The 72,089-nt window shown below is 43.6% G+C and overlaps 2 non-coding genes across 2 annotated transcripts; one reads left to right on the top strand and one right to left on the bottom strand.

The window, feature by feature from the left end:
• Positions 1 to 20,287: 20,287 nt before the first annotated feature.
• trnas-gcu (transfer RNA serine (anticodon GCU)) lies at positions 20,288 to 20,369 on the bottom strand. The gene has a single exon. It is a non-coding gene; the product is annotated as a tRNA-Ser (tRNA).
• Positions 20,370 to 38,995: 18,626 nt separating this feature from the next.
• On the top strand, positions 38,996 to 39,077 carry trnas-gcu (transfer RNA serine (anticodon GCU)). Its single transcript has one exon. It is a non-coding gene; the product is annotated as a tRNA-Ser (tRNA).
• The last annotated feature ends 33,012 nt before the right edge of the window (positions 39,078 to 72,089 follow it).

Genomic DNA, 72,089 nt, shown 5'->3' with positions numbered 1-72,089 from the left:
GTGACTCTATCTGAGAGGATACTGCCAGCGTTTACTGGGCTGCTCAGACATTGGAGACGATGCTGACGGCGTTTAGTGGGGATGGAATTTTATTTATTTGTGTGTTGGAAAATTTGACACTGAACCAAGGAAAACCGAATGGAAGTTTTCCGGAGTATATGAGGTTTGGAGTCAGTAAATATGTGGTAAATTCTCTCTTTCAAGTTCATAAATTTCTGAAAGTCAAGATTTCAAAACCTTCGAAGTAGGACTAATAAATGATGGGAGCAGAATTTCTGTCACTCAGACAATCCTTTTCCAAAATATTTGGAAAAGCACATTTAGAGACACAGAAGCAGTGAGTTTCACCAGGAGAGAGACAGCCTGTGGCCAGGTAAAAGTGTAAAGGAGGGTGTAGGGGGTAGAAGGTGCGAGGAAACAATGTCTTATTTGGACGACTTCAGATGCAAATAAATATCGGAAGCGAATGCAGCTGAGTAAGATTCAGCAAAAAAAAAACTCAGTTTTGAAAGATTTATATTAATATACCACATGAAGCATTATAAATGGAACAGAGCAGATTTTGTATATTGTCAAGGAAAGCTATTCCATAATGAGTAGGAAGTGACCCGTCTCTTGGAGACCGATTTCCTGCTTTAATCCCATGCCTTAAAGATGGGAGGACGATCGCCATGATATTGGGTTCATTTGATACCCACTGAAATCAGCCAAAGTAACTGAGCATCAAAACTGGCATCTTGTTTTGTAGTTCAACCTTCTGTTTTTCTCATCAGTATTTTCTTTAAGCTGAAATAAATTCGGAGCAAAATTGAACACAACATTAAACGTTCCAATCATATAAATCCAATTCAATTCCGATCATTGGAATGAACAGAGTGAAGTTACAGCAAAATTAATAAAATGAAACGAACAAAACTGCATTTCCGGGAATTTTACCCAGTTCAGGTTCAGCCATATGAGAAAGACCATCGAGCTAAAACATCACCTTCACTTCTCTCTCCGTATATACTTCTTCACGTGAGAGAGAAACTATCTGAAGAAATTATGCGTCAAGATTAAATGTGCGTGTGAATGTGACGGGAATTTCATGTTTGCTGGTTCATTCTGAGACAGTTCCGAATCGAAATAAATCAAGGACAAGGTATTCCTTCCAAGGACGAGGTCAATTGCTTGGATTTTGCTGGTATTATTATTCCACTGAAAGCAGAAACATAATGGTGTGGATTCGATTCGGCTCAGGGAATTTCTTATCCCCTAGGTGCACCAAATGTGATCTTGACGGGGTCACATGTGAGCCCCTTTGCAATGGGCTGAAGTCTCCTAGGGGTTCAGGCGACGGGTTGCTCTTCCATTGCTCATGTGTGGAGTTGAATCCTTCTCTGGCTGTTATTTCCATCATAAGCAGCTCTTGTTTTCCTTTGTGCCTCGCATCTTTAGGATACTTTGGGTGGAGAATCTTGCTCTTGCCCTTCATTGCAACGGAGATTTGTGATAAATCGATATCTCATCAAAGTCGAAGTAAAGCAATTTGATTCTGTTGTAAGTTACATTGGGATAATGAAAAGGAGTGCAAACGTTTCCTTCCTCCTTTCATTTCATCTTGACTTTCTATGAATTTACATCGAATGAAAGGGGAACAAATAAGGAGCGATCGGGTGCAATATTTTATCCAGTGGGATTGTGAATTTTAATGTAATACTCCACAAAAAGTTCTGATCAGTATTTTAAACAGTCAATTGAATTGGAACCGCAGAAAACTTTTCCAATGAAACTAATCTTTCATTCTTTCACAAATTTTTGCTGTGTGAATCATACCACGATCCAGCATCCAGCGTGGTCACCAAGTTGGCAACAATATTAGATCCACCAATTTTCTTTAGCAATCACAACATCTGCACATACCCATCTGCGGTGTGCCCAGTGCCATTTGTTGTATCCAGGCCACAGCACATTTCCTGTTCATGACCTTATGAGCTTAGTTCCTGATCTGTCTGATCAGTTTGAGAAACCTTTTCTATCATTCATCCCATCCCCTCAGAATTCTAAAGGTATCAATAAAATAAGACGTTAGACCAAATGATGTAGGATTGGAAGTCGGCCATTCAGCCCATCGAGTCTGCTCCACCATTCAACGAACTCATGGCTGATCTGATAATCCTCAACTCCATTCTCCAGCATTGCCACGACAAAGCTTCATCATCTTTCTGGTTAAATATCTGTCTGGCATAGTTTGAAAATACACAACAACTCAGCCTCAATAACAATTTCGGCAAGGAGTTCCACCGATTCACTGGCCCCTGAGCAAAAAAATTACTCCTCATTTTTGAATTAGGTAATATCTAATTCTGAGTTCATGTCCTCTGGTGCTCTCCTCATACCAGAGGGTGAACCACCTGCCCGTAACTACCTTGTCAAGATCCCATGAATATTGAACGTTTATAAATGTTATTATGTGATTATAGAGCTCCCCTCCATCTCCTTTGTTTCAAGGAGAATAATCCCAGCCTAACCAATCATTCCACGAAGCTCCATTTTCTCCAGTGTTGACAACATGTTCATTAATCTCTGCTGTCCCCTGCAGCATCCTTACATATTATTACAGCAGGAGGAGACATTTATGCGAAGAAACAGTTGAAATTTCAAGCACAGATGGGAATTGGAACTTGAAATCAGACAGCGAATGGAATCAAATTGGTCAACACAAGGCGGAAATACAATAATGATCTCTCTGACAAATGAGAATTTAATCATATCTCATTGACATTCAATAACTTTACTGTAAACAAATTACCCCGTGTAATCGTCCACAGAGCTATTATTTCAGGGGAAAAGCTTATCGAAACTGGCTACATAAATACTTTGACAACAATAACATGTTCTTGAGATATTTTTTGATTATAAACTCAACTCATTGTTCTGTGAATCCTACATCGTTTGCAAGGCACAAAAGAGACATGGAATGTAACTCTCTCCATTTACCTAGATGGGTATAACTTCAATAACACTTAAGGAACTGGACACCGTCCACGACAATGCAGTCACTTGAGTGTCCCCTCTTCAACACCTGCAATATTCCTTCCCTTCACCGCTAAGGCACAATTGCAGCAGAGTGTACCACTATAATTTGCACTGGAGTAAGTCATTCGGGCATTTTGACAACCTTCAAAGCTCAACAGCTATACTGACTATATAACAAGGTTGGAAGATGCAACGAAACGCCACCATTTTCAAGTTCCCCTCCAAGGCCCATAGCACCCTAACTTTGAATCGTATCAGTGAGAAACTCATTGGTGAAACGGTCTTGATGGGCAAAGTTGCATACTTCAGCCTTCCATCTTTTATCTTACAATTTTAAGAAAAATGTTGATTTATGCCGTGACCAGACTTGTGCTCAGTCCTTTAGCTGTTCCCTAAACTGGTGGTTGCTAAAGTTCTGCTATCATCCACAGTCTGTGGTCAACAATAGAAAATATCTGAAAATCTTCTCAATCAACTGACTCCCCTCGTGATTAGAGTTGTGTTGGAGAAGTACAGCAGGTCCGGCAGCATCTGAGGAGCAGGAAAAATGGACGTTTCAGGCAAAAGCCCTTCATCAGGAATAAGACTGGGAGCACATGGGATGGAGAGACAAATGGGAAGGGGGTGGGGCTGGGGAGAAGGTAGCTGAGAGTGCTGTAAGTGGATACAGGCGTGGGGTGAACATGATATGTCAGAGAATTAGGTGGAGTGGATAGGTGGGAATCAAGATGCACGGGGGGACAAGTCAGGCGGATGGTGTTGAGCTGGAAGGTGGGAACTGGGGTAAGGTAGGGGAGGGGAAATGAGGCAACGGGTGAAGTCAAAATTGATGCCATGGGGTGGAAGAGTCCCGAGGCGGATGATAAGGCTTTCTTCCTCCAGGCATCGGGTCGTGAGGCAGTGGCGATACAGGACGCCCAGGACCTGCATGTCCTCGGGAGAGTGGGAGGGGGAGTTGAAATGTTTGGCCATGGGGCACTGGGGTTGATTCTTGCGGTTATCCTGGAGATAACCTCTGAAGTGTTGTGTGAGGACACATCTCCTCTCTCCAACTTAGAGGAGACCGCATCGGGAGGACCGGAACAAGAAATGGCATGTGTAGAAGTGCAGGAGAAACTTTGATGGATGTGGCAGCCACCATTAGAGCCTTGGTCAGAGGTGAGGAGGTAGATGTGGGTGCAGGTTTTGCAATTTCTGCAGTGACAGGGGAATTTATATTTCCCTCCCCACCCCTATCCACTTTTCACAAAGACTGTTTCCTCCAAGACTACCTAGTCAATTCCACGCCCTCCAAAAACCCACCCTCCCCTCACGGCACCTTCCCCTGCCACCACAGGAATTGCAAAACCTTCTAGCACATCTTCCCTCTCACATCCTTCCAAAGCTCCAATGAGCCTTCCACATCCATCAAATGTCCCTGTGCACTTCCACACATGTCATTTACTGCATCTCTTGCTCGTGATGCGGTCTCCTCTACATTGGCGCCAACAGACACATTCTCGGAGATCGCTTCAGAGAACATTTCCAGGGCACCCACAACATTCAACTCCAACTCCCCATCACCAAAAACATCAATTACCACGTCCCCCGACTCTTCCAAGGACATGCAGTTCCTGGGTCTCCTCCACCACCATTCCCTCACCACCAGACGCCAGATCTTCCACCTCGGGACCCTCAACTCTAGGGCATCAACGTGGTCTACACCAGTTTCCTCATCTCCCCACGGCCACCTTATCCGAGTTCCAACTTTCTATTTTGGCACCATCCTACTGACCTGTCCCACCTGTCTATCTTCCTTTACACCTATCCGTTCCACCCTCTTCTCCGACCTATCACCTTTAACCCCATCTCTATCCACCTCTTGCACTCTCATCTAAATTCTTCCCAGACCCAGTCCTCCCGTTTATCTCTCCATCCTCGAGGCTCCCAACTTTATTCCTGATGAAGTGCGTTTGCCCGAAACGTTTTTTGTTTCTGCAACTCGGATGCTGCCTGACGTGCTGTGCTTCTTCAGCACCACTCTAGTCTTCATTCTGATTTCCAGCACCTGCAGTACGCACTTCCGTCCATCTGATTCCCCTCTCCATTGATCTTGAATAGGCCGTTGCTAAAGTTCCAGCATCATTTCCCTGCTCTTATATTCCCACCTGCTGTCAAGAGCAGAAAGTATCTCCAACCCATCGAGACCACTTGATACCTTGTCCAATCACCTTCAAACATTCTGAATGCCTACTCCAATTTCTCTTTTGTTACTGTTAACAGTCACACTTTTATCATTGTTCCTTCCCAAATTTATTATCACCCACTTCACTGGATTGAATTCCTTTGAGCACATTTTCTTGCCAATTGTTTCCAATTTCCCTGCAGTCTGTGGCTTTCTTCCTCATGGTTAACGACATAACTAATTGTTACATGATTTGAAAACTGCTAAATGATGGCCACGACAAATAATTAAAATTCGTTGACCTATATGAGAAAACAATAGAACTCATAGAAGCAATGGTTCATAAGCTTGCAGAGGACAGCAGAATTGGAGACTGTAAAGAAGGTGATCTAAGATTCCAGAAGGATATTAATCCATTGCGTCTTTGGGCCGAAAAATGTCACATGAAGTTCAATCTGGATAAATGGAACGTATTGCATTTTGCAACATCAAATAAGAGTAGGGCTTATACAATTAATGATTGGGCGTGGCATCGTGTTGTAGAACACGGAGGCGAGGGATGCAAGTACATAATTCATATTGTTTGCTTCATATAGAGACAGAATGGTTCAAAAAATGTCATCTTGCCTTCGATGCTCTGTCCCTTGAGCGTAGGAGTTGCTACGTTAAGTTAAATTTGAATAGGACATTGGGTGATGCGTCTTCTGGAATACTGTGTCCAGTTCTTGTCGCCCAGTAATGGCAAGGAAATTATACGGCTGGAGTCGGTTTAGAACAGGTATACCAGCGTATGGCTAGTGGGGAAGGTTTGTCTTATAACGAAAAGCAGGATCGGCTGAGAATATTTTCACTCGAGCACTGGAGTTTGAAAGGCGACCTGATAGAAATTTATAAATTATTGAGAGTTCGGCTCGAGTTAACTGTAACTGTCTTTTCTCCAAGGAGGGGGACTTCATCACGAGAGGGCAAATGTTTAAAGTGAAAACAGGGATTTAAAATAAGACATGAGAGGCTTTTTTTTAACAGAGGATGGTTTATGTGTGCAATTCACTTCCTGAGGCAGTGATGAATGAAAGTACATTTAAAATATTTACAGGATATTTGGTTCGATAAATGAGTTGGAAAGTGTCAGTGGGATTAACAAAATCTATTCATTCATGCCTAGTACATAATTTATTGCCCAGAGCGAAGTTCAGAATCAACCACGATATTATGGATCTGGAGTCACATACCAGCCAGACCAGATAGGTATGGCAGTTTCCTTCCCTATCAGGCATTAGTGAATCAGATCTACAACAACTGATTCAATATCATCATTAGACTCTAGGTATTTATTTAAATAAAATTCCAGCATCTGCCATGCCAGGGTTTGAACCCGTGTCCACAGAAGTATGTCTGGACATTCATATTAACAATGCAGTAATAATATCACAAGGGCATTATTAACCCTCAGCAGTTTTAAGAATCGTCAGATGCGACTCGATTAGTTTGGCATTATATACAGTCTGAGCTGGTTGGAGTGAAAGGCCTGTTTTCATGCTGCGTGAGTCTATGACTTTGGCGCTATGAAACCGGCAGCTGGTTGGGATTAACAGTAGCGTTGACAGTTTAATTGATCTCCTTCTGGGTTATGTAATCTTGCTGGTTACTCTGTAGGTTCTTCTGCTCATTGAGCCCTTCCCACACACGGGATTATTGAATAACCTGTCCCCAGTTTGACTGAGTAGACGAGTTTCGACTTCAGCAGGTAATTGAATCCCGCATTGCCCTGGTTTCTCTGTGATATCGCTGTCCTTGTATATACCCAGGATGAACGATTGGTTCAAATCATGTCCATGCAGACGCAAGTCCCGTTGTCCATGTTGTGAATGTGTTTTGATTCTTCGTGATATATCCACTGGGTGTGGATGTCGCTGGTCAGGACAGGATATGTTGTTCTTCCAGATTCGCTGCTGTCTCGCTGCACAAAAGATATGGATTGGATCCCAGTCTCGTGTGACTGTGTGCAGTTTGTACATTCTCTCTTTGCTTGTGTGAGTTTCCTCCCACAGTCTGAAGGTGTGCAGGTTTCTGGGATCAGCCATGGGAAATGAAGGGGAATGGAATAGGTATGGAGTGTGGGTCTGATAGGATGTGCTTCAGAGGGATGGTGTCGACTGGAATGGGCCGAATGGCCTGCTTTCCCACACGGTCCTCATTCTTGGATTAAGGGTCAGCTATGTTGTTCAGGTCCTGGAGTCACAAGTAGGCAGGATTGGGTAAAGATGGTAGAATCCCCTGTATAAGCGACATGCATGAATGGGATTGCAGGAAATTAAAGGCATGTTCTCTGTTCATGAGGTCAGGCTTCCATTCCAGGTTTTACTCATCGAACTTTAACATTACCAGTTCCGTGTGTGAGTCCCCAAGGTTGACTCGTTTATTATATAACCACAACACCACCTTCTCCAGGTTGCAGTATTTATTGGGAACAAGAAGCTGATTTTGAGCTGATGTGAACAAAAGCAGATGCCAATGTCAAAAACACTGATCCAAACAGGAAAATGAAATTTCGAACCTTGCGACCCCAAAGTTAAAGTCTCCACACGCTTTAGATGCGCCACTCGGCTGTCTCAGCAACATGTACTGTTTATGATCATAATATTATAAATGGGGGCAAGTATTCCCTTCCGCCCCGCTTTTGACGAGGAGCTGTCCCAACCTCGGAAATACATGCGCCACTTTCCTGTCATTCCATCCCAGTTTCCAATTGGATCTTCGTGCATGCTTCACACAGTTTCTCTGATTCCAGGTCTGGAACTCGGATTATGTGTGATTGCCTGCTGCAATTGGTCCTGCCTTGTGTGGGCAAAGTGATGAAGTAGCCAATGTTCAAATATAATGCTATTGAAGCATACGTTTCAACAATGTTCTGCACTCTGCCAAGAGTTTGGAGAGTTTCATTAATCCCATTCTCCTGTACTCTCATTCATGGAATCTCCACAGTCTCTGGGGACACTACATTTAAAGATTCTGTTCATTCTGCGTTCCCACATGCCTGTCGCTAAGTCTTGATATTGTACATTCTTCCTGACATTTCTTCTGCTACCATCCTGTTTGCAGTTTGCAAGCGTGCTATGTGGAATGCTGTTACCGTTTAGTAGCTCGCATTCTGCATTGTGATTGCAGCGACCTCGGATAGAATCCACATCATGGTGGTCAGTTCTCTCAAAGTTTTACTTTTGGTGAAACACGGTCAGAAATTAATCGTTTTTACAAGATAATATTCTCCGAGGTGATGATCTGTTTGCCATCGAATTTTGTTCTCTGATATTTCTGCGTTTCATGTATCAGGATTTAAACACAAACGTTCTCGAAGATGTCTCTCCCTCGCACTCTCCCTAGCTCTCTTTTCCGTCCCTCGTCCCATTTGACTGAGACATTGCACAATCTAACATACACTTGCATTTTGGTACCATCCAGTCTGTGCCGTTGCACTCACTGTTGCTGGGCGACCATGCCCCAATCTCTTCATTGGCACCTTCAAATCATTCGATCCGTTTGGATATCGTGGCTGTGAGATCAATTCTCTTTTAGCAGCTTTTACTGACATGGACCAGAGATTATTGGAGCGTGAGGCTCAATAAAAGGGCATAGGGAATAACTGGGGAAAAGAGATTCTATTGGAAAAGATCCCCCATGAGGGCTTTCTGCGATAGCCTAGTGGGATTATCGCTGGGTTGTTAACACAGCAAAGCCAGGTAATGTTCTGTGGAGACGGGTTGGATTCCCACCACACCACGATGATGATAGTATGTGAATGCAATAAATGCCTAGAATTAAGATTACGTTGTCTGAAAAACCCATCTGTTTCACTGACATCCTTGAGGGAAGGAAACTGCCGTCCTTATCTGGTCTGGCGTGACTCCAGACCGGAAGGCAATAAAAGCTGCAGAGCTACCCCCGATGCTGTTACAGAATGGAAATATGTTCATTCGGCTCAGTGCTAGAATTGTACAGGGATGAGATCGTACTGGGAGAGTTGCAGGAGAGATTCACTCGGATCGTGTCGAGGCTGAAGAGTTTCAGTCATGAAGGGAGACAGGACAAACTGGGGTTGTTTGTCACCGTGCAGAGGGGTTTGTGAGGGGTACAGATAAGGTAGACTGAAAGAAGCGTTTCTCATCGATGGGAAGGACGATCACAGGGGGCCAGAAATTTAAGGAGAGAGACAGAAAGTTTTAAGTCGATGTGTAGATAAGCGGTATAGGCCGGAGGGTGTTCGAATTTGGAGCACACTGTCTGTTAGGGTCAGAGAGGCAGCAACCTTATAACCTGAAGGAATATGCAGATGTGAATATGTTCTGCCAAAACCTGTCAGGCTATGGGCTAAACTATTCGGGTCGTTAAGCAGTTGCTTTTGACAAATGCAACCACAACTGGCTGAAGTGTCTCCTTTGAAACTGTTGTCCTTGTTAGTATCGTGGTTAGTGTCGCCGTATGTTATGCGGGAGTTCGAGCTCAATTCCTGGCTGGGGCACTGTCAATATTTTAAAACTGTCGCAACGCGCCGAAGTGCGGGTTATTAATGCCTGTCCTTCCATTCTCCATGGGAAATGTCACAGGAAGGACAGTGCTGTCTGAATCAGGGTGGGGAAGGTCTGCAGCTCCCGGCCAGACAGAGTGTCAATGAAAGTGCAAACACGTGACTTCCGCAACCTGCACCTCGTGTCTGTACTGGAGTCTAAACCATTTAAGAGAAAGAAGGAGGAAGCTGAGGAAGAAACAGGGTAAACCAATTCAGATGTGAGCGCAGAAACATTTTCCGCAGCATCATGAGGAAAACTGACAAATGGCTCCGAGAAAGAGTTTGTCTTTCAGAACTGTTAGTTCACAGAGATGTTTGTTGTTCCACTCAAGCCCTTAAGAAATTGAATAACAATTTAACTAAGACTTGAAATGTTAGAACACACCAGGCGAAGAGTCACGTCTGGAAACTGTGTTTCCAAGCCAGATGTTTGATAACTGATAATGATACAATAGGCTGAAGGGCCATTCGCCATGCTTTTAAAAACTCAAAAACTGTCATTTTTCAACTGAACAAAATAGGCAAATACAAGTCATCAAGAAAAGTTCCAAGCATTGCATATGTCGTCCTTGGTGCGAAGGTGCTGAAATGCAGCTGTCTCGCTGCTATTTCCCAATGTTGATTTTCAGTCAGGGAAAAAAAAACATTGTTGTTCCTTATGGAAATCTGAAATGGAACATGAATTCCTGACATTTCAAAACAGCAAAGGTAGCAGTTCTGTCAGAGTCAGTGAGAATTTCATATCAGAGATGAAATCAAATGGGAAGAAACGCTAAAATAAGCTGTCTTTACCTGCTGAGACTCAGTACTACAAAATGATCCTTATTGAAACATAGAGGTATTTTCAACGATTTAATAAGTTGGATGCAGAAAGTTTAGTTCTGTGACCAGAGCACCTCGTATCGAATGACTTGGAGATGCCGGTTTTGGACTGGGATATGCAAATTTGAAAATCACACAACCCCAGGTTATAGTTTAACAGGTTTAATTGGAAGAACTAGCTTTCGGACCACTACTCATTCATCAGGTGATTGTGGAGTACACATTTGTAAGACACAGAATTTATAGCATATGTTTGCAGTGTGATGTAACTGAAATTGTACATTGAAAAATGGCTTGATTGTTTGCTAAGTCTCCGATCTGTTTTCATGACCATGTTAGCTTCACTTCTTTCATATGCAAAGCGCAAAGCTTTTTTTATTTTAAAGTTTCATTCTCAGGTGAAGTTTAACAACTGGTGTCTGACCCCTGTGCTGCTGACTGTTCCATAATGTTTAGACTGATTCTAATTTATAAAAATGAGTTACCAGAGACTTACATGGATTCATGAAGTTTTTGAGCAAAGTACAATATAACTCTGCAAGTACAAATTCACCCCACAGACGGATATGTGTGTGTGTGTGTGTGTGTGTGTGTGTGTGTGTGTGTGTGTGTGTGTGTGTGTGTGTGTGTGTGTGTGTAGGGCAATGGGATCACCTGTACTGTGACATGAACCCAATGACCATGGGTACCGAATTTAGCTATCAGTCTCTGTGGGGGCACTTTTAGCTGGTGCCTGTTCCGAAGACCGCCTTTGAGGGTTGTCACCCGAAGATCCGAGGTCAAATGTCCTGGATCACTGAAGTGCTCTCCAACTGGGAAGGGGTACACCTGTCCGTTGATTGATACGGAGCGCCCATTCCGTTGTTGTAGCCTCTGCTCGGCTTCACCAATGTACCATGTCATAAGGCATCCTTGTCTGCAGCATGTTGTGTTTTTTTAGATTAGCGTCAGTCTAAACATTATGGCATGGACGCAGTACACAGGGACTAACACCTTCAACATGTTATCTGTGCTGACACTAATTGGTTAAGACAACATGAGAATGTAAGTGTTAAAAGAAAGATTTTCGATTTACATAAGAAAGAAATGAACCTAACATAGTCATTCTAACAGATGGAAGACTTAACAAGCAATCAAGGTATTTTTCCAATGTATAATTTCAGTGACATTACACTGTAACCTTTCACCATAAATTCTGTACCTTACCACTGTGTACTCCACAGCCACCTGATGAAAGAGCAGCCCTCCAAATGCTATTGCTTCCATTAAACCTGTTGGACTATGACCTGGTGTTGTGCGATTTTTAACTTTGTATTAGAATGCGGATCTCACAATTAAAATAGAGATGAAGAAGCATTTATTCTCTCAGACAGTTCCATATCAGTGGACTTTCTTGGAGCAGAAGGCTGTTGGGGAAGTGTCATTAGGTGTAATGAGGCTGAGATCGGTAGATCTTCAAACCGCAAAGATATCAAGCATTCTAGCGAAAGGCAAAAATTGCAGTTCAAGGTTATCAGATCAGATATGTAACCATTCAATAGCAGAACAGACTTGGTGGTCTGAATAGTGACTATTTTTCCCTAAAATTGTTGGCCTTAATATGAAGCTGCATAACCGACCTGAGTAAAACGTGCCAAATTTAAAAAAGTGTGGTCCCCCGGAGCACTGAACCGAGGTGAAATGTACAAAGAACCACACGCAAAGGGCAAAAAATATTGGGTCATTGATACGTCGTGATCAGTATACCAAGGTAAATAGGAAAACCGATATTCAGTGTCGACATTGAACCTGGCTCCACGAGGCATGTAGTTAACTCTCAAAAACCACTATTCCCCTTCCGTTTTCCTGACGCCCCCTCCGTTCTTGTTTTAAACTGATTGAACTTCAGGCAATTGCAAATGACATTGCTGATGTGGAACTGTAGCATATAGAACATAGAACATTACAGCGCAGTACAGGCCCTCGGCCATCGATGTTGCGCAGCCCTGTCATACTAATCTGAAGCCCATTCCATCCGCACTATTCCATGTACGTCCATATGCCTCCCCAATGACGACTTAAATGCACTTAATCTTGGCGAACCTACCACCGTTACAGGAAAAGCATTCCATGCCCGAACTACTCTCTGACTAAAGAAACTACCTCTGACATCTGTCTTGTACCTATCTCCCCTCACTTTAAAGTTGTGACCCTCGTGTTTGCCGTCCCCATACTTGGAAAAAGACTCTCCCTGTCAACCCTATCTGAACCACTGATTATCTTGTATGTCTCTATTAAGTCACCTCTCAGTCTTCTATCCAACGAGGACAGCCTCAAGGTCCTCAGTATTTCCTCATAATACATTCCTTCTACACCAGGCAACATGCTAGAAAATCCCCTCTGCACCCTTTCCAAAGCGTCAACATCCTTCTTATAATGCGGTGACCAGAAACGTTGACAATACTTCAAATGTGGCCGTACCAGATCTTTGTACAGCTGCAGCATAACCTTCTGATTCCAGAACTCAATTCCTGTATTAATTATGGCCAAAACACTGTTTTCCTTCTTAACAACCCTGTCAATCTGGGTGGCAACTTTCAGGGATCTGTGTACATGGACACCGAGATCTCTCTGCTCATCTGCACTCCCAAGAATCTTACCATTATCCCAGTACTTTGCATTCCGATTACTCCGTCCAAAGTGTATCACCTCACACTTGTCCACATTAAACTCCATTTGCCACCTCTCAGCCCAGCTCTGCATCCTATCTATGTCCTTCTGCAACCGACTACATCCTTCGTCACTATCCACAACACCACCGACCATAGTGTTGTCCGCAAATTTACTAACCCACCTTTCTAAGCCCTCATCCAGGACATTTATAAAAATGACGAATAGCAGTGGACCCAACATCGACCCTTGTGGAATGCCGCTAGTAACTGGACACCAAGATGAACATGTTGCATCAACTGCAACCCTCTGTTTTCTTTGAGCGAGCCAATTACTGATTCAAACTGCTATGTCTCCCACAATTCCATTCCTCCGCATTTTGTATCATAGCCTACTGTGGGAATCTTATCAAACACCTGGCTGAAACCCATATACAGAACATCAACCTGCTTACTCTCATCTACCTGTTTGGTCACTTTGTCAAAAACCTCATAAGATTCGTTAGGCACGACCGACTCTTTACAAAACCATGCTGCCTGTCCTTGACAAGATTATTCTTTTCTAGATGATTATAAATCCTATTCCTGATAATCTTTTCCAACGCTTTACCAACAATTGAAGTGAGACTCACTGGTCTGTAATTACCAGGGTTGTCTCTACGACCCTTCTTGAACAAGGGAACCACATTTGCAATCCTCCAGTCCTCAGGCACGATTCCTGTAGATAATGATGATTTCTAGATCAATGGCACAGGCTCGGCAATCTCTTGCTTTGCTTCCCAGAGGATCCTAGGATAGATCCCATCTGGCCCAGAGGACATGTCTGTTTTCACACACTATAGTATTTCTAATACCTCTTCCTTGTGAACCTCAATCTCTTCGAGTCTAGATGCAAGTATCTTTATATCTTCCTCGCCAACATTTTCATTTTATATCCTGAACACTGTCGAAAAATATTTATTTAGTGTTGCCCATGTCTCCTCTGACTCCACACACAACTTCCCACTATTATTCTTGATTGGCCCTAATTTAACTCTCGTCATTCTTTTACTCCTGACATACCTATGGAAAGCCTTATGGTTAACCCTGATCCTATCCGCCAACAACTTCTAATGTCTCCTCCTGGCTCTCATGTCTCCTCCTCGCTCTTCTGAGCTCTCTTATTAGGTCATGCAGGGAAACTATTCTGTCTGCTGCACATCATTCTGCTTCGAAATATCAGGCAGTATTTCATATTGATTGCTCTAAACGTTAACCTTTAACAAGCCATGACAGTGAAATCACTGAATCCGCATCACTATACTACCAGGGAAGATTTCTGTTAAAATCACCCTGGACACCAAGAAAATCGACATTCTATTCTCCCATCCTTCTGTGCGTGATCTCCTCGGCCCTATTCCGGTCTGGTTGGTTGGTTCACAATACTGAGGCCATCCAATCATCTTTGCATTTCAGTTTCTAAAGGATGAGACCTTCTCTCTGAGCTGGCAATGTGCTTGCTCAGTGGCGATAACACTGTCCTTGTAAACTAGAAAAGTGCTTGAAATAGGCCATTCCTGTGTTTCATTCCAAGAACTTGAGGCAAACCGTTTGGCAGGACAAGAAATAGCGGGTGTGAGCAGTGACAAAGTTTGGCAGCAAGAACGAGGTGAGGCAGTATAAACTACAGAGTAATGGGGAAATAATGGGCAAGGAACACTGGGACGGGAGGGGCTGAATGCTTCCTTTCTTTGCTGTAACCAGACATTGGTGTTGAACTCTGAAATGGGACAACATCAGACAAGTCGGTGAAATCTTACTTTCTGCTTGTTTTCTCCCGAGGCCTGTGACACACTTGGGGAACTGTGTCTGCGTGCTTCAGTCTATGGTTAAAATGGGGTTCAGTTCCCATCTCAAACTTTAATCCCACTTATTGTGTTTTACGAGATTAAAACGTTCCAGAGAAATTAGACCTCACGTGAAATGTAAGAGCATACAAGTTTACAGACCAAGTGTTGCGAGATGAAGGGACCCAGATCTGTGCTGTAAACACGCGATAATTCAATCATTTTTGAGGGGAAACATACCTGCAGTGACATAATTCCAAAAACTGTGTTATGAAGAAACGGTGCAACGGCTTCTGCCCTCATCCCTGGTGGTCTAGTGGTTAGTATTCAGGGCTTTAACTGAGTGACCTGGGTTTCATTACAGTTTAGAAAATCAGGACTTCTTGTTCCTGATGCAGAGAGCGCAGCTCTACCAGGAATCTGTTTCAAGCCTTAGATCAGTCAATACCCCAGCTCATCAAAGGGAATAGTGCCTTCCCTCTCTCTGCACAGTCGGACCGTTAATCCTTCATTCTCCTCTGATTCCACTTCCCAAAAAGTTTCAAAATATTGTCAAAACCGAGTCTCAGCTATTTCTTTTCTGCCTTTTCATCCACCGGAGCTGCAGCGATTGAGTGCGTTGGTTTCTGAAAATGAAACGTACCCATGAGCAATGTATTAGGCTCTTCCAGGATTGCCTTCTCTGACAATGGTGGGACATGCTGATGTTGTCTATGATATGGAAGTGCTAGTGTTTGAATTGAGTAGACAAAGTTAAAAATTACACAATATCAGGGCGGAGACCAGCAGGTTTATTTGGAAGCACTAGCTGTTGGAGAGCCGCTCCTTCATCAGGTGGGTGTTTTACTGCAGAAACTTGGTGTTTGTGTCAATATGCGCGATCTTTTGGAAGATCATCTGGACTTTAACCGACCGTTCGTGGTGTCCACGGTACCCATGACTTGGAGGTATTGGTGTTGGACTGGGGTGGATACATTTAATAATCAGACAAAGCCATTTTCGATTCCAACAGTTGACAAACACCTGATGAAGAAGCAGTGCATGGAACACTGGTGCTTCCAAATACGTCTGTTCAATACCATCTGGTGCTGTGTGATTTTTACTCTGATAGCTCTTGGTAATGCTTAACTGATCGAAGACAGTGAAAGAATTTTTGCTCGTGAAGATGAAAATTTCAAATATTATCCACTTCAGCATTACAAAAATGATTAGGTTGGATGTGTGATGAATCTCCACAATGCGCTTGCGCAAAGTAAAAGTTGAACTTACAACCGCCTGATGCGTAGCCAGCTATACGAATGGTCGTGCCACTGGCCAGATGCACAGCTGAGGTTTTACACGCTGCAGAGCTGTGGTGTTAACAAGGACATGAGCAATAGCAGTAATAGTCACAAGGTGAACAAAGAACAAAGATAATCACCATCATTGATTCACTTCAAATTGTCCTCAAAAAAACGACCATTCACAATCTGATCAGCCAATCAATGAGGTCACTGCTGATCTTGGAAATTGCAACTGACTTTGCTACGTTTTCACGAAAATTTGAAGTAAACTCCATCCTAATCATAACATCGCATATTCCCATTATTTTTCATCTTTAGATTACGTTAGTGACCTGATGGTATTTGCTGGAAATGAGTGAAAACGTCCTTCCGGTGATGTAATCCAGTGCAGAGACGGCCAGAAATGAAAAGACAAAGACATGAAACATCACTCCCCTTTCTCTCTGTACCAATGCGTTTTCCTGAGTTGAATATTTGCAGGACTTGACTTTACTATCTAAAGAATTAAGTATTTTCCCGGGAAAGATTCTTCATAAATCAATTAACATCTGAGGTGTTGAAACATATTTTACTTTAGATTAAAATAGTTGAATATCCTTTCCCCCAGCCTAAGGTCCCAATCCTCCCTCCTCTTCCATGTAAATACAAGCTGATCCAGGTGATTTTGGAGCTCCCAACCTGACGTTCCAATGCTCCTTGCTGCCCCATGTCATTAGAAGCGGCTCTATTTGAAGTTGGAGCTCCCAGTCTGATGTCACAATGCTCCCTGCTCCATGTCAGTAGAAGTAGTGCAGTTCTGGTTAGACCTACCACTCTGATGTCCCAATGCGCCCAGCTGCTAAATGTCATTAAACGCTGATCCTTGTGAGGTTGGAGCTCCCAGTCTGATGTCCCAATGTTCCGTCCTCCATGTCAATAGAAGTGGACCAGTTGAGGTTGGATCTATCACTCTGATGTCCCAATGCTCCCTGCTGCTCCATGTCAATGGAAGCTGCTCCAGGTGTGGTTGTAACTCCCAGACGGATGCCACAATGCTCCCTGGTCCACGTCAAAAGACGCTGTTCCAGATGAAGTGGGAGCTCCCATCCCTGGCGGCTCACATACGTCTATACCATCATAGAAATACTGCCCACTGTACATTTCCACCACTGGACCCATTGGTGGAATATCCGCATCATGAGAACCTAATATTATTTTTAGTCACCACCAAATCATTATTTCCAAAAGTCATTATTTCTTAAACCTTACTTAGCATGTGCATACTGCAGTCAATCCAAAGTAAGATAATTGTGCTAATTGATCTATGCTTAAAAAACATTACATCCTATTTTTCATGTTGAGTAACTGCGAGTTAGCAAGGACAATGTTTATATTGAAATCATACTTTTATTCCAGGTGAGAGAATGTGGTTTGCATTATTTAAAATGAACTTGTTCACTGTGTAAAATGATCAAATAAATCTCAATTTCAAAACAAAATTGGTAACGTTGTCATCTATCTTGAAATGTGATGTCTTCTTATTTCAACCAGACGGGTATTATAACGAAAAGTCTGTTAATGATATTCGTATAAAGACACTTTAAATCGCAAGGTTTGTGAAGGTTTGTAGCTCAGGTTGAGGTTTCGGGTGTAGGTTTGCTCGCTGAGCTGTAGGTTTGAAATCCAGACGTTTCATTACCTGGCTAGGTAACATCATCAGTGGAGATCTCCAAGTGAAGCGAAGCTGTTGTCTCTTGCTTTCTATTTATATCTTTCTCCTGGATGGGGTTCCTGGGGTTTGTGGTGATGTCATTTCCGGTTTGTTTTCTGCGGGGTTGATAGATGGCTTTTTGATCTATGTGTTTGTTTATGGCATTGTTGTTGGAGTGCCAGGCCTCTGGGAATTCTCTAGCATGTCTTTGCTTAGACTGTCCCAGGATCAATGTGTTGGCCAAGTCGAACCGGACTACCAACAATCCATAAACCAGGAGCCCCCTCAGACCCATAGTCTCATTACCCAGAGCACCAAATTACAGACTGGATAAAGAACTACACTCAAGACTGAAGTACCTCATAGAAGATTCACAGCACTCCATCCACTCCACCCAGGAATTCCTAAAAATCATCAAAAACACCAAAGTCGAGGAAGGGGAAGCAATGGTCTCATTCGACATAATAGCACTGTTCACCTTCATCAACATCGACATGGCAAAGGAAACACACTTTTAGAAGAGACCATCACACACACCAACCACCATCAATCACATTACCAACGAAAACATCATGAAGCTTGTGGACCTGTGCCTCACCACCCACTTCACTTTCAACAACATAGTCTACAAACAAACCCCCAATGGCCCACCCATAGGACCTCCGCTATCAGGATTCAGAGCAGAAGCGGTAATGCAAAGACTAGAACAAACAGCCCTAGAAACAATCAAACCAAAATCTGGGTCCGCTACACAGATGACACCTTTGTCATCACAAAACGAAACAAGATAGTAAAGACATTTAACATCATCAACAACACTCTCACAGGCATAAAGTTCAACAAGGAAGAAGAAACCGTCCACACATTCCTCAAGAACAAACCACGACAAGCAGACCAAACACAACCAGAAACCATAACCACCTAACCATACATCAAAGAAGTTTCAGACATGACAGCCAGACTACTAAGACCCCTCAGAATCCGAGTAGCTCACAAACCCACCAACACTCGCAAACAAAAACTAACAAACTTAAAAGAACCAGAACAATCCACAGACAAAACCAACGTCAACTACAAAATTCCATGCAAGGACAGTCACAACTACTACGTAAGACAACAGGAAGAAAGTCAGCCACCAGGATATACGAACACCAGCTAGTCAAAAAAAGACACGACCTTCTCTCCCTCGTAGCCCTGCACACGGATTAAAAATACCACCATTTCTACTGGGACAACACATCTATCCTGGGACAGGCTAATCAAAGACACGCCTAAGAATTCATAGAGGCCTGGCACTCCAACCACAACGCCATAAACAAACACATAGATCTAGATGCCATCTATCAACCGCTCAGAAAACGAACAGGAAATGACATCATCACAAACCCCAGGAACCCCATCGAGGAGAGAGATGTAAAGAGAAAGCAGGAGACAACAGATTCTCTTCACTTGGAGGTCGCCACTGATGATGATGTTACCTAGCCAAGTAATGAAACGTCTGGATATCAAAGCTACAGCTGAGCAAGCAAACCTTCACCCTACATTTTAAATTATTTTTCATGTTTATGTTGCATGAATCTGCGGTCATTGATCCACAGTTTAGTTCAACTCCCTAAAGGTAACATGCTGATTTCTCCAGTTGTTCATAGTTCAATGTGATGCATCCAGTGTGTGCATAACGAGAGGGAGCTTGCTTCCCACATCTTGTGTTTATCTGTGCCTTATGTCCAGCATTCATCAATGGCGAGAGCTAGGGGCGAGGGCGAGACCAATGTGTCAGCCTTTCCGTGCCCATGCACGGCACCAACATTGGCAATTCTCCACTGTGCATTTACAGCCAGTCCTCAGTACCGCTACACCCACGCCCTGCCCCTTTGAAGTATCGCCATCATTTTGTGCTGTCTCGCTGTGCTCTTCTCACCAGGATGAATTACTTCTTCTCAACCTCCTCCAGATTTCATCTGACAAAACGTTCATTAAGAATCCCTTTGCATAAACATGCACTTCGCAGCTCTCGTTATTTGATTTTCCTGGATGTCTTTCATACGAAAAAACGTTCACAGCAACTTGATTTGCAAAAGGAAACCGCGCTCCCTTTCATTATCCCAATGCAACCTACATTTCAATACAGTTTAGTCAACAGGCTCAAGCCATTCTTTGAAATTTTGTAATCGCGGAAATGGATGTAAACTGACTCTTAGCGTTCCAGTTTCAATACGACAGCTGTGATCATCTGAAAACAGCCCCACGAAAATGTCATTGATGATAGCGACGAGAGCGGGATTCGAACCCACGCGTGCAGAGCACAATGGATTAGCAGCCCATCGCCTTAACCTCTCGGCCACCTCGTCACAGACCGTGGCGCAGCTATGACCTTATGAATAATTGAATTGGGTTAATTATGCAGAGCAGCAGATATTTCTCCCTGGTGTTGGTAAAATGATATTTAACATAGTACGGTTCCAAGACTATGGTCTGACCCCTGGGTTGTGGGGCAAGTGCACTCCCACTGTCACACAATGCACACAGTGATCTGAACAAAAATGAGGAAATGAATATGTAACAAGGTCTGTTGAATACTGAGAATATTTGAAGTCAACGGAATGAAGACCCCAGACAGCAGGAGGTGTTCTTTCAATAAAGAGATGAATAGAGCTCTTAAGGATAGTGGAATCAAGGGTTATGGGGATAAGGCAGGAACAGGATACAGATTGAGGATGTTCAGGCCATGATCATAATGAATGGTGGTGCTGGCTCGAAGGGCAGAATGGCCTACTCCTGCACCTGCTGTATATTGTCTATTAAATTTCCTGTGAGGAATTGTTTTCCAGACTGGAGGAGAGTGCATAGTGCTCAATGTCATTATTCGGAACACCTAACTTCCGCTCAGATGTTTTTGACACGCACTTGTGTACAGAACAGACAATTTCAAAATCCAAAATAAGGCTAAACTGACAATTGAAGGCAACAATGCAAAAACCTTGATCTGTGCGACACCAAGTCACTGTATGATCACAGCAACACAGTGAGCAAGTGTCAGAAGGAAAATGAGGGCAGTGTCAGAGCGCATACTGGGAGCAACAGGTGACAGACGGGGATGTGCATATCCCACAACTGGAACACTTCCCAAACAGCGGACTGCGGTGGAAGGATTCAGAGGGAGTTTACACTATGAAATTCGATGCCAGAGACACAATGGAGATCTGTCATTGAGTCTGTTCAAGATGAAGATTTTAAGATTTCGACAGATGCAAAACAAAATAAAAAGCTCATGGGTTAGTGAAGGCAAAAGATGACATTGTACATATCATCAATCTACCCATCTTTTCAATGAGGACCTCACCACTTTCCTCACGCGGGGACAGAATCACTGGTGAAGATGATCATATAATCCCCATTCCTAGCCATGGAATCAGAGAAAGTCGGTTTCCCAAATGTTAAGGTAAAACCAGGAATGTGGAGTTAAGCATTAATGTGTTGCTCCTGTGCTGAAGGTGACCAGTGCACGGTATCTCTGTTTCAGTTTAGTGGGGTGTGCTGTGCCGAAGTTTGAAGTTTGAGTCTCACATGGAGCAGCTTCAATTTGTCGTCGTGTTGCGGGATACGGACGGAAGGTCAAGTTGATGGGAAAATACCCGTGTTTGTGGATAGAGAAACAACCTTTTCCGGATAATGACTCCTTGATCTACAAACATACTGCAAGTATCTAAAACCTGAAGAGACATATGTGGAGAGAGAGAGGCTAAGGTGATTTTTTTAGCAGGTGGATAACGTTTCCCATGAGCACTGCTTTAAATTCCGGGAAAATTGATGTTGAACTGGCTTCATGTTTCACAGTTTGTTACAAACTCACAAAGCTTGTTGCAATAATCATAAAAAAAGAAATCACATAGGACCGTTTGAATATTGTATTGAATTGAATTTTGGTCTGAGCATACTTTATCTTCAATGGCGTGCTGCAGAGCAGTACCGGGGGTTAACAATACAAAAGGACCGAGTCTTCTTGGTGGATTTCTTGGGTGGAGTTAAGAATGTACGAAATATACATAACATCATGTGAATGTGGTCAAATTTTTAAAGTGGGTGTTGCCTCTCCTAGTGATGATTCAATTCCTGCTCATTAGGATATAATTTCTATCTGCAGTTATTTTAGGACATCAGCTCCATTTACAGAGTTTCACCTTGAATAATACGCCACAGCTTACCAATCCATGAACTTGTTATACTCAGTCTTATTCAGTTGTACATGTTCATGAAATATCTTTGTGTCTGAAGTCAACAAATTCGAAATTGTTACGCAACTATACTGACTTTCACTCAATGGTAAATTCTCTCCTTGTACGTTTGTTCGTGTATCTTTTAAAACACTCTGAAATCAGCTTCTACGTTTTATTTCTGTAAAGTCGTTCACGATTTAAATAACTCTATTGAGTGGAAGAAACTCTCATCCAAACTTTTCTTAATCATTCACTAATGGTTTTGAAGCTCTAACGAAAGTTATTGATTCACTCAAAAGAGGGACTTTCCCCGATTTACTCATTCAAACCTCGCGTTACGTGCAAATCTCATTTGTTTCCATTAAACTTGCGTGTTTGTGCATCCAGCATTTCCAAATCTCGTGAATAAACTACTTAATTCTTTCTATCATCCCTTTTGTATCCTTTCTGATATTTTTATGTCTCAGTAAACAACGTCACTTGGCTTTCTAATATCTTGCTATCCAGGAAACAGCGTCTGTGCGCTTTCTAACTTCTTTACATGTTTTTGGTGGAGAATGAGGACAAGGATTACACACAGTGTTCCCACTGAGTGTGACAAAAAGATTTTACAGTTACACGATGAACTCATTGCTTTGTAAATATGACGCCTCGATTTATAAACTCCAATAAGGTAAATTACTATCTATCCAGTTCATGAACATCGTCTCCATGGAGACGAAAAGTTTCTATCACTTCCTTTATTCTTCCACGGAATGCCTGAAAGGTTTGAAAGGCCAACATCTCCAAATCCCCGTGTCCTGAGTCAGTCCCATCTATTTCTAAAGGCGACTGAAGTTCAAATACTTCATAGTGTGTCTCCAGTCATTCCAGTGCAGACTGGTTCTGGACAGTAAATGCCATCACCAAAGGTCACTGTGGATCTGAAATCAACAGTTTTCACATAGTAATGGTCGTAGCTATTGTGTGTCGTATGTCCGTGTTCTTGTTCAATTTGTTCATCATTTCATGGGTCCCTGTATTGAATTCTACTGAATGATTAATTTGTGAATGGAGACATTCCCTTCACCACTCATTTGAAACTCCATGGAACATTGAAAGATTTTACTCATACGCTTCCAGAGGACAGTCCTGCCATTACGGGGATGAATCAGTCAACATTCCCCATGTATCCTCGAAGGCAAGGATTTCCTTTCCCATTTTAGGAGATCATAACAGCACTGAATCCCATGTGTGCGTTCATGAAAACCAAAACAGTTGCAGCAAGACTTTAAAACTAAGATTTTGCTATCTGCTTGCATTGGTTGCCCCAAACATTACATTCCATATTATGGTATGTTTCTGGATGAAAGCACTTTCTGAATCTTGAGAAATTATATTTCAGTTTTGTCAAAAAACTATCATTCGCTGTTCTCTCTTTCCCTTTCAGTTTCCCGTTTTATATCCCGTGTTTTATCGGTTTATCTAAAGTTTTCAATAATTTCAATCAATCTCCCTCCTGATTGCCAATCCGAGAGAATGCCGCAATTTTGTCAATTTATATGCAGTGCAGCTGTAGGGCGCGGTGACCCAGTGGAAAGGCATTGGTCACGTGAACCAAATAAAAGTAGCCGGCTGGTGGAATCTGGCCGTTCCATCACAGTCATATTTAAAACATCGAACGTAATCTTTAGCCAAATCATATTTGCAGAAAATAAGAAAACAAAAATGAAAAAATTGCTGATGTTGAAAATCAAACAAAAACAGATGTTGCTGGAATATTTCAGGACGTCTGACAGCATCTGTGGAGAGACAGACCCAATGGATGTGAAAAGTTAACTGTGATTCATCTGCACAGATGCTGCCAGCATACCTGTGATTTTACAGCAATTTCTGTTTTTGTTTCAGATTGGCAGAATTTGTCGCAGTCCATGAGAACAGTGCTCATTAGTATCAAACAGACAGCGTGGACCTGGCAGTGTGAAATGAGGCAGTAATAATGAATGAGTGGAGAATATTGTTACTGGAAAAGCACAGCAGGTCAGGCAACGTCCGAGGAGCAGAAGAATGGACGATTTAGGCATAAGCCATTCATCAGGAATTAGGCTTGTGAGTCGGGCAGAGGAACAAAGCTGAAGCCAGGTGCCAACTCGCAGGCACCTCCTCCTACAGACCACGATCACAAACTCTCCTCCCCTCAACAAACCATCATCTCGCAGAACATTCACAATCTCATCACCTCTGGGCATCTCCCATCCACAAACTTCAACCTCATTGTCTGTGAACTGCGCACTCCCCAATTCTACCTCGTTCCTAAGATTGACAAACCTGACTGCCCCAGTCGACCTATTGTCTCATCCTGAGCCTCTCCCATCCGAATCATTTACTCCTACGTTGACACAATCCTCTTTCCCCATTTCAGGAAATGCCCACTTACATTCGTGACACCCCAATGGATTTCACCTCCTCCAAGAATTTCGTTTCCCTGGCCCTCAATGCGTCATCTTCACCATGGACATGCAGTCCCTGTACAAATCCATCTGCCATGACAGAAGTCTGCAAGCCTTCCATTTCTTAATCTCACAGCATCCCAACCATTACCTTTCCACTGACATCCTCATCCACCTAGCTGAACTGGTCCTCACAATCAACAACTTCTCTTTCCAATTCTCCCACTTCTTCCATCGAAACTGGTAGCCACGGGCACCCGCATAGGACCTAGTTATGCCTGTCTGTTTGTCAGATACGCGGAACCGTCCATCTTTCGCAGTTACACAGGCACCATCCTCCATCTGTACCTCCTCTACATTGTTGAATGTTTGGTGCCACTTGGTGCTCCAACGAGCAGGTTGAATTGCTAACCAACTTTACCAACACCTTCCACTCCGACCTCAAATTTATCCGGATCAGCTTGGCAAATTCCCTCAACTTCCTGGACCTCTCCATCACCGACTCTGGCGACTGATTAATTACAGACATATACTACAAGCCCACCGACTCCCACATGTATCTAGACGACATCTCCTCCAACCCTATCTCGTGTAAGAAGACCATTCTTTATTCCCAATTCCTCCTCCTCCAGCACATCTCTTCCCAGGATGACCAATTACACCTCAGAAAGAGCCAGTTGGTCTCCTTATTCCACGATCACAAATTGCCTTCCCACGTGGTTGACAGCGCACTCAAGTTCATCACCTCTATTTCACACAGCACCACCCTTGAAGCCACCCCTCTCAACGCAACAAGGACAGAACCAACTGGTGCTCACTTTACACCCCATCAAACTCCGCATAAACGCATCATATTCTGTCGCTGATGCCACCTCCAAACAGACACCACCAACAGAGATATGTTTCGCTACCCAGCCCTTCCAACATTCCGTCAAGACCATTCCCTCCATGACCCCCTCTTCAGGTCCACACATCCCCCCACCAGCCCACAACCCTCTCCTGGCACCTTTCACTGCCACCAAAGGAAGGGTGAAACTAGCACCCACATCACTCCCCTCACCTCAGCCAAGGCCCGAAGGGATCATTCCACATCCATTAGAAATTCACCTGTACAGCTACCAATGTCATCTACTGAATCCGTTGCACGCAGTGTGGTCTCCTCTACATCAGGGAGACAGGAAAACTTCTTGCAGATCATTTCAGAGAACATCTCTGGGACACCTGCACCCACCAACTTCACCGTCCCGTGGCTGAACACTTCAACTCCCCCTCCTACCCCATCAAAGACATACAGGTCCTGGATGTCCTCCACTGCCAACCGTTACCACACACCGCCTGTAGGAGGAACACTACACATTCCGCCTTGGGACTCTAACACCACACGGGATAAATGTGAATTTGAACAGTTACTTCATTTCCCCTCCCAAAAGCACAAGCCTTCAACTCGGCACCGCCCTCTCAACCCATTCCAACACTGCCATTTCTAACCTATTATCTTCTCCCTCCTATTCATCCATCTATTGCTTTCCAACTATTTCCCCTTAACCCCACACCACTTCCATTTATTTCTCAGTCCCGACTCACAAGCCTTATTCCTGCTGAAGGGCTTAAGCCTGAAACCTGAATTCTCCTGCTGCTCGGATGTTACCTGATCTGCTGTGCTTTTCCAACATCACACTACCAACTCTGATCTCCAGCATCTGCTGCCCTAACTTTATCCTTGGAATTATCAATGACCGGAGAGTGCAGATATCGCTCGATTGCAGTGATCACAGTGTGACTGAGTTTTCCATTTATTTTGGGTGAGGGCAGGCTGCATCTGAGACGAGCGATTAACATCTAAACAACGGGACTGGTATCAGATAGCGAAGTTAGGGTGGGCTGAAGTGAAGTGGAAAATTCTGTCAGAAGATGGGTCAGTACAACTGCATCACATCACCCAGACTGGAAAAGACATGCAGAAGGAGAAAATCAACTTCAGTATAAGCACAATGACAGGTCAAGTGGAAAGGAGACAATACAACATACTGAGGTGCAGTGGAATTATTTATGTGAAAGGATTCGATATATAAGCGACACCTTTACATATGGACTGCCATCACATTGGAAAAAGGAATTCCCTGCAGTATAACGGCGACATTTGCCTGTGACATCACAATGTTGAGAGACACTGCCATAGTTTCTTCTGTCGCAGCGTGGCCGAGTAAAAGCATGATCGTCCCATCAACCAGAATTCAATACTTCAAAGCTCTCCTCTGCACTGTACAACTTATTTGCTGCTTCTGTAGTCAGATCTCAATCGCTTCACTGTGTATCTTCTTCTGCTTCCTGCTTCATGGAAACACTTGAAACGTGAATAAATCCACTTTCCACTTTCACTAATCTTCTGCAACTTCCGAGTTGGCACAGGTACGAGTGACCGATTGGCCTTCTCGAGCGTTCTCACTCTGGTATGACCTGAATGATAAAGTACACTGTGTCTAATCTGCAGGACGGTGCTGTTCATCCCATCCCCGGGGACTGAGCTGTCTCTATTGGCAGAGTATTCAGCTATTTCCCTCCACATGGAGACATTATGACGGGATGTAAATGCGGATATGCTCTGAAGCTTCCTCTCACCGACACAGCCAGGTGCAAGAGTGCCGCTGGAACTTAGCGACATCGATTGCGAACTTCCTCCAAATATCATTTATTTGAGAGAGAGCGAATCGTGCTGAGCTGGTGGGAAAGAGAGAAATGGGCTGTGGACTCTCTTCCCTCAGTAAAATTCAAATCAGTGCATTTTTGTGCTGCCCATTTGATGTTCAGAATCAATCTTCGCAGAACATTCCAGCAGAAAGGCTTTTGTTTCAGAGGCGTCGGTTTCTTTGCTGCAATCGGGCATCAGTTAACATCTGAGTCCCAACTGTCCCAGATGAAGTGACTCCGAATGAAACCGAATGGTACATGCTACAACTGACTTTTCTCATCTTCGCCAGTGTATTCCCAGCTCAGGCAAATGACTTTGCGAATCAGGTCATAACAGTCCGACAGAGAACAGCAAAACAAATCTTCCATACCTTCAAACGTGGGTTTCCTCAAATGTATAAATGTGGCAGGTGCATCTATTTCAGATACCATTGAGTGTACTGACGCAGAAGGCTCATCAATATGCAATGTGAAGAACGGAGCACTGTTATAGTGAAACTCTTGCAGTTGCAGTGCATACACTGAGAGCTGGAATTGTCATCGAGCAGAGGATGCTTTTCATTCATTAATTTCTGGATTATGCGCTCACCACGATCCCTCTGGGCCGTTCTGTTATCGCTGACCACTGTAGTTTCACGCAGTCTTCAGGTTTTTGGAGCATGTACCTTCGAGGATGACGTCAAAAGATCTTCACTGTTATTGTGTGATACACTGTGGCACAGATGTGTCCCAGCTGTGTCAATATAACCACTCTGTAACTTCCCCAATTCTGCTGTTTTAATTACAAATGCAATCAGAATCACAAAATGTGTCACACTGCAGACTGATGCCATGCAGCCCACCTTCGCTCTGCTCGCTCCACGCAATGAGGAAATGACTGTGTTTTGATTGATTGATTGTCACATGTACCTAAGTACAGTGGAAAGCGTTGTTTGCGATTGGTAAAGGCGGATCATATTAATCAAGGACATGCAGATCACTGCGTGAGGAAAGCAAAATTTGACCAGACTTAGGAATTCTGGTTACTCCGGATCGGACGTGCGCTCAGCAAAATCCACATTGGCAAGATAGCATTCTTTCAAGTTAGACAATCCATTTCTCAGAGCAGCAATGGCCGAGAAGAAGCAGTTCTTGAACTTGCTTGTGTACGTTTTCAAGCTTTGGAATCTTTATCTGAAACCGATCTCATCGAAATCATCTTCACAGTCAAAAATGGAGTAGTGTGCAAAATTGCAAGGATCATCCGCAATGTGAACCCGAGAGCTCTCGCACGTATGTCACCTGTCTGAGGCAATATCACACCCGAGATAAACGATCCAGAACGGCGCCAGACATGGTAACCAGAAATCAGGTGAGTTTGTTGGTTAACTAAGGCTATTTCTGCTGTTTCAGAGTGAAAGAAGCACAGAGTCTTATTAACAGCTCCTTTCCATTCTGACTCCCTTCTCCCAGGAGGCTGTGCTAACTGCTTTCCCGGAACAGGGCGGTCTTCATTGAGAACTGGACTAACTCATTTTCCATTGTCACGCAGTGTTGGTGGACAGCAGCTTGAACGTGGTCTTCAGCTCCCTATCAAACAAGAGTTTGTGGAGCGGGGTAAGCATCTGGCGGAAGTGGGAAGTATGGGAATTCTGGAAAGGTGTAGAAAAGGGAGATCGTGCATGCACATGAAATCATCTTTAGGGAACCATTGTCCAAATAGTGCCACCTGAGAGAGCTAGAACATGCAGAACTGCGAGGAAAGAGTGAATGTCTCCCCATTATTCAGGAACAGTGTCTGTGCTTCTCGAAGTCACAGGGAGGCTTCTGCTGTCTGAATCAGCATGGGATGTTACTGCAGCGAGTCCCATCGCTCACGCAGCTGCTGTGTATACATTTTTCCACGTTGCCTCCAGTTCACATCAAAGATTACACAGCTCACATCATCCTAGAGTGACGGGGAAGAGAAGGAAGCGATTCAGACCATCATCTTAACACAACCTGGGAATAAATTGGATGTGGGAGAGCGGACAGTCTCGACTTGTTCCAGCATTTACAATCTTGGTCCGTTTGGCAACAAAAGCAGGAAGCAGGAACTGTTTATCTTGCTTCTTAAAACAGGTGATTAAATTTTGAAGAGCATAGATATTTCTCCCTGGTGTTCATGAAATGATCAAGAGCATAATACGGTTCCCTGAGTATTGTCTGGCTTCTGGGTTATGGGCCCAGGGCACTCCCACTGGGATATTCTGTTCACAAGAGCTGACCACATGGAAAGAAATGACACAGTGACAAGATCGATTGAATCGGATTCTATGAAAAAACAGAAGCCAATGGAATGAAAAGCGCCATGAGAGCGAGAATAAAACATTATATGTGAGGAAGTTGTTTTCCAGATTCGAGGAGAGTGCACAGTGCTGTTTCCAGGGGTCAATATCTGGATAAGTCGACTGAATCAGCATCGACTGTTATTGTACTGGATCTTTTGTACAATGTTGCAAAAGTACGGGCCTTTTCTGTAGAGGGGACAACTTCAAAATCCTCAATGATGCAAAACACACAAATTAGGTGAACAACAAAGCAACTGCAGAAACTCGTGTTATGTCATGGGGTAAACGCCCCGGCTCAACCTTTGCTCAAATTCGCTCTCTGTCAAATTCCTGAGCAAGAGATTCGAACAGTGAATGGTCTATGTTAATAAACACTGCTCAAATCTCACAACTTCAGTATTTAATACGCCCCTACATGTATGTCTGACAACAGTAATTGCTCCCTCACTGTCTTACTTCAGCACACGTAGAGAAAAAAATACACATGAGAACAACAGTCACATTTGTGATGGGGATTTGACCCGATGCACACCTCTTCCCACCCTACCTCTTGCACACCTCTTCCCACCCTACCTCTTGCATTTCACCTCTTCCCACCCTACCTCTTGCAAAAATGCCATCCCGTATTCCCAATTCCTCCGCCTCCGCCGGACCTGTTCCCAGGGGGACCAGTTCCGCCACAAAACACACTAGAAGGCCTCCTTCTTCAGAGAACGCAATTTCCCTTCCCACGTGGCTAAAGATGCCCTCCAACGCATCTCGTCTACATCCCGCACCTCCGCCCTCAGACTCCACCCCTCCAACCGTAACAAGGACAGAACACCCCAGGTGCTCACCTTCCACCCTACAAACCTTCGCATAAACCAAATCATCCTCTGTCATTTCTGCCACCTGCAAACAGACCCCACCACCAGGGATATATATTCCTAACCCTAACCCTCCCCTTTCCGCCTTCCACAAAGACCGTTCCCTCCGTGACTACCTGGTCAGGTCCACGCCCCCCTACAGCCCACCCTCCAATCCTGACACTTTCCCTGCCACCGCAGGAACTGGAAAACCTGTGCCCACACCTCCTTCCTCACCTCTCTCCAAGGCCCTAAAGGAGCCTTCCACATCCATTCAAGTTTTACTTGCACATTCACTAATATCATTTATTATATCCGTTGCTCCTGATGCGGTCTCCTCTACATTGTGGAGACTGGGCGCCTCCGAGCAGAGCGCTTTAAGGAACATCTCCGGGACACCCGCACCAATCAACTACACCGCCCTGTGGCCCAACATTTCAACTCCCCCTCCCAGCCTGCCGAGTACATGGAGGTCCTGGGTCTCCTTCACCGCCGCTCCCTCATCACCAGACGCCTGGAGGAAAAACGCCTCATTTTCCGCCTCGAAGCACTTCAACCCCAGGGCATCAATGTGGACTTCAACAGTTTCCTCATTTCCCCATCCCCCACCTCACCCTAATTCTAAACTTCCAGCTCAGCACTGTCCGCATGACTTGTCCAGAACTGTCCTACCTGCCTAGCGCCTTTTCTACCTATCCACTCCACCCTCTCCTCCCTGACCTTTCACCTTAATCCCCTCCCCCAATCATGCATTGTACTCCATGCAACTTTCTCCCCACCCCCACCCTCCTCTAGTGTATCTCTCCACACTTCAGGCTCACAGCGTTAATTGCTGATGAAGGGATTCTGCCTGAAACCTCGATTTCGAAGCTACTCGGATGCTGCCTGAACTGCTGTGCTCTTCCTGCACCACTAATCCAGAATCTGGTTTCCCGCATCTGCGGTCATTGTTTTTACCGCCTTGCAGTTATTCCCCACGCTGTGTCACACAGCAGGGTCCTCCGGTGAAATGAACAGCCATGAATGACATGTAGTTCAGTCTGTTGGAGACAGCATTTCGAGATAGATACAGTTCCCTATTATTAGAACAAGCATGATGAATAATCTCAGAGAGAAGCAAGTGACAGAGATTTACCGTGGACTCGATGAGCTGAACGGCTTCTGTCGGCACGTGAATGACGTCACACGTCTCTGCCGTCCCTCTCCCTGTCGCTGTGACAGAAGCGTTGAGGGAGAAATAATGGCTCTTTTTAATCTTCCCTTCCGCTTTGGACTTTCTGAAGCCTCGCAGCTCCTGGCTGTGGGGATGGTCCTCAGTGAGTGAGGGTTTCATTCGGAGTCGCTTCATCAGGGACAGTTGGGACTCAGATGTTAACTGATGCCCGATTGCAGCAAAGAAACTGACGCCTCTGAAACAAAAGCCTTTCTGCTGGATTGTTCTGCGAAGATTGATTCTGAACATCAAATGGGCAACACAAAAATGCACTTATTTGAATTCTACTGAGGGAAGAGAGTCCACAGCCCATTTCTCTCTTTCCAACCAGCTCAGCACCTTTCTCTCTCTCACAAATAAATGATTTTTGGTGGAAGTTCGCAATCGATGTCGCTAAGTTCCAGCGGCGCTCTTGCACCTGGCTGTGCCCGTGAGAGGAAGCTTCAGAGCATATCCGCACTTACATCCCCTCATAATGCCTGCAAGTGGAGGGAAATGGCTGAATACTCTGCCAATAGAGACAGCTCAGTCCCCGAGGATGGGATAAACAGCACCGTCCCAGTAGGAACATTCTGCAGATCAGACACATTCCACTTTATCATTCAGATCATACCAGAGTGAGAGCGCTCGAGAAGTCCAAGCGGTCGCTCGTACCTGTGCCAACTCGGGAGTTGAGAAAGATTGGTGAAAGTGGAAAGTGGATTTGTTCACGTTTCAAGTGTTTCCATGAAGCAGGAAGCAGAAGATACACAGTGAAGTGATTGAGATCTGACGACAGGAGCAGCAAATAAGTTGTACAGCACAGGGGAGAGCTTTGAAGTATTGAATTCTGGTTGATGGGACGATCATGCTTTTACTCGGCCATGCTGCTACAGAAGAAACCATGTCAGTGTCTCTCAACATTGTGATGTCGCAGGCCAATATCGCCATTGTACTGCAGGGAATTCCTTTTCCCAATGTGAGGGCAGTCCATATGTAAAGGTGTAGCTTATATAACGAATCATTTCACAGAAATAATTCCACTGCACTTCAGTGTGTTGTATTGTCTCCTTTCCACTTGACCTGTCCTTGTGCCTGCACTGATGTTGATTTTTTCCTTCTGCCTGTCTTTTACAGTCTGGATGATGTGATGCAATTGTACTGTTCCATCTTCTGATAGAATGTTCCACTTCACTTCAGCCCGCCCGAACTTCGCTATCTGATACCATTCCCGTTGTTTAGATGGTAAGCGCTCGTCTCAGATCCAGCCTGCCCTCACCCAAAATAAATGGAAAACTCAGTCGCACTGTGATCACTGCAAGCGAGGGATATTTTCACGCTAAGGTCATTGACAATTCCAAGGATAAAGTTTGGACTGCAGATGCTGGAGATCAGAGTTGGTAGTGTGATGCTGGAAAAGCACAGCAGATCAGGTAGCATCCGAGGAGCTGGAGATATCAGGTTTCAGGCTTAAGCAATTCATCTGGAATAAGGCTTGTGAGTCGGGGCTAAGAGATAAATGGAAATGGTGTGGGGCTAAGGGGAAATAGTTGGAAAGCAATAGATGGATGAATACGAGGGAGAAGAAAATAAGTCAGAAATAGCAGTGATGGAATGGGTCGAGAGGGCGGTGCCGAGTTGAAGGCTTGGGTTTGGGGGAGGGGAAAGGAGGTAACTGTTCAAATTCACATTTATCCCGTGTGGTGTTATGGTCCCAAGTCGGAATGTGTGGCGTCCATCCTCCAGGCGTTGTGTGGTAACGGTTTGGCAGTGGAGGAGTTCCAATACCTGTATGTCTTTGTTGGGGTAGGAGGGGGAGTTGAAGTGTTCAGCCATGGGACGGTGAAGTTGGTGGGTGCGGGTGTCCCAGAGATGTTCTCTGAAATGATCTGCAAGAAGTTTTCCTGTCTCCCTGACGTAGAGGAGTCCACACTGGGTGCAACGGATTCAGTAGATGACATTGGTAGCTGTACAGGTGAATTTCTAATGGATGTGGAATGATCCCTTCGGGCCTTGGCTGAGGTGAGGGGAGTGATGTGGGTGCTTGTTTCGCCCTTCCTTTGGTGGCAGTGAAAGGTGCCAGGAGAGGGTTGTGGGCTGGTGGGGGCATGTGTGGACCTGAAGAGGGGGTCATGGAGGGAATGGTTTTGACGGGATGTTGGCAGGGCTGGGCAGCGTAATATATGTCTGGTCGTCGTGTCTGTGTGGAGATGGCATCAGTGGCAGAATATGATGCGTTTATGCGGTGTTTGATGGGATGTAAGGTGAGAACCAGGTGGTTCTGTCCTTGTTGCGTTGAGAGGCGTGGCTTCAAGGGTGGTGGTGTGTGAAATAGAGGTGATGAACTCGAGAGCGCTGTCAACCACGTGGGAAGGCAATTTGTGATCGTGGAAGAAGGAGACCAACTGGTTCTTTCTGAGGTGTAATTGGTCATCCTGGGAACAGATGTGCTGGAGGAGGAGGAATTGGGAATAAAGAATGGCGTTCTTACACGAGATAGGGTTGGAGGAGATGTCGTCTAGATACATGTGGGAGTCGGAGGGCTTGTAGTATATGTCTGTAATTAGTCAGTCGCCAGAGTCGGTGATGGAGAGGTCCAGGAAAGTGGGGGAAGTTGCCAAGATGATCCAGATACATTTGAGGTCGGAGTGGAAGTTGTTGGTAAAGTTAGTGAGCAATTCAACCTCCTTGTTGGCGCACCAAAGTGGCCCCAAACATTCATCAATATAGAGGAGGATCAGGTGGAGGATGGTGCCTGTGTAACTGCGAAAGATGGACAGTTCCGCGTATCTGACAAACAGGCAGGCAGAGTTAGGTCCTATGCGGGTGCGCATGGCTACCAGTTTCGATGGAGGAAGTGGGAGAATTGGAAAGCGAAGTTGTTGATTGTGAGGACATGTTCAGCCAGGTGGATGAGGATGTCGGTGGAAAGGCACTGGTTGGGATGCTGTGAGTTTAAGAAATGGAAGGCTTGCTGACTTCTGTCACGCAGATGGATTTGTACAGGGACTGGATGTTCATGGTGAAGATGACGCGTTGTGGGTCAGTGAAAAGAAATTCTTGGAGGAGGTGAAATCCATTGGGGTGTCACGAATGTAAGTGGGCATTTCCTGAAATGGGGAAAGAGGATTGTGTCAATTTAGGAGTAAATGATTCGAATGGGACAGGCTCAGGATGAGACAATAGGTCGACTGGGACAGTCAGGTTTGTTAATCTTAGGAAGGAGGTAGAATCGGGAATTCCGCGGTTCACGGACAATGAGGTTGAAGGTTGTGGATGGGAGATGCCCAGAGCTGATGAGATTGTGGATGGTCTGGGTGATGATAGTTTGGTGAGGGGAGGAGAGTTTGGGATCGTGGTCTGTAGGAGGAGGTGCCTGCGAGTTGGCACCTGGCTTCAGCTTTGTTCCTCTGCCCGACTCACAAGCCTAATTCCTGATGAATGGCTTATGCCTAAATCGTCCATTCTTCTGCTCCTCGGATGTTGCCTGACCCGCTGTGCTTTTCCAGTACAACACTCTCCACGCATTCATTATTACTGTCTGATATCACAGTCCCAGGTCCATGCTGTCTGTTTGATTCTACTGAGCACTGTTCTCATGGACTGCGACAAAATCTGCCAATCTGTCACAGAAACAGAAATTGCTGTTAAATCACAGGTGTGCTGTTTCTGTTTGATTTTCAGCATCAGCAATTTTTTTCATCTTGTTTTCTTATTTTCTGCCAATATGATTTTGCTAAAGATTACGTTAAATGTTTTAAATATGACTGTGATGGAACGGCCAGATTCCACCAGCTGGCTACTTTTATTTGGTTCACGTGACCAATGCCTTTCCATTTGGTCACCGCGCCCTCCAGCTGCACTGCATATAAATTGACAAAATTGTGGCATTCTCTCGGATTGGTAATCAGGAGCGAGATTGATTGAAATATTGAAAACTTAAGATAAACTGATAAAATACGGGATATAAAACGGGAAACTGAAAGGGAAAGAGAGAACAGCGAATGATAATTTTTTGACAAAACTGAAATATAATTGCTCAAGATTCAGAAAGTTCTTTCATCCACAAACATACCATAATATGGAATGTAATTTTTGGGACAACCAATGCAAGCAGATTGCAAAATCTTAGTTTTAAAGTCTTGCTGCAACTGTTTTGGTTTTAATGAACGCACACATGGGACTCAGTGCTGCAATGATCTGCTAAAATGGAAAAGGAAATCCTTGGCTTCGAGGATACGTGGGGAATGTTGACTGATTCATCCCAGTAATGGCAGGACCGTCCTCTGGAAGCGTATGAGTAAATTTTTTCAATGTTCCATGGAGTTTCGACTGAGTGGTGAAGGTAAAGTCTCCATTCACAAATTAATCATTCAGTAAAATTCAACACAGGGACCCATGAAATGATGGACAAATTGAACAAGAACACGAACATCCGATACACAATAGCTACGAGAATTACTGTGCGAAAACTGTTGATTTCAGATTCACGGTGGCCTTTAGTGATAGCATTTACGGTCCAGAACCAGTCTGCATTGGAATGATGGGAGACACCCTGTGAAGTATTTGAACTTCAGTCGCCTTTAGAAATAGCTGAGACTGACTCAGGACATGGGCATTTCGAGATGTTGGCCTTACAAACCTTTCAGACATTCCGTGGAAGAAGAAAGGAAGACAGAGAAAATTCTCGTCTCCATCGAGACGATGTTCATGAACTGGATAGACAGTAATTTACCTTATTGGAGTCTATAAATAGAGGCGTCATATTTAAAAAGCAAAGAGTTCATAGCGTAACTGTAAAATCTTTTTGTCACTCTCAGTGGGAACATTGTGTGTAATCCTTGTCCTCATTCTTCACCAAAAACATGTGAAGAAGTTAGAAAGGGCACAGACGCTGTTTCCTGGATAGCAAGATATTAGAAAGGCAAGTGACGTTGTTTACTGAGACATAACAATATCAGAAAGGATACAAACGGGAATATAGAAAGAATGGAGGAGTTTATTCACGAGATTTGGAAATGCTGGAGCACAAACACGCAAGTTTGATGTAAACAAATGAGATTTTCACATAACGCGAGGTTTGAATGAGTAAATCGGGGAAGGTCCCTCTTTCTAGTGAACAGATAACTTTAGTTAGAGCTTGAAAACCATTAGTGAATGATGAAGAAAAGTTTGGATGAGAGTTTCTTCCACTCAATAGAGTTACTTAAATCATGAACGACTTTCCAGAAATAAAACGTAGAAGCTGACTTCAGAGTGTTTCAAAAGATGCCCGATCAAACGTACAAGGAGAGAATATACCATTGAGTGAAAGTCAGTGTGGTTGCGTGACAATTTAGAATTTGTTGACTTCAGACACAAAGATATTTCATGAACACGTACAACTGAATATGATTGAGTATAACAAGTTCATGGAGTGGTAAGGTGTGGCGTATTGTTCAAGGTGAAACTCTGAAAATGGAGTTGATGTCGTAAAATAACTGCAGACGGAAGTGATATCCTAATGAGTCGGAATTGAATCGTCACTTGGAGATGCAACACCTACTTTAAAGACTTGACACATTCACATGATGTTATGTATATTTCGTACATTCTTAACTCCACCCAAGAAATCCACCAAGAAGACTCTGTCCTTTTGTATTGTTAACCCTCTGTACTTCTCTGCAGCACGCCAGTTAAGATAAAATATGCTCAGACCAAAATTCAGTTCAATACAATATTCAAACGGTCCTATGTGATTTCTTTGTTTATTATTGCAACAACCTTTGTGTTTTTGCAACAAACTGTGAAACATGAAACCAGTTCAACATCTATTTTCCCGGAATTTAACGCAGTGCACATGGGAAACGTTATCCATCTGCTGAAAAATCACTTTCGGCCCTCTCTACACACATGTCTCTTCAAGTTTTAGATACTTGCAGTATGTTTGTAGATCAAGGAGTCATTATCCAGAAGAGGTTGTTTCTCAATCCACAAACACGGGTATTTTCCCATGAACTTGGCTTTGCTCAATATCACCTTCTGTCCGTATCCCTCAACACGACGACAAATTGAAGCTGCTCCATGTGAGGCTCAAAATTAAACCTTCGGCACAGCACAGCCCACTATACTGAAACAGAGATACCGTGTACTGGCCACCTTCAGCACAGGAGCAACACATTAATGCTTACCTCCACATTCCCGGTTTTACCTTAACGTTTGGGAAACCGAGTTTCTCTGATTCCATGGCTAGTAACGGGGATTATATGATCATCTTCACCAGTGGTTCAGTCCCTGAGTGAGGAAAGTGGTGAGGTACTCATTGTAAAGATGGGTAGATTGATGAAATGTACAATTTCATCTTTTGCCTTCACTAACCCATGAGCTTTTTATTTTGTTTTGCATCTGTAGAAATCTTAAAATCTTCACTTTAACAGACTCAATGACAGGTCTCCATTGTGTCTCTGGCATCAAATTTCAAAATGTAAACCCCCTCTGAATTCTTCCACCTCAGTCCGTTGTTTGGGAAGTGTTCCTGTTGTGGGAAATGCACTTCCCCGTGTGTCACCTGCTGCTCCCCGCATGCGCACTGGCACTGCACTCATTTTCCTTCTGACACTTGCTCACTGTGTTGCTGTGATCATACAGTGACTTGGTGTCGCACAGTGCAGGAAAATGATACAGATCAAGGTTTTTGCATTGTTGCCTTCAATTGTCAGTTTAGCCATATTTTGGATTTTGAAATTGTCTGTTCTGTACACAAGTGCGTGTCAAAAACATCTGAGCGGAAGTTAGGTATTCCGAATAATGACATTGAGCACTATGCACTCTCCTCCAGTCTGGAAAACAATTCCTCACAGGCAATTTAATAGACAATTTACAGCAAGTGCAGGAGTAGGCCATTCTGCCTTCGAGCCAGCACCACCATTCATTATGATCATGGCCTGAACATCCTCAATCTGTATCCTGTTCCTGCCTTATCCCGATAACCCTTGATTCCACTATCCTTAAGAGCTCTATTCAACTCTTTATTGAAAGAACACCTCCTGCTGTCTCGGGTTCTTCATTCCGTTGACATCAAATCTTCACAGAATTCAACAGACCTTGTTACATATTCATTTCCTCATTTTTGTTCAGATCACTGTGTGCATTGTCTGACAGTGGGAGTGCACTTGCCCCACAACCCAGGGGTCAGACCACAGTCTTGGAACCGTACTATGTTAAATATCATTTTACCAACACCAGGGAGAAATATCTGCTGCTCTGCATAATTTACCCAATTCAATTATTCATAAGGTCAGAGCTGCCCCGGGTCTGTGACGAGGTGGCCGAGAGGTTAAGGCGATGGATTGCTAATCCGTCGTGCTTTGCACGCGTGGGTTCGAATCCCACTCGCGTCGCTGTCATCAATGGCAATTCCGTGGGGCTGTTTTCAGATGATCACAGCTGTCGTATGGGAACGCTAATGGTCAGTTTATATGCATTGACGCTATTCCAAAATTTCCAAGAATGGTTTGAGCCTGTTGACTAAACTGTGTTGAAATGTAGGTTACATAGGGATAATGAAATAGAGCGCGGTTTCCTTTTGCAAATCAAGTTGCTGTGAACGTTTTTTCGTATGAAAGACATCCAGGAAAATCAAATAACGAGAGCTGCAAAGTGCATGTTTATGCAAAGGAATTCTTAATGAACGTTTTGTCAGATGAAATCTGAAGGAGGTTGAGTAGAAGTAATTCATCCTGGTGAGAAGAGCACAGCGAGACAGCACAAAATGATGGCGATACTTCAAAGGGGCAGGGCGTGTGTGTCGGGGCACTGAGAACTGGCTGTAAATGCACAGTGGAGAATTGCCAATGTTGGTGCCGTGCATGGGCACGGAAAGACTGACACATTGGTCTCGCCCTCGCCCCTTGCTCTCGCCATTGATGAATGCTGGTCATAAGGCACAGATAAACACAAGATGTGGGGAGCAAGCTCCCTCTCGTTATGCACACAGTGGATGCATCACATTGAACTATTAACAACTGGAGAAATCAGCATGTTACCTTTAGGGAGTGAAACTAAACTGTGGATCAATGACCGCAGATTCATGCAACATAAACATGAAAAATAATTTAAAATGTAGGGTGAAGGTTTGCTTGCTCAGCTGTAGCTTTGATATCCAGACGTTTCATCACTTGGCTAGGTAACATCATCATCAGCGGCGACCTCCAAGTGAAGAGAATCTGTTGTCTCCTTCTTTCTATTTATATCTTTCTCCTCGATGGGGTTCCTGGGGTTTGTGGTGATGTCATTTCCTGTTCGTTTTCTGAGGGGTTGATCGATGGCATCTCGATCTATGTGTTTGTTTATGGCGTTGTGGTTAGAGTGCCAGGCCTCTATGAATTCTCAGGCGTGTCTTTGATTAGCCTGTCCCAGGATAGATGTGTTGTCCCAGTAGAAATCGTGGTATTTTTAATCCGTATGTAGGGCTACGAGGGAGAGAAGGTCGTGACTTTCTTCCTGTTGTCTTACGTAGTAGTTGTGACAGTCCTTGCATGGAATCTTGTAGATGACGTTGGTTTTGTCTTTGGATTGTTCTGGTTCTTTTAAGTTTGTTAGTTTTTGTTTGAGAGTGTTGGTGGGTTTGTGTGCTACTAGGATTCCGAGGGGTCTTCGTAGTCTGGCTGTCATGTCTGAAACGTCTTTGATGTATGGACAGGTGGTTATGGTTCCTGGCTGTGTTTGGTCTGCTTGTCGTGGTTTGTTCTTGAGGAAAGTGTGGACTGTATTTTTTGAGTATCTGTTCTTCTCGAATACATTGTAAAGGTGGTTTTCCTCTGTTTTCCGAAGTTCGTCTGTGCTGCAGTGTCTGGTGGCTTGTTGGAATACTGTTCTGACGCAGCTTCGTTTGCGTGTGATGGGATGGTTGCTGGTGGAGTGAAGTATTTGGTCAGTGTTTTTCGGTTTTGTGTATGCACAGGTTTGTAGTTCTCCGTTGTCTTTTCTTTCTACTGTGTCATTCAGGAATGCGAGTTTGTTGTCGGTTTCTTCTTCCTTGTTGAACTTTATGCCTGTGAGAGTGTTGTTGATGATGTTAAATGTCTTTACTATCTTGTTTTGTTTTGTGATGACAAAGGTGTCATCTGCGTAGCGGACCCAGATTTTGGTTTGATTGTTTCTAGGGCTGTTTGTTCTAGTCTTTGCATTACCGCTTCTGCTCTGAATCCTGATAGCGGAGGTCCTATGGGTGGGCCATTGGGGGTTTGTTTGTAGACGATGTTGTTGAAAGTGTAGTGGGTGGTGAGGCACAGATCCACAAGCTTCATGATGTTTTCGTTGGTAATGTGATTGATGGTGGTTGGTGTGTGTGATGGTCTCTTCTAAAAGTGTGTTTCCTTTGCCATGTCGATGTTGATGAAGGTGAACAGATGCTATTATGTCGAATGAGACCATTGCTTCCCTTACTCTACTTTGGTGTTTTTGATGATTTTTAGGAATTCCTGGGTGGAGTGGATGGAGTGCTGTGAATCTTCTATGAGGTATTTCAGTCTTGCGTGTAGTTCTTTGTCCAGTCTGTAATTTGGTGCTCTGGGTAATGAGACTATGGGTCTGAGGGGGCTCCTGGTTTATTGATTTTTGGTAGTCCGGTTCGACTTGGCCAACACATTGATCCTGGGACAGTCTAAGCAAAGACACGCCAGAGAATTCCCAGAGGCCTGGCACTCCAACAACAATGCCATAAACAAACACATAGATCAAAAAGCCATCTATCAACCCCGCAGAAAACATACCAGAAATGACATCACCACAAACCCCAGGAACTCCATCCAGGAGAACGATATAAATAGAAAGCAAGACACAACAGCTTCGCTTCACTTGGAGATCGCCCCTAATGATGTTACTGAGCCAGGTAATGAAATGTCTGGCTATCAAACCTACAGCTCAGCGAGCAAACCTAAACCCTAAACCTCAACCTGAGCTTCAAACCTTCACAAACCTTGCGATTTAAAGTGTCTTTATATGCATATCATTAATATACTTTTCATTATAATACCCGTCTGGTTGAAAGAAGAAGACATCACATTTTAAGATAGATGACAACATTACCAATTTTGTTTTGAAATTGAGATTTATTTGGTCATTTTACACAGTGAACACGTTCATTTTAAATAATGCAAACCACATTCTCTCACCTGGAATAAAAGTGTCATTTCAATATAAACATTGTCCTTGCTAACTCGCAGTTACTGAACATGAAAAATAGGATCAACACATGTTTATTAAGCATAGATCAATTAGCACCATGATCTTACTTTGGATTGACTGCAGTATGCACATGCTAAGTAAGGTTTAAGAAAGAATGACTTTTGGAAATAATGATTTGGTGGTGACTAAAAATAATATTAGCTTCTCATGATGTGAATATTCCACCAATGGTTCCAGTGGTGGAAATGTTCAGTGGCAAGTATTTCTATGATGGTATATACCCATGTGCGCCGCCAGGGATGGGAGCTCCCACTTCATCTGGAACAGCGTCTTTTGACGTGGACCAGGGAGCATTGTGGCATCCGTCTGGGAGTTCCAACCACACCTGGAGCAACTTCCATTGACATGGAGCAGCAGGGAGCATTGGCACATCCGAATGCAAGATCTAACCTCATTTGGAGCAGCTTCAGTTGGCCTGGAGCAGGGAGCTTTGGGAGATCATTCTGGGAGCTCCACTCTCACCTCGAGCAGCTTTTAATGACATGTAGCAGCAGGGAGCATTGGGACATCAGAGTGTTAGATCCAACCTCAACTGGACCACTTCTATTGACATGGAGGAGGGAATATTGGGACATCAGACTGGGAGCTCCAACCTCACAAGGATCAGCGTTTAATGACATTTAGCAGCTGGGCGCATTTGGACATCAGAGTGGCAGGTCTAACCTGAACTGCACTACTTCTACTGACATGGAGCAGGGAGCATTGTGACATCAGACTGGGAGCTCCAACTTCAAGTAGAGCCGCTTCTATTGACATGGAGCAGCAAGGAGCATTGGAACGTCAGGTTGGGAGCTCCAACATCACCTGGATCAGCTTGTATTTACATGGAAGAGGAAGGAGGATTGGGACATTAGGCTGGGGGAAAGGATATTCAACTATTTTAATCTAAAGTAAAATATGTTTCAACACCTCAGATGTTAATTGATTTATGAAGAATCTTTCCCGGGAAAATAATTAATTCTTTAGATAGTAAAGTCAAGTCCTGCAAATATTCAACTCAGGAAAACGCATTGGTACAGAGAGAAATGGGAGTGATGTTTCATGTCTTTGTCTTTTCATTTCTGGCCGTCTCTGCACTGGATAACATCACCGGAAGGACGTTTTCACTCATTTCCATCAAATACCGTCAGCTCACTAACGTAATCTAAAGGTGAAAATTAATGGGAATATGCGATGTTATGATTAGGATGGAGTTTACTTCAAATTTTGGTGAAAACGTAGCAAAGTCAGATGCAATTTCCAAGATCAGCAGTGACCTCATTGATTGGCTGATCAGATTGTGAATGGTCGTTTTTTTGAGGACAATTTGAAGTGAATCAATGATGGTGATTATCTTTGTTCTTTGTTCACCTTGTGACTGTTACCGCTATTGCTCATGTCCTTGTTAACACCACAGCTCTGCAGCGTGTAAAACCTCAGCTGTGCATCTGGCCAGTGGCACAACCATTCGGAGAGCTGGCTCCGGATCAGGCAGTTGTAAGTTCAACTTTTACTTTGCGCAAGCGCATTGTGGAGATTCATCACACATCCAACCTAATCATTTTTGTAATGCTGAGGTGGATAATATTTGAAATTTTCATCTTCACGAGCGAAAATTCTTTCACTGTCTTCGATCAGTTAAACATTGTCAAGAGCTGTCAGAGTAAAAATCACACAGCACCAGATGGTATTGACCAGACGTATTTGGAAGCACCAGTGTTCCATGCACTGCTTCTTCATCAGGTGTTTGTCAACTGTTGGAATCGAAAATGGCTTTGTCTGATTATTAAATGTATCCACCCCAGTCCAACACCAACACCTCCAAGTCATGGGTACAGTCGACACCACGAACGGTCGGTTAAAGCCCAGATGATCTTCCAAAAGATCGCGCATATTGACACAAACACCAAGTTTCTGCAGTAAAACACCCACCTGATGAAAGAGCGGCTCTCCAACAGCTAGTGCTTCCAAATAAACCTGCTGGACTCTGCCCTGATATTGTGTAATTTTTAACTTTGTCTACTCAACTCAAACACTGGCACTTCCGTATCATAGACAACATCAGTCATGTCCCACCGTTGTCAGTGAAGGCAATCCTGGAATAGCCCAATACATTGCTCATGGGTACGTTTCGTTTTCAGAAACCAACGCACTCAATCGCTGCAGCTCCGGTGGATGAAAAGGCAGAAAAGAAATAGCTGAGACTCAGTTTTGACAATATTTTGAAACTTTTTGGGAAGTGGAATCAGAGGAGAATGAAGGATTAACGGTCCGACTGTGCAGAGAGAGGGAAGGCACTATTCCCTTCTTTGATGAGCTGGGGTATTGACTGATCTAAGGCATGAAACAGATTCCTGGTTGAGCTGCGCTCTCTGCATCAGGAATAAGAAGTCCTGATTTTCTAAACGGTAATGAAACCCAGGCAACTCAGTTAAAGCGCTGAATACTAACCACTAGTCCACTAGGGATGAGGGCAGAAGCCGTTGCACTGTTTCTTCATAACACAGTTTTTGGAATTATGTCACTGAAGATATGTTTCCCCTCAAAAATGATTGAATTATCGCGTGTTTACAGCACAGATCTGGGTCCCTTTATCTCGTTTCCCAACACTTGGTCTGTAACCTTGTATGCTCTTACATTTCACGTGAGGGCTAATTTCTCTGGAACGTTTTAATCTCGTAAAACACAATAAGTGGGATTAAAGTTTGAGATGGGAACTGAACCCCATTTTTAACCATAGACTGAAGCACGCAGACACAGTTCCCCAAGTGTGTCACAGGCCTCGGGAGAAAACAAGCAGATTTCACCGACTTGTCTGATATTATCCCATTTCAGAGTTCAACACCAATGTCTGGTTACAGCAAAGAAAGGAAGCATTCAGCCCCTCCCGTCCCAGTGTTCCTTGCCCATTGTTTCCCCATTACTCTGTAGTTTATACTGCCTCACCTCGTTCTTGTTGCCAAACTAGATCACTACTCACGCCCGCTATTTCCTGTCCTGCCAAACTTTTTTGCCTCAAGTTCTTGGAATGAAAAACAGGAATGGCCTATTTCAAGCACTTTTCTAGTTTACAAGGACAGTGTTATCGCCACTGAGCAAGCACATTGCCAGCTCAGAGAGAAGGTCTCATCCTTTAGAAACTGAAATGCAAAGATGATTGGATAGCCTCAGTGTTGTAAACCAACCAACAAGACCGGAATCGGGCAGAGGGGATCACGCAGAGAGGGATGGGAGAATAGAATGGCGAATCTCATGGTGTCCAGGGTGATTTTAACAGAAATCTTCCCTGGTAGTATAGTGATGAGCATTCAGTGATTTCACTCTAATGGCTTGTTAAAGGTTAACGTTTACAGTAATCAATATGAAATACTGCCTGATATTTCGAAGCAGAATGATGTTGTGCAGCAGACAGAATCGTTTCCCTGCATGACATTATAAGAGAGCTCAGAAGAGCCAGGAGGAGACATGAGAGCCAGGAGGAGACATTAGAAATTGTTGGCGGATAGGATCAGGGTTAACCCTAAGTCTTTCCATAGATATGTCAGGAATAAAAGAATGACGAGAGTTAAATTACCGCCAATCAAGAATAATAGTGGGCAGTTGTGTGTGGAGTCAGAGGAGACATGGGCAACACTAAATAAATACTTTTCGACAGTGTTCACTATATAAAATGAAAATGTTGGCGAGGAAGATACAGAGATACTTGCATCTAGACTCGAAGAGATTGAGGTTCACAAGGAAGAGATATTAGAAACACTGTAGAGTGTGAAAATAGACAAGTCCTCTGGGCCAGATGTGATCTATCCTAGGATCCTCTGGGAAGCAAAGGAAGAGATTGCGGAGCCCGTGCCATTCATCTATAAACCATCATTATCTACAGGAATAGTGCCTGAGGACTGGAGGATTGAAAATGTGTTTCCCTTTTTCAAGAAGGGTAGTAGAGACAACCCTGGTAATTACAGACCAGTGAGTCTCACTTCAATTGTGGCTAAAGCTTTGGAAAAGATTATCAGAATAGGATTTATAATCATCTAGAAAAGAATAATCTGGTCAGGGACAGTCAGCATGGTTTTGTAAAGAGTAGGTCGTGCCTAACGAATCTTATGAGTTTTTTGACAAAGTGACCAAACAGGTGGATGAGAGTAAGCAGGTTGATGTTCTGTATATGGATTTCAGTAAGGCGTTCGATAAGTTTCCCACAGTAGGCTACTATACAAAATGCGGTAGAATGGGATTGTGAGAGACATAGCAGTTTGGATCAGTAATTGGCTCGCTCAAAGAAAACAGAGTGTTGTAGTTCATGCAACATTTTCATCTTGGTGTCCATTTACTAGCGGCATTCCGCAAGGGTCGATGTTGGGTCCAGGGCTATTCGTCATTTTTATAAATGACCTGGATGAGGGCTTAGAAGGGTGGGTTAGTAAATTTGCAGACAACACTATGGTCGGTGGAGTTGTGGATAGTGACGAAGGATGTAGTACGTTGCAGAGAGACATAGATAGGATGCAGAGCTGGGCTGAGAGGTGGCAAATGGAGTTTAATGTGGACAAGTGTGAGGTGATACACTTTGGATGGAGTAATCAGAATGTAAAGTACTGGGCGAATGGTAAGATTCTTGGAAGTGCAGATGAGCAGAGAGATCTCGGTGTCCATGTTCACAGATCCCTGAAAGTTGCCACCCAGGTTGACAGGGTTGTTAAGAAGGAAAACAGTGTTTTGGCCTTTATTAATAGAGGGATTGAGTTCTGGAATCAGAAGGTTATGCTGAAGCTGTATAAAGATCTGGTACGGCCACATTTGAAGTATTGTGAATAGTTCTGGTCACCGCATTATAAGAAGGATGTTGACGCTTTGGAAAGGGCGCAGAGGGGATTTTCTAGCATGTTGCCTGATATGGAAGGAATGTATTATGAGGAAAGACTGAGGGCCTTGAGGCTGTCCTCGTTGGAGAGAAGACTGAGAGGCGACTTAATAGAGATATACAAGATAATCAGAGTTTTAGATAGGGTGGACAGGGAGAGTCTTTTTCCAAGTATGGGGATGGCAAACACGAGGACCACACATTTAAAGTGAGGGGAGATAGTTATAAGACAGATGTCAGAGGTAGTTTCTTCACTCCGAGAGTAGTTAGGGCATGGAATGCTTTGCCTGTAACGGTGGTAGATTCGCCAAGATTAAGTGCATTTTAGTCGTCATTGGAGAGGCATATGGACGTACATGGAATTGTGTAGATGGAATGGACTTCAGATTAGTATGACAGGGCTGCGCAACATCGAGGGCCGAAGGGCCTGTACTGCGCTGTAATGTTCTCTGTTCTATATGCTGCAGTTCCACATCAGCAATGTCATCTGCAATTGCCTGACATTCAATCATTTTAAAACAAAAACGGAGGGGGCGTCTGGAAAACGGAAGGAGAATACTGGTTTGTGAGAGTTAACTACATACCTCGTGGAGCCAGGTTCAAAGTTGATAATGAATATCGGTTTTCCTGTTTACCTTGGTATACTGATCACTTCGGATCAATGACCCAATATTGTCTGCCCTTTGTGTGTTGTTCTTTGTACATTTCACCTCGGTTCAGTGCTCCGGGGGGACCACGCTTTTTAAAATTTGGCACATTTTACTCAGGTCGGTTTTGCAGCTTCATATTAAGGCCAACAATTTTAGGAACAGATGGACACCCTTCAGACCATCAAGTCTACTCCGCTATTGAATGGTTTCTGATCTGATAACCTTGAACTGCAATTTTTTGCCTTTCGCCATAACGCTTGATGTCTTTGCTGTTTGAAGATCTGCCGATCTCAGCCTCATTACACCTAATGACACTTCCTCAACCGCCGTCTGCTACAAGAAAGTCCACTGATCCAGAACTGTCTGAGAGAATAAATGCTCCTTCGTCTCTATTTTAATTGTGGGATCCGCATTCTAATACAAAGTTAAAAATCACACAACACCAGGTCATAGTCCAACAGGTTTAATGGAAGCAATAGCGTTTGGAGAGCTGCTCCTTCATCAGGTGGCTGTGGAGTACACAGTGGTAAGGTACAGAATTTATAGCGAAAGGTTACAGTGTAATGTCACTGAAATTATACATTGGAAAAATACCTTGATTGCTTGTTAAGTCTTCCATCTGTTAGAATGACTATGTTAGGTTCATTTCTTTCTTATGTAAATCGGAAAACTTTATTTTAACAGTTACATTCTCAGGTGGAGTTTACCAATTTGTGTCAGCACAGATAATATGTTGAAGGTGTTAGTCCCTGTGTCTGCGTCCATGCCATAATGTTTAGACTGACGCTAATCTAAAAAAAACAACATGCTGCAGACAAGGATACCTTAAGACATGGTACATTGGTGAAGCTGCGCAGAGGCTGCAGCAATGGAACGGGCGCTGCACATCAATCAACAGACAGGTGTGCCCCTTCCCAGTTGGAGAGCACTTCAGTGATCCAGGACATTTGACCTCGGATCTTCGGGTGACAATCCTCCAAGGCAGTCTTCGGAACAGGCAGCAGCTAAAAGTGCCCCCACAGAGACTGATAGCTAAATTCGGTACCCATGGTGATTGGGTTCATGTCACAGTACACGTGATCCCATTGTCCGATCTTCAAACAGAGACCGTCCTGCACACACACACACACACTCACACACACACACACACACACACATATCCGTCTGTGGGGTGAATATGCACTTGCAGAGTTACATTGTACTTTGCTCAAAAACTTCATGAAACCATGAAAGTCTCTGGTAATTCATTTTTATAAACTTGAATCATTCTAAACATTTTGGAACAGACAGCAGCACACGGGGGCAGACACCAGTTGTTAAACTTCACCTGAGAATGAAACTTTAAAATCAAAAAGTTTTGCGCTTTGCATATGAAAGAAGTGAAGTGAACATGGTCATTCTAACAGATCGGAGACTGAGCAAAAAATCAAGGTATTTTTCAATGTACAATTTCAGTTACGTTCACACTGCAAACATATGCTATAAATTCTGTGTCTTACAACTGTGTACTCCACAATCACCTGATGAATGAGCAGTGGTCCGAAAGCTAGTACTTCCAATTAAACCTGTTGAACTATAACCTGCGGTTGTGTGATTTTCAAATTTGCATTTCCCACTCCAAAACCGGCATCTCCAAGTCATTCGATACGAGGTGCTCTGGTCACAGAACTAAACTTTCTGCATCCAACTTATTAAATCCTTGAAAATGCCTATATGTTTGAATAAAGATCATTTTGTAGTACTGAGTCTCAGCAGGCAAAGGCAACTGATTTCAGCGTTTCTTCCTATTTGATTTCATCTCCGATATGAAATTCTCACTGACTCTGACAGAACTGTTTCCTTTGTTGTTTTGTAATGTCAGGAACTCGTGTTCAATTACAGATTTTCATAAGGAACAACATTTTTATTTTCCCTGACTGTAAATCGAAATTGGGAAATAGCAGTGAGACAGCTGCATTTCAGCACGTTCGCACCAAGGATGACATATGCAATGCTTGGAACTTTTCTTGATGACTTTGTTTTTGCCTGTTTTGTTCAGTTGAAAAATGACAGTTTTTGAGTTTTTAAAATCATGGCGAATGGTCCTTCAGCCTGTTGCATTATTATCAGTTATCAAACATCTGGCTTGGAAGCACAGTTTCCAGCACGTGACTCATCGCCTGGTGTGTTCGAACATTTCAAGTCTTAGATAAATTGTCATTCAAAATCTTCAGGGCTTAAGAGGAACAAAAACCATCTCTGTGAACTAACAGTTCTGAAAGACAAACTCTTTCTCGGAGCCATTTGTCAGTTTTCCTCATGATGCTGCGGAAAATGTTTCTGCGCTCACATCTGAATTGGTTTACCCTGTTTCTTCCTCATCTTCCTCCTTCTTTCTATTAAATGGTTTAGACTCCAGGATAGACACAAGGTGCAGGTTGCGGAAGTCATGTGTTTTTACTTTCATTAACACTCTGTCTCGCCGGGAGCTGTAGACCTTCCCCACGCAGATTCAGACAGCACTGTCCTTCCTGTGACATTTCCCATGGAGAATGGAAGGACAGTCATTAATAACCCGCACTTGGAAACGGAGCGACAGTTTTAAAATATATACACTGCCCCAGCCAGGAATTGAGCTCCGAACTCCCGCATAACATACGGTGACACTAACCACTATACTAGCAAGGACAACAGTTTCAAAGGAGACACTTCAGCCCGTTGTGGTTGCATTTGTCAAAAGCATCTGCTTAACGACCATTTAGCCCAAAGCCTTACAGGTATTGGCAGAAAATATTCACATCTGAATATTCCTTCAGGTTATAAGGGTTGCTGCCTCTCTGACCCTTCCAGATAGTGTGTTCCAAATTCCAACACCCGCTGGCCTATACCGCTTTTCCACACATCTACTTTAACCATTCTGTCTCTCTCCTTAAATTTCTGCCCCCCTGTGATCGTTCTTTCCATCGCTGGGAAACGCTTCTTTCAGTCTACCTTATCTATACCTCTCACGAACCCCTCTGCACGGTGACAAACAACCCCACTCTGTCCTGTCTCCCTTCATGACTGAGACTCTTCTGCCCAGACACTATCCGAGTGAATCTCTCCTGCAACTCTCCCAGTGCGATCTCATCCCTGGACAATTCTAGCACTGAGCCGAATGAACATATTTCCATTCTGTGACAGCTTCGGGGGTGGCTCTATAGCATTTATTGCCTTCCGGTTTGGAGTCACGTGGACGCCAGACCAGATAAGGACGTCAGTGAAACAGATGGGTTTTTAAGACAACGGAATCTTAATTCTAGGCATTTATTGCATTCACATACGATCATCGTCGTGGTGTGGTGGGAATCGAACCCGTCTCCACTGAATATTAACAATCCAGCGAAAATACCACTAGGCTATCGCAGAAAGCCCTCATGGGGGATCTTTCCCAATAGAGTCACTTTTCCCCAGTTATTCCCTATGCCCTTTCATTGAGCCTCACACTCCAATAATCTCTGGTCTATGTCAGTAAAAGCTGCGAAAAGAGAATTGATCTCACAGCCACGATATCCAAACGGATCAGGTGATTTGAAGGTGCCAATGAAGAGATTGGGGCATGGTCACCCAGCAACAGTGAGTGCAACAGCACAGACTGGATGGTATCAACGTGAAAGTGTATGTTAGATTGTGCAATGCCTCAGTCAAATGGGATGAGGGACGTAAAAGAGAGCGAGGGAGAGTGCGAGGGAGAGACATCTTCGAGAACTTTTGGGTTTAAATTCTGATATTTGAAACGCAGAACAACAAAATTCGATGGAAAAGAAATCATCACCTCGGAGAATATTATCTTGTAAAAAACGATTGATTTCTTACCGTGTTTCACCAAAAGTAAAGCTTTGAGAGAACGGACCCCTATGGTGTGGATTAGAGCCGAGGTCGCTGCAATCACAACGCAGAATGCGAACTACTGAACGGTTACAGCTTTCCACAGACCACGCTTGCAAACTGCAACCAGTATGGTAGCAGAGGAAATGTCAGGAAGAATGTACAATATCAGGACTTAGCGGCAGGCATGTGGGAACGCAAAATTAACCGAATCTTTAACTTTTGCATCCCCAGAGACTGTGGAGGTTCCATGAATGAGAGTACAGGAGAATGGGATTCATGAAACTCTCCAAACTTTTGGGAGAGTGCAGAACATTGTTGAAACGGATGCTTCAATAGCATTATATTTGAATATCGGCGACTTCATCACTTTGCCCACACAAGGCAGGACCAACTGCTGCATGAAATCACACATAATCCCAGTTCCAGACCCGGAATCAGAGAAACTGTGTGAAGCAGCCACGAAGATCCAATTGGAAACTGAGATGGAATGACAGGAGAGAGGCGCATGTATTTCCGAGGTTGGCACAGCTCCTCGTCAAAAGCGGGGCGGAAGGGAATACTTGCCCCCATTTATAATATTATGACCATAAACAGTACATGTTGCTGAGACAGCCGATTGGCGCATCCAAAGCATGTGGAGACTTTAACTTTGGGGAGGCAATGTTCGATATTTCATTTTCCTGTTTGGATCAGTGGTTTTGACAATGGCATCGGCTTTTGTTCGCATCAACTCAGAATCAGCTTCTTGTTCCCAATAAATACTGCAACCTGGAGAAGGTGGTGTTGTGGTTATATAATAAACGAGTCATCCTTGGGGACTCACACACGGAACTGGTAATGTTAAAGTTTGATGAATAGAACCTGGAATGGAAGCCTGACCTCAGGAACAGAGAACACGCCTTTAATTTCCTGCAATCCCATTCATGAATGTCGCTTATACAGGGGATGCTACCATCTTTACCCAATCCTACCTACTTGTGCCTCCAGGACCTGACCGAAATAGCTGACCCTTAATCCGAGAATGACGACCGTGTGGGAAAGCAGGCCATTCGGCCCTTCCAGTCGACACCATCTCTCTGAAGAACATCCTAGCAGACCCACACTTCATAACTATTCCATTCCCCTTCATTTCCCATGTCTGATCCCAGTAGCCTGCACACCTTCAGTCTGTGGGAGGAAACTCACATAAGCAAAGAGAGAATGTGCAAACTGCACACAGTCACACGAGACTGGGATCAAATCCATGTCTCTCGTGCAGCGAGGCAGCAGCGAATCAGGAAGAACCACAAATGCTGTCCTGACCAGCGACATCCACACCCAGTGGGTATATCAGGAAGAATAAAAACACATTCGCAACATGGACAACGGGACTTACGTCTGCGTGGACATGAATTCAACCAATCGTTCATCCTGGGTAGATACAAGGACACCGATATCACAGAGAAACCAGCGCAATGCGGGATTCAATTCCCTGCTGAAGTGGAAACTCATCTACTCAGTCAAACTGGGGACAGACTTTTCAACAATCCCGTGTATGAGAAGGGCTCAATGAGCAGATGAACCTCCAGAGTAACCAGCAAGATTATATATTCCAGAAGGAGATCAATTAAACTGTCAACGCTGCTGTTCATCCAAACCAGCTGCCAGTTTCATAGCGTCAAAGTCACAGACACACACAGCATGAAAACAGGCCTTTCACTCCTACCAGCTCAAACTGAACATAATGCCAAACTAAACGAGTCGCATCTGACGACTCTTGTAACTGCTGAAGGTTAATAATGCCATTGTGATATTATTACTGCATTGTTAATATGAATGTCCAGATATAATTCTGTGGACACGAATTGAAACCCTGGCATGGCAGATGCTGGAATTTTATTTAAATAAATACCTAGAGTCTAATGATGATGTTGAATCAGTAGATCTGATTCACTAATGCCTGATAGTGAAGGAAACTGCCTTACCTATCTGATCTGGCTGGTATGTGACTCCAGATCCATAATATCGTGGTTGATTCTGAACTCCCTCTGGGCAATAAATTATATACCAGGCATGAATGAATAGCTTTTGTTAATCCCACTGATACTTTCGAATTCATTTATCGATCCAAATATCCTGTAAATATTGTAAATGTACATTCATTCATCACTGCCTCAGGAAGTGAATTGCACACATAAACCATCCTCTGTTAAAACAAAAAGCCTCTCATGTCTTATATTAAATCCCTCTTTTCACTTTAAACATTTGCCCTCTCGTCTTGAAGTGCCCCCTCCTTAGAGAAAAGACAGTTACAGTTAACTCGAGCCGAACTCTCAATAATTTATTAATTTCTATCAGGTCGCCTTTCAAACTCCAGTGCTCGAGTGAAAGTAGTCTCAGAATGTCCAGCCTTTCGTTATAAGACAAACTTTCCCCACTCGCCATACGCTGGCATACCTGTTCTAAACCTACTCCAGCTGAATAATTTCCTTGCTATTTCTGGGCGACAAGAACTGGACACAGTTTTCCAGAAGATGCATCACCCAATGTCCTATTCAACCTCAACAGAACGTACCAACTCCCACGCTCAAAGGACAGAGCAACGAAGGTGAGATGACATTTTTTAAACTATTCTGTCTATATATGAAGCAAATTAAAATGAATTATGTACTTGCATTCCTGGCCTCTGTGTTCCACAACACGATGCAATGCCCGATCATTAGTTGTATAAGCCCTACTAATATTTGATGTAGCAAAATGCAATACCTTCCATTTATCCAGATTGAACTTCATGTGACATTTTTCAGCCCAAAGACGCAATGGATTAAGATCCTTCTGGAATCTTAGATCACCTTCTTTACAGTCTCCAATTCTGCTCCCCTTTGCAAGCTTATGAACCATGGCTTCGATGAGTTCTATTGTTTTCTCATACAGGTCAACGATTTTTAATTATTTGTCGTGGCCATCATTTAGCTGTTTGATGATCAGGTAACAATTAGTTATGTCATTAACCATGAGGAAGAAAGCCATAGACTGCAGGGAGATTGGAAACAATTGGCAAGAAAATGTGCTGAAAGGAATTCAATCCAGTGAAGTGGGTGATAATGAATTTGGGGAGGATCAATGATAAAAGTGTGAATACTGAGTGGTTTAAAGTAATAAAAGAGAAATTGGAGTAGACATTCACGAATGTTTGAAGGTGATTGGACAAGGGATCAAGTGGTCTAGAGGGGTTGGAGATACTTTCTGTTCTTGACCGCAGTTGGGAATATAAGAGCAGGGAAACGATGCTGGAACTTTAGCAACGGCCTATTCAAGATCAATAGACAGGGGAATCAGATGGACGGAAGCGCGTACTGCAGGTGCTGGAAATCATAATCAAGATTAGAGTGGTGCTGAAGAAGCACAGCAGGTCAGGCAGCATCCGAGTTGCAGAAAAAAATAACGTTTCAGGCAAACGCCCTTCATCAGGAAAAAAGGTGGGAGCCTCGTGGGTGGAGCGATAAACGGGAGGACTGGGTCTGGGAAGAATTTAGCTGAGAGTGCAAGAGGTGGATAGAGATGGGGTGAAAGGTGATAGATCGGAGAAGAGGGTGGAGCGGATAGGTGGAAAGGAAGATAGACAAGTGGGACAGGTCAGTAGAATGGTGGAAAGTTAGAAAGTTGGAACTCGGATAAGGTGAACGTGGAGAGATGAGGAAACTGGTGAAGACCACGTTGATGCCCTGGGGTTGAGGGTCCCGAGGTGGAAGATCTGGCGTCTGGTGGTGAGGGAATGGCGGTGGAGGAGACCCAGGAACTGGATGTCCTTGGAAGAGTCGGGGCACGTGGTTATTGATGTTTTTGGTCATGGGGCGTTGGAGTTGAATGTTGCGGGTTCCCTGGAAATGTTCTCTGAAGCGCTCTCCGAGAATGTGTCTGTTGGCCCCAATGTAGAGGAGACCACATCGTGAGTAACAGATGCAATAAACGACATGTGTGGAAGTGCACACGGACATTTGATGGATGTGGAAGGCTCATTGGAGCCTTGGAAGGATGTGAGAGGGAAGATGTGGGTGCAGGTTTTGCAATTCCTGTGGTGGCAGGGGAAGGTGCCGTGAGGGGAGGGTGGGTTTTTGGAGGGCGTGGACTTGACTAGGTAGTCGTGGAGGAAACAGTCTTTGTGAAAAGTGGATAGGGTTGGGGAGGGAAATATAAATTCCCCTGTCACTGCAGAAATTGCAAAACCTGCGCCCACATCTACCTCCTCACCTCTGACCAAGGCTCTAATGGTGGCTGCCACATCCATCAAAGTTTCTCCTGCACTTCCACACATGCCATTTCTTGTTCCGGTCCTCCCGATGCGGTCTCCTCTAAGTTGGAGAGAGGAGATGTGTCCTCACACAACACTTCAGAGGATATCTCCAGGATAACCGCAAGAATCAATCCCAGTGCCCCATGGCCAAACATTTCAACTCCCCCTCCCACTCTCCCGAGGACATGCAGGTCCTGGGCGTCCTGTATCGCCACTGCCTCACGACCCGATGCCTGGAGGAAGAAAGCCTTATCATCCGCCTCGGGAATCTTCCACCCCATGGCATCAATTTTGACTTCACCCGTTGCCTCATTTCCCCTCCCCTACCTTACCCCAGTTCCCACCTTCCAGCTCAACACCATCCGCCTGACTTTTCCCCCCGTGCATCTTGATTCCCACCTGTCCACTCCACCTATTTCTCTGACATATCATGTTCACCCCACGCCTGTATCGACTTACAGCACTCTCAGCTACCTTCTCCCCAGCCCCACCCCCTTCCCATTTGTCTCTCCATCCCATGTGCTCCCAGTCTTATTCCTGATGAAGGGCTTTTGCCTGAAACGTCCATTTTTCCTGCTCCTCAGATGCTGCCGGACCTGCTGTACTTCTCCAACACAACTCTACTCACGAGGGGAGTCAGTTGATTGAGAAGATTTTCAGATATTTTCTATTGTTGACCACAGACTGTGGATGATAGCAGAACTTTAGCAATCACCAGTTTAGGGAACAGCTAAAGGACTGAGCACAAGTCTGGTCACGGCATAAATCAACATTTTTCTTAAAATTGTAAGATAAAAGATGGAAGGCTGAAGTATGCAACTTTGCCCATCAAGACCGTTTCACCAATGAGTTTCTCACTGATACGATTCAAAGTCAGGGTGCTCTGGGCCTTGGAGTGGAACTTGAAAATGGTGGCGTTTCGTTGCATCTTCCAACCTTGTTATATAGTCAGTATAGCTGTTGAGCTTTGAAGGTTGTCAAAATGCCCGAATGACTTACTCCAGTGCATCTTATAGTGGTGCAATCTGCTGCAATTGTGCCTTAGCGGTGAAGGGAAGGAATATTGCAGGTGTTGAAGAGGGTACACTCAAGTGACTGCATTGTCGTGGACGGTGTCCAGTTCCTTAGGTGTTATTGAAGTTATACCCATCTAGGTAAATGGAGAGAGTTACATTCCATGTCTCTTTTGTGCCTTGCAAACGATGTAGGATTCACAGAACAATGAGTTGAGTTTATAATCAAAAAATGTCTCAAGAACATGTTATTGTTGTCAAAGTATTTATGTAGCCAGTTTCGATAAGTTTTTCCCCTGAAATAATAGCTCTGTGGACGATTACACGGGGTAATTTGTTTACAGTAAAGTTATTGAATGTCAATGAGATATGATTAAATTCTCGTTTGTCAGAGTGATCATTATTCTATTTCCTCCTTGTGTTGACCAATTTGATTCCATTCGCTGTCTGATTTCAAGTTCCAATTCCCATCTGTGCTTGAAATTTCAACTGTTTCTTCGCATAAATGTCTCCTCCTGCTGTAATAATATGTAAGGATGCTGCAGGGGACAGCAGAGATTAATGAACATGTTGTCAACACTGGAGAAAATGGAGCTTCGTGGAATGATTGGTTAGGCTGGGATTATTCTCCTTGAAACAAAGGAGATGGAGGGGAACTCTATAATCACATAATAACATTTATAAACGTTCAATATTCATGGGATCTTGACAGGGTAGTTACGGGCAGGTGGTTCACCCTCTGGTATGAGGAGACCACCAGAGGACATGAACTCAGAATTAGATATTACCTCATTCAAAAATGAGGAGTAATTTCTTTGCTCAGGGGCCAGTGAATCGGTGGAACCCCTTGCCGAAATTGTTATTGAGGCTGAGGTGTTGTGTATTTTCAAACTGTGCCAGACAGATATTTAACCAGAAAGATGATGAAGCTTTGTCGTGGCAATGCTGGAGAATGGAGTTGAGGCTTATCAGATCAGCCATGAGTTCGTTGAATGGTGGAGCAGACTCGATGGGCTGAATGGCCGACTTCCAATCCTACATCATTTGGTCTAACGTCTTATTTTATTGATACCTTTAGAATTCTGAGGGGATGGGATGAATGATAGAAAAGGTTTCTCAAACTGATCAGACAGATCTGGAACTAAGCTCATAAGGTCATGAACAGGAAATGTGCTGTGGTTGGATACAACAAATGACACTGGGCACACCGCAGATGGGTATGTGCAGATGTTGTGATTGCTAAAGAAAATTGGTGGATCTAATATTGTTGCCAACTTGGTGACCACGATGGATGCTGGATCGTGGTATGATTCACACAGCAAAAATTTGTGAAAGAATGAAAGATTCGTTTCATTGGAAAAGTTTTCTGCGGTTCCAATTCAATTGACTGTTTAAAATACTGATCAGAACTTTGTGTGGAGTATTACATTAAAATTCACAATGCAACTGGATAAACTATTGCACCCGATCTCTCCTTTTTTGTTCCCCTTTCATTCGATGTAAATTCATAGAAAGTCAAGATGAAATGAAAGGAGGAAGGAAACGTTTGCACTCCTTTTCATTATCCCAATGTAACTTACAACAGAATCAAATTGCTTTACTTTGACTTTGATGAGATATCGATTTATCAAAAATCTCCGTTGCAATGAAGGGCAAGAGCAAGATTCTCCACCCAAAGTATCCTAAAAATGCGAGGCACAAAGGAAAACAAGAGCTGCTTCTGATGGAAATAACAGCCAGAGAAGGATTCACCTCCACACATGAGCAATGGAAGAGCAACCCGTCGCCTGAACCCCTAGGAGACTTCAGCCCATTGCAAAGGGGATCACATGTGACCCCATCAAGATCACATTTGGTGCACCGAGGGGATAAGAAATTCCCTGAGCCGAATCGAATCCACACCATTATGTTTCTGCTTTCAGTGGAATAATAATACCATCAAAATACAAGCAATTGACATCGTCCTAGGAAGGAATACCTTGTCCTTGATTTATTTCGAGTCGGAACTGTCTCAGAATAAACCAGCAAACATGAAATTCCCGTCACATTCACACGCACATTTAATCTTGACGCATAATTTCTTCAGATAGTTTCTCTCTCACGTGAAGAAGTATATACGGAGAGAGAAGTGAAGGTGATGTTTTAGCTCGATGGTCTTTCTCATATGGCTGAATCTGAACTGGGTAAAATTCCCGGAAATGCAGTTTTGTTCGTTTCATTTTATTAATTTTCCTGTAACTTCACTCTGTTCATTCCAATGATCGGAAGTGAATTGGATTTATATGATTGGAATGTTTAATGTTGTGTTCAATTTTGCTCCGAATTTATTTCAGCTTAAAGAAAATACTGATGAGAAAAACAGAAGGTTGAACTACAAAACAAGATGCCAGTTTTGATGCTCAGTTACTTTGGCTGATTTCAGTGGGTATCAAATGAACCCAATATCATGGCGATCGTCCTCCCATCTTTAAGGCATGGGATTAAAGCAGGAAATGGGTCTCCAAGAGACGGGTCACTTCCTATTCATTATGGAATAGCTTTCCTTGACAATATACAAAATCTGCTCTGTTCCATTTATAATGCTTCATGTGGTATATTAATATAAATCTTTCAAAACTGAGTTTTTTTTTGCTGAATCTTACTCAGCTGCATTCGTTTCCGATATTTATTTGCATCTGAAGTCGTCCAAATAAGACATTGTTTCCTCACACCTTCTACCCCCTACACCCTCCTTTACACTTTTACCTGGCCACAGGCTGTCTCTCTCCTGGTGAAACTCACTGCTTCTGTGTCTCTAAATGTGCTTTTCCAAATATTTTGGAAACGGATTGTCTGAGTGACAGAAATTCTGCTCCCATCATTTATTAGTCCGACTTCGATGGTTTTAAAATCTTGACTTTCAGAAATTTATGAACTTGAAAGAGTGAATTTACCACATATTTACTGACTCCAAACCTCATATACTCCGGAAAACTTCCATTCGGTTTTCCTTGGTTCAGTGTCAAATTTTCCAACACACAAATAAATAAATTTCAATCCCCAATAAACGCCGTCAGCATCGTCTCCAATGTCTGAGCAGCCCAGTAAACGCTGGCAGTGTCCTCTCTGATAGAGTCACATATTCCCTACAAGGCAGGAAGTACAGTTCAGACAATCAAGTCTGTAGGGAGACTCTGAACAGCATCTCAACCAGACATAGCTCCCATCTCAATCCCTCCAGGCCTCTGGCTTGTGATTACAAATAAACCTGCTGGAATAAAACCTGGCATCGTGTGACTGCTGACCTTATCACTGCGTTACCCATGGCTAATTCACTTAACTGACTGAATTCACTCCCTGGACACATGAGCGCAATTTAACATGGCCAATCCAACTAACCTACAGACTTAAGAGCAGTGAGAACCACTAAGCAAATGTACCATCACATTAAACACTATTTGAATCATGTGTAATGGCTTTACACACTGGTAACTCCACCTAGTGAAAGCAAGCCGCGCCCACCAACTCGAATTCAATGCATCCAAACGCGGTTCTATGCTGGACAACCTCATTGTACACAAAGCTGCTGGAAATGTTTCTGCACGCAGATCTGAATGGGTTTACTTTGTTTTCTTCCTCAGATTCCCCATTTAAATAAACATATCAGTCAGGAACAACTCTATATAATGGTTTTCATTACAACACAAACACAATGTGCAGTTTGCAGAAGTTACGTGTTTGCACTTTCATGACACTCGATCTCTCCAGGAGCTGCAGTCCTTCCCCAGCTGATTCAGACAGCACTGTCCCTGCTGTGACATGTCCCATCGAGAATGGAAGGCCAGGCATTAATAACCTTCACTGGGGAACAGAGCGACAGGTTTAAAACCTTTACGATGCCCCCAGAGGAGTATTGAGCCCTGTGACAGGCGGGGACACTAACCACGATACTGTGGAGGATGACAACATCGAAGGAGGCCCTTCAGCCTGTTGTGGCAGCACTTGTCAAACACAACTGCTTAACGACCTGAATCAAGTTTTCCATCGTTTAGCCCATAATTTTACATGTTTTGGCATCACAATTTAACATCTCGATTTTCTTTCAGGTTAGAATGATTTCTGCCTCTCTGACCATTTCCGCAAATCTACTCAAACCTTTCTGCCTTTTCCCGAAATCTTTTGGCCCCAGTGTTCGATCCCTCCATCAATAACAAAAGCTTCTTTCAGTCTATCCTATCCATATCCCTCAGTATTTAGTACATCTCAGTCATGTCTTCTCCAATCTCCTCTGCTCGGTGACAAACAACCCCAGTCTGTCCAATCTCTCCGCACAACTGAAACTCTTCAGCCCAGACAATATCCCAGTGAATCTCTACTGCAACGTTCCCAGTGCGATCACATCCATGCAGTACTCTGAATTGCATAACTGCACACTGTAATCTAGCTAGGGCCGAATGAACTTTTTTTCTATTCTGTTACAGTATGAGGGCGTCGCTGACTCGGCAGTATTGATTGGTACCCCTAATTGCACAGCGGATAGTTGAAACTCAACCATATTTTAGTGCGTCTGGAGTCACATGGAGGCCCGAGCAGGTAAGAATGGCTGTTACATTCCTTAAATGACGTCAGATGTTTTTTTTCAACAATTGAACATGGATATATAGGAGTTGTTAGATCGTAATTCCAGATATTTATTGAATCCCAATTCTACCACCTAGCATGGTCAGAGTCAAACCCAGGTGCCTGGTGTCTGAATTAACAGTTCAATGTTCAGTGGTAATAGCGCTCGGCCATTGCAGAAAAGCAGTGAATTTGATCTTATCCAATAAAGTCGCTTTTCCCCGATACTGTCCCGTGCCATTTTCCTGAGCTTGACCACCCCCCCCCCCGAATTATCTCGGGTCCATATCAGTAAAAGCTGCTCCATGAGTATTGATCTCACAACAGTGGTAAACAAATGGATCAAATGGTCCGCAGGTCCCGATGTTGGGGTTGGGGCAAGTTCACCCAGCAACAGTGACCCCAGCCACACAGACTGATCGGTATCAATGTGAAAGTCTGTATTAGACTTTACAATGCCTTAGTGAAATGGGAAAAGACTCCGCAAACACATGATGAAAGAGCGGCTCTCTGAAAGCTAGTGCTTCAATTAAACCTGTAAGACCATAACCTGGTGTTGGGTCATTTATATCTTCGTACTCCATAGTCCAACAACGCCATCTCCAAATTAATGAAATGGGGGTTATGGGATGGAAAGTTCGGTTAGTGATCGTAGGAGGGAATAAATCTCTGAGAACGGGTGGATTTGAATTCTGACATATGAAACACAGAGATGTGAGCGAGCAGAGCTTGAAGGAAAAAAAAATCACCTTGGAGAAAATCAAAACTTTAAAACAACTGATTCCTTTGTGTTTCACAAAAGACTGGGTCATATAGAGCAATTACTGCCGTGACTCGGATTCAAACCGAGTTTGCTGCGGCCACAACGCAGAGTACTAACCACTATACGATCACGGCAGCCCACTAACACGCACTAAGCGCTCGCAATAAGTACAGTATCATAAGGAATGTTAGGCAGAGCAGCAAATGCACAATATCAGTGCAGCTTTTATAACCTGCACATCCACCAATATCATTTATTATATCCGTTTCTCCCGGTGCAGTCTCCTGTACATTGGGGAGACTGGGCGCCTCCAAGCAGAGCGCTTTAGGGAACATCTCCGGAAAACCCGCACCAATCAACCACGCAGCCCTGTGGCCCAACATTTCAACTTTCCCTCCCACTCTGCCGAGGACATGGAGGTCCTGGGCCTCCTTCACTGCAGCTCCCTCACCACCACACACCTGGAGGAAAAACGCCTCATCTTCCACCACGGAACACTTCAACACCAGGGCATCAATCTGGACTTCAACAGTTTCCTCATTTCCCCTTCCCCCACCTCACGCCATTTCTAAACTTCCAGCTCAGCACTGTCCCCATGACTTGTCCTGACTTGTCCTACCTGCCTATCTTCTATTCCACCTATCCATTCCACCCTCCCCACCCGACCAATCACCGTCATCCCCTCCCCCATTTTACTATTGTACGCTATGCTACTTTCTCCCCACCCCCACCCTCCTCTCACTTATCTCTCCACCCTTCAGACTCTCTGCCTGTATTCTTGACAAAGAGCTTTTGCCCGAAACGTCAATTTTACTGCTCCTCGGATACTGCCTGAACTGCTGTGCTCTCCCAGCACCACTAATCCAGAATCTGGTTTCCAGCATCTGCAGTCATTGTTTTTACCAAGCTTTTGTTGAAATATATACTTCAATAGCAATGCAGTTTACCATCGGTTACTTCTCAAGTTTCCCCACACAAGGCAGTAACCACTGCTGCCACATGGTCCCTGTTCCTCGCCCCAGAATCAGAGGGACTGAGTGGTGCAGTCGCGAATAACCAACTTGAAATCAAGATGGGAATGAAGTTGCAGAGAGACTCGATGGCTCAAGTGACTCAACCGGAGAATGCACGGTGTTTCTATGATGGTTTAGAGTCGCAAGCATTTCCGAGGTTGGGAGTGCTTCTGGTCAAAGGCGGGACAGAAGGGAAAATTTGTTCCCGTTTATAATAACAGCAATCTACGGTGCATCTTGCTGAGACAGCTGAGTGCCACAACTGGAGCGTGGGCAGCTGGTCTGAAGTTTAATTTTGCTTCACTATCACCCAGTTCCCTGGAATGAATTGCTTTCACCATTTTTATTTCCAATTGTTTAATATCTCCCAGCAGTCTGCGGCTTTCTTCCTCATGGTTAATTGCATGACGAACTGTTGTGTGATCTGCACACTGCTAAATCACGGCAACTACAAGTAAATATAAATCATTGATCTATATGAGAAAACAGTGGAACTCACTGCAGGCATGCTGCTTAGGTTTGCAGGCGATACCAGTATTGTAGACAGTGAGGAAGATTATCAAAGTTTCGAAAGGATCTTAATCCAATGAGTCGTTGTACTGAAAAATGCAACATTGAGTTCAATCTGGATAAATGAAAGGTATTACATTTTGGTACAACAATACGTGTGGCTTTACGTATGTTGGAGAACAGGGAAGCTCGGTGTGCAGGTTCATAATTCCTTGTAATTTGCATTACCAACAGACAAGATGATTCAAAGGCATTTCACATACTTCCCTTCATTGCTCATTCCTTTGTGTATAGTAGTTGGGACGTTATGTTTTGCAGGACATTGATGAGGCCTCCTCTCGAATATTTTGTCCAGTTCTGGTCGCCCAGTTGTGGGAATGATATTATTCAGCTGGAATAGGTTCACAAAACGTTTGTTGCCTGTGGAAGGTTTGAGTTATAATGAAAGGCTGGATAGGCTGAGACTATTTTCAGATTCGAGTTTGGGGTACTGGATATTGGGGTACTTGAGGAGCAGGAGAATCGACGTTTCGGGGAAAAGCCTGATGAACGACACTTGCGTGAAAAAAAACATTGATTCTCCTGCTCCCCGGATGCTGCCTTACCTGATGTGCTTTCCCAGCACAACACTCTCGACTCTGATCTCTCATCTGCAGTTCTCACTTTCTCCTAGTTGAGACTGTTTTCACTCGTGGTTAGGGGTTTGTACGGTGACCTGACAGAAGTTTATGAATTATTGAGAGGCAAGTTAGAGTTAACGATAGCGGCCTTTTCACAGGAGGGGGATTGCAAGACGAGAGGGCATATGTTTAAGATGAAAAGAGAGAGTTTTTTTTAAAAAAAGACATGTTTAGATACCGTGTTTTACGTGTGTAATTAACTTGCTGAGGAAGTGATGGATGAGGGTATGTTTGCAACATTTAATGGACAATTGATTCCAAACATGAATGGGAAAGTGGGATTTTTTAAATAAATTTATTCATGCCTAGTACATCAGTTATTTCCCAGAGGGCATTTAAGAGTCAACCACGGTATTATCCATCTGGAGTCTCCTGTGGGACAGAGCAGATGAATAGGGCAGTTTGCTTCCCGAACTGGCATGAGTGAATCAGATGGGATTTTCCACACAACTGATTCAGGTCATCAAGAGACTCTTCAATTCCAGGTGCTTATTGAATTCAAACTCCACTATCTGCCATGTCAGGACCTGAACTCTTTGTCCCCAAAATATTACCTGGGTTTTGGATTAACAACACATTAATAAAACAACAAGGGCATTATCACCACTCAGCGGGTACAGGAGGAGGCAGACGGGAATGGGTGAGTTTGGCAGTATGTTCAGCATGGATCGGTTGGACTGACAGTCCTGTTTTCATGTTGTCTGACTCTGACTAAAGCTATGGAGCAGGAAGCTGGTTGGGATTAAAGGCGCATTGACAGCATAATCGATCTCCTGATGGGATATGTAATCCTGCTGGAGTCTCCGGAGGTTATTTTGCTCAGTGATCCCTTCCCACACACGGGACTGGTGAACGGTCTCGCTCCAGTGTTACTGATTAAATGAGATTCCATCTCTGTGGTTAATTTAATCTCTTCCAGAAGTTCCGATATTGCCCTACTTTCTCTGTGGTATCTGTGTCCTTTTTTCTACACAGGGTGAACGATCCTTTCAAATTGTGTCCACACAGATACAAATCCTGTTTTCCATGTTGAGAATTTGTTTTCATTCTTCCTCATTCACCCACGGGGTGTGAGTATGACTGGTCAGGACAACATTTATTCTTCGCCCCTCGTTCGTTTCTGTCTGGCTACACCACAAACCCGGGTGTGATCCCAGCCTCGGGTGTCTGTCTGTGGGCAGTCCACACATTCTCTGTGTGTATGCGTTTTTAAGGGCTCAACACGCTCCACTTGTGCCACTCAGCTGTCTTAGAAAGATGCACCGGAAATCGCTATGATAGTATAAACGGGGACAACCATTCCCTTGAGCAGGAGCACACTCAACCGAGGAATTTCTTGCGCCTCTATACCATCGCAGAAGGACGCACGCTCACCAATTGCATCACTGGAGACAGAGAGTAACTCCACGCACTCATTCTCATCCCCATTTCCGGTTGGATCTGGGCGGCTGTGCCGATGTTATGCTAAACTCCTATTGAAGCATACATTTCAACAATATCCTGTACTGTCCCCCAAGTCTTTGATGCTTGTCGAAATCTATTAATCTCAATTTTCAACATTCTCTTACAAGGGATCTCCACAGCCTCTGAGGAAACCGAATTGAAAGATTCAGCTCATTCACAGTTCCCACATATATATCACTGTTCGCTGAGTACTGATATTGGGCATTTGCTGTTCTTCCGAACATTTCCTCTGCTAGTGTACTTATTGCTGCTTGCAAGCATCCTGTTCTGTGGTTGCTGTGATCGTTGTTGTCGGTATTTTGCATTGTGACCACAGCAACCTCGATTTGAAACCAAATCACGGCACTTAGTATTCTCTCCGTTGTCCGTTTTGTGACACATGCTCAGAAATTAATTGTTTTACCTTCAAATTCCGCTCTCTCACATCTCTGCGTTTCATATATCAGGATTCAAACACACCCGTTGTCAGAGATTCCGGTCCTTCCCACGATTATTAAACCTCCTTTCCGTCCCTCCTCCCATTTCTCTGAGGCAATGCCCAATCTATCACTCTCTTTCACATTCATACTGTTCTGTCTGTGCTGCTGCTGCGGTCACTGTTATTGGGTGAACGTGCCCCAATCCCACCATCGGGGCCTTCAAACAAATCGATCCATTTGGATACCGCGGTTGTGAAATCAATCCCCATGTAGCAGCTTTTACTGACATAGGCCAGAGACAATTGGAGCGTCAGGCTCATGGAAAATCCCCAGGGCAGTTTTGGTGAAAAGACATTTTGTTGGAAAAGATCAGCTTTTATGGCTTTCCGCGTTGGTCTTGTGATAATTTCATAGGACCGATAATCCAGAGACCGAGGTAATTGTCTGGGTACCGGGGCTTGTATCCCACTATGCCATGATCGTCAAATTTGGATTCAAAACATATCTGCAAGGAAGAATCTAATGACTACTATAGATCCATTGACAATTATTGAAAAAAAATCTATTTCACTGATGTCATTTCGGGATGGAATTTGCTATCCTTACTTGGTCTGGGCTGCATGTGACTTCAGACTCACAGCAATATGGTTGAGTATCAACTGCCCTCTGGGGAATGTGGAATGGGTAATAAAAACTGCTCAGCCAGAATCGCCCTCATACTAATCCAGAAATTTTAAAACAAATACTCATTAGGATCAAGCAAGAGTGTTGTGTGCAGCTTTGCAAGTCACATTATAGTCGGGATGTGATCACACTGAGAAAGTTGCAGGAGTTATTTACCGGGATATTGTTTGGGCTGAAGAGTTTCAGTTGTGAAGAAAGACAGGAAAGAGTGGAGTGTTTGTCTCAGTGCAAAGGAGATGTAAACAAGACATGATTGAGTTAGGGCATGGACAGGGTTGACTGAACGAGTTTCCCGTTGATGGAGGGATCGATCAGCAGGGGCCAGAGACTTAAGGAGAAAGACAGAAAGGTTTTTGAAGATGTGAGAAAAAGTTTTATCAGCCAGCGGGTGGTTGGAATTTGGAATACACTGTCTGCATTTTCCAGAGTGGCAGAAACACTTATAACCTGAATAAATATTCAGATGTGAGCTTGTGATGCCAAGACATATAAGGCTGTGGGGTAAGCATTCTGAAATGGGATTCAGTTCATTAGGCAGTTGTTTTTGACAAGTGTGGCCACATTGGGTTTAAGGGCCTCCTTTGACATTCTTGTTCTCTGTGGTATAATGGTTAGTGTCCCCGCCTGTCACAGGGCTCAATTTTCCGCTGGGGACAGTATAAGCGTTTTAAAACTGTCACTCCATTCCCAAGTGCGAGTATTGATACCTGTCCTTCCATTCTCGATGGGGCATATCACACGAAGGACAGTGCTGCCTGAATCAGTGTGGGAAAGGGCTGCAGCTCTCAGGGAGGCAGAGTTTCAGTGAACGGCCAAACACGTGACTTCTGCAAACTTCACCTTGTGACTGTGTTGGAATGAATAGCATTTGACAGACTTGTTCCGGATTGAAGGATTTACTAGAAACAGGAAGCTGAGGAAGAAACAACATAAACGCATTCAAGTATGAGTGCAGAAACATTTCCCACAGCACGAATAAAATTGTAAAAGACAGAGTAGCGTTTCGATACATTGAATTTGGGTTCATTTGTTTTGATCAGTTTTACCAGGTTATAAAACCATGAAAAAATGATACAGCACTTGCTCAGTTGATGGAACATTGTTTCAGTAATTCGCACTGCTGTTCAGAGGGAGGGTTAGGTTGATTTGCAAAGTTAAATTTCCCTTTCGTGTCCAGGGAGTGAATTTAGTAAGTTAGGTGAATTAGCCATGGGTAACGCGGGGATAAGGTCAGAAGTCACAGGACGTTAGGTTATACTCCAACAGGTTTATTTAAAATCAAAAGGGGGAGGGATTCCCCTTCTTCAGGTGAAGTATAAGGAAATGGGAAGGGGAACTAGGTCTGAGTGAGATGCTCTTCAGAGAGTCAACACCGGTTCGATTGACTGAAATGCTCTTTCTGCACTGTAGGATTCTGTGATTCTATGAATAGATAATGACGGTGTTTACTGGGGCGTAAAGCCATTAGAGAAGATGCTGATGGGGGTGTACTGAGGATGAGATTGTATTCACTTGTGCTCTTGGAAAATTGAGAAGAGTTATCCCTGAACCAAGGAACACTTAATGGGGTTTTTTCAGGTTATGAAATGTTTGGACAGAGTAAATAGGAGGAAAATTCCCACTTTTAAGTAAGTAAACATCTAGATGTCAGGCATTCAATACCTTTGATAAAACCTTTGAAGGACAAAGAAATGATGAGAACAGAATCGCTGTCACTCCAAGAATCTGTTTTTCAAAATATTTGGAAAGGCACATTTGATGACATACAAGGAATAAATTTCAAAAGGAGAGAGACAGCGTGTGGCTCGGTAAAGATGCAGAGGTGGGGTGTAGTCGGTCGGAAGTTACGGGGAAACAATGTCTAAGTTGATTGACATTAAATGTAAAGAAATTTCTTTAATGTGTGCAGCTGAAGAAGATTCGGTTCCAAAACTCTGCGTTTTTAAAGATTTGGCATAATGTTCACCTAAAGCATTGTAAATGGAACTGAGTGGAGTTCTATTTATTGTGAACGGAAGATATTACATAATGAATAGGAAGTGACCAGTTGCTTGTAGATCGACTTCCTGCTTTCATCACATGCGTTAAGGATGTGAGAACAAACACCATGATGTTTGGTCCATTTAATACTCAGTGAATCTGCCGAAGGAACGAGCAACAAAACTGGTGGGTTTTCTTTTGTACTTTAACCCTCTGTTTTTCTAAGCAGTATTTTCCTTAAGCTGAAATAAAGTCAGAGCAAATTTGAATACAACATTAATCGTTCCAATGAGATATATCCAATTCACTTCTAATTATTACAATAAACATTGTGAGTTTGCAGCAAAATTAAAATGAAACGAACAAATCAGCTTTTCTTGCGATTTAATCCAATTCAGGTTCATCCATACGAGAAAGGACATTGAGCGACAACATCACCTTTATTTCAATTACCATGGCTGCTTCTTCACGTGAGAGAGAAAGTGACTGAAAAAATTGTGTGCCAAATGTAGGTGTAAATATGACGGAAAATTCTTGTCCTGTTTCATTCTGACTCAGTTCTGACTCAGTATGTATCAATGACAGCAATTCATTCTGACCAGCATGACTATTTATTGGAATTTTCTATTATTATAATTCTAGTGAAAGCAGAAACACAATGGCGTGGATTCGATTCCGCTCTGGAACTTTCTCATCAATGACTTTCACTACATGTAACCTGATGAGGTCACATGTCACCCCTCTACAAAATGTGCAGAGGAGACCGAGAGATTATGGTGGTGGGATATTACACAGCTGTACTCCACATTCACGGGTTCGAGTCACACTCTGGTTGCTAACTTTACGCGCCGCACTCGCAGTTTTTCTTTGCACATCACACCTCTGGTATACACTGGATCGAGAAACTTGTTCTTGACCTTCACTGCACGAGAGATTCAGGAATAATCGACACCACATTAAAGTCGAAATGAAGAGTGAGAGCAGTCATTCTATTCAATTGTAGACGAAATTGGTGTAATGAGAAGGAACACATTTTTCTTTCCGTCCTACACTCCATCTTGTCTTTCTATGAATTCCCATCGAAAGAAAGAGAAAAAGAAAACAAGAGATTGGGAGCACAAGTTTATCCAGTGGGGTTGTTCATGAGTATTTTAACCTAACACTTCACACAAAGATCTGATCAGTATTTCAAACAGTCACTCGGAATTGGAACCGCAGAAAATTTCTCCAATGAAACGAACCTTTCATTCTTCACCAATTTCTGCTGTGTGTGAATCATGCAACGATCCATCATCCAACGTGATCACTGACTGTGAGCGTGCCAACTGTATAAGATTTAGCAACTTCCTTCAGCAATCACAGCTTCTGTACACAGCCACCTGTGCTGGGCCCAGTGTCATTTGTTGCCCCAGGTCACAGCACATTTCTTTTTCCTGTGTTTATGAGCTTTGTTCATAATCTGTCTGATCTGTTTAATAAACTTTTCCTGTCACTTCATCCCATCCCCTCACAATTTTGAACTTATGAATAAAATAAGGCGTTCGATGAAATGTTAAACCAAGTGGAAGAATGGTATTCAGCCCAAGGAGTCTGCTCAACCATTCAACGAACTCATGGTTGATCTGATTTGGAGATGCCGGTGTTGAACTAAGTAAAATATCACACAACACGAGGTTAGAGTCCAGCAGGTTTACGTGGAAGCTCTAGCTTTCTGAGCGATGCTCCTTCATCAGGTGATAGTCACCTGACTATCACCTGATGAAGGAGTGTCGCTCCGAAAGCTAATGTGCTTCCAATTAAACCTGTTGGACTATAACCTAGTGTTGTGTGATTCTTCACATAGTTGGTCTGATAATCTTGAAATCCTTTCTGCTCATTTAGCTCGAAAAGTTTCATCATCTTTCTGATTAACTATCTGGCACAGTTTGAAAATACCCAACCACACAGTCTCAACAGCAGTTACTGGAAAATGCCACAGTTTCATAGACCCCTGAGCAAAGAACTTACTCCTCATTTCTGAATTAAATGGGCAATATCTAATTCTGAGATTATGTCCACTTCTTCTCTCTTCAGAGCATAGGGCAAGCCAAATGCTCGTATCTACCCTGTCAAGATCCTACGACTATTGAACATTTATAATTGTTACTATGTAATTATAAAGTTCCCCTCCTCCTCCTTTGTTTGAAGGAGAATAATCCCAGCCTAACCAATCATTCCACGAAGTTCTACTGTATTCAGAGTTAGCAACATGTTAGTCAGTCTGCGCTACCCCTTATAGCATCCTTACATATTATTAAGACAGGTGGAGAAATTTCAGCGAGGAAACGAGTTGAAATTTCAGGCGCAGACAAGAATTGAAACTTGAAAACAGAAAGCGATTAGAATCGGATTGACCCCCAGAAGGACTAAATACAGGAAAGATATCTCTGACAAATCAGAATCTAATCATGTTCGATTGACATTCAATGGCTTCAATGTAACTGAATTCCTCCGTGTAGTCGTCCTCGGAGCTAGTATTTAGGAAAAATGGAACCTGACCGCCCGTATAAAGAAGTTGACGACAAAAACCTGTCCGTGGGTCAACTTTGTTTGATTATTAACTCAACTCTTGTCTCCGTGAAGCCTACATCGTCCGCAATGCACAAATTAGATGGTTAGCAGAACTCTCTCCATTTGCCAAGGTGGGTGCAGCTTCAACACCACTGAAGGAACTGGACACCCTCCACGACAATGCAGTCACTTAACTGTATATTGTTCAACACCTGACTATTTATTCCCTTAACTGTTAAGGCACAATTGAAGCAGAGTGCACCACATAGAAGATTCACTGGAGTTAGTTATCGAGGCTTTGTTGACAGAACCTTCAAAGCTCAAAAACTGTACCGACCATAAGGACAAGTTAGAAGATGCGCTGAACCTTCACCATTTGCAAATTAGCGTCCAAGGCTCATACCAGCATGATTTGGAGAGGAATCAGTGGTAAATTCATTGAGTGGTGAAGTAGTTTGATGGGCAAAGATTTATACTTCAGCCCTCTATCTTTCATCTTTCAATGTTTAAAAAAATAGATTATTGCATAGACCAGACCTGTGCTCGTTCCTTTAGTTGTTTCCTAAACTGGCGGTTGCTAAAGATCGAATATCATCCACAGTCTGTGGTCAACAATAGAAAATATCCAAAACCCTCTCGAACAACTGATCTCCCTGTCCCTGTGTTCAGGGATCTGTGAATGCCCATTCCAAGATCTCTTTGTTCCTGTTCACCAATCAGAATCCTCACGGTTATTGTTACAACTCCCCAAATTCACCACCACTCATTGGTCTGGATTCAATTCCATTCACCATTTTGCCTTTCCACATGATGTATACATCCCTGCGGTCCCTGACATTATTCATCAGAGTCAACCACACGACTATGCATCGTCAGT

Source organism: Chiloscyllium punctatum, chromosome 50 (assembly GCF_047496795.1).
Source record: "Chiloscyllium punctatum isolate Juve2018m chromosome 50, sChiPun1.3, whole genome shotgun sequence".
In the NCBI taxonomy this organism is placed as follows: domain Eukaryota; kingdom Metazoa; phylum Chordata; class Chondrichthyes; order Orectolobiformes; family Hemiscylliidae; genus Chiloscyllium; species Chiloscyllium punctatum.
Note: the sequence above shows the minus strand (reverse complement) of the source record. Positions and strands in the feature narration are given on the sequence as shown.